The 72,089-nt window shown below is 46.7% G+C and overlaps 2 long non-coding RNA genes across 2 annotated transcripts; both read right to left on the reverse strand.

The window, feature by feature from the left end:
- Positions 1-659: 659 nt before the first annotated feature.
- Positions 660-8,623, reverse strand: LOC308235836. Its single transcript, XR_013959217.1, has 3 exons — positions 8,488-8,623; positions 1,127-1,242; positions 660-1,047 (listed from the first exon to the last, which is right to left on the reverse strand). It is a non-coding gene; the product is annotated as an uncharacterized lncRNA (long non-coding RNA).
- Positions 8,624-20,197: 11,574 nt separating this feature from the next.
- Positions 20,198-36,125, reverse strand: LOC308235822. Its single transcript, XR_013959216.1, has 3 exons — positions 36,003-36,125; positions 25,671-25,794; positions 20,198-24,161 (listed from the first exon to the last, which is right to left on the reverse strand). It is a non-coding gene; the product is annotated as an uncharacterized lncRNA (long non-coding RNA).
- Positions 36,126-72,089: the final 35,964 nt, after the last annotated feature.

The following is a 72,089-nucleotide window of genomic DNA, read 5'->3' on the forward strand; positions in this document are numbered from 1 at the left end:
TGCACTTGGAGAGCCCATCCCCTGTCTTACTATGAGGTAGTTGAAGGTCTTTTAGGGGTTTTTCCCTAATTTTTTTTCCAATTACCTTTGACAAGAGTATACGTTCACAGTAGAAAATTCAGATTGCAGAAAAGCACAAAACACAAGGTAAAACTGATTTTGCAGTCAAAATCACCATGCAGAGGTGAGGATTTTCTCCCAGCTGCTCAGGGCTCACCCCCGTGAGCCATGGTTAGAGCAAGGGCCAGCCTCCCAGGGCCTCCAGCTCAGGTCTGCAGCCAGGGGCTCCCGTTCAGACCACAGCCCGTGAGGTATGCAGCCCCGCTTTTTCCCCTGGCTCCGTGTTCCCCTCCGCTTCTAGGCCTCGGTGTGATCGCCCCCCCTTGGCATGGGATGTTACAGCTCCATTTGTCACTGTCCTTCTCTGCCCCAGGCCCTGGGGACCTAATACCAAAGGGAGGCGCACCCCATAGAGGCAGCCTTGACCACATAGGTGCCTCCGCTGACCCAGCCACCAAGCCCTATTCATCCTGACCAAGGGCGCTGTGTGCTGGGGTGATGCTAGGCTGTAAACAGGTCGAGTTGGAGCGGAAATTTTGGTCCTGGCCACGTGGCCTGCATGGGGACATTTGCGGGGGGGGGGGGGGGGGGGAGGGGGAGGCAGGGAAAGGGAGGGCTCTCTGAGGACACTCCCGCCCCCACGCCTGCCTTTCAGTTCTTCCTCTCTTCTCTGTAGGACACGCCCCCAGTTGCCGGGATGAGTGACCTCTTCAGAAAGACCGTGATTTCCTGATAATAGGAGGCCAGCCAGGCCTACCTGTCAGGAAAGAAGGGGCCAGGATGCCCTCCAGCTTTGTGCCCCCTCAGAGTGACTGTCAATACCTCTGAGGGGAAGCTGTAAAACTCGTGACTCCAGACACTTTTTGCACTTTGTGAAACAATGGGTGTTAGGGATGCTCGAGGAGTTCATTGCTCGGGACTCTCCACACAGCTCAGCACTGGCAGCCGCAGCACGGTTGACAAGAATCAGCAGAGTCCATGGACTGGCTGTGGGAGAGAGAAAGTTACATCGGAGAATATAGGAGGACATCACTTTAGGACATTAAGAGAGATGTGAAGGTCTTACCTACAGATGCTACAAGTGCAAAAACTTCCAGCATCACATCACAGAAGTCTCTGAGCCTCATCAGGGATCCCCCACTCCTGATAGAAGGCAATGGCCATGTCCTCAAAGTCCATATCCTGTCGTAATGGGGACAGTTCAGTTCTCGATCAGCTTCTCTCCTAGGATTTTATTTGCGTCATACTCCCCACCCTCCACATCCGGTGGCTCCGTCTACTCCCCACGTCAGAAAAGATATCAGGATTTGGTCTCGTCAAAGTCATTTTCTTCTGATATTTCACCCTTTCACCCCACCCCCAGTTTGCTATGGCCATCACTTTGCAGTACCTAATCCACATAATTCTTTGAAACACACTTCTCTTACACGGCTTCATTCCCAGAGGCTCAACTTCAGTGATAACTCAAATATGCTGTTGTGAGGACAGGTTGTTTCCTAATCACCTTCATTCCCAAAATTAAAGTTTACCACCTCCATAATCTCTGTCTTACCCTTCTCCTTTACCCACGCAAGTGGAGATTATGCTATCTTGTTCCTATCGGTCACTCTAACAGCCCAAAACAATAGGCAGGTGGGGAGACAAATGGCATCTAAGCTCTGGACCTTGCATGTAGCACCACAACACCCCTCTTTTCAGGCAAGTACCCTAAAATTGCCCTTATTGTATCATCCAGAAATGGACTCCCCCTTCATTCACTCTCCTATGTCCGGGCCCTGGGGCCATGAAGTCACACTCCCTCGCCAAGGGCACAGTACTCTTTTTACCACACCTCTCTCACACCTGCACTCCCAGTTCCAGGCCACAGAGTCCTCTCCTTTGCCTCTTACTACTCAGCAAGTGTGGTCCAAAGAATGCTTGCCAAATTCAAACGGGATCAATTATCGCCTAGACTCTGATAGCCCACACTCACAGAGGCAGCCTTGAGTCCTGCTTTGAAGGCCTCTCTCCATGACTGTTTTTTCCTTCTCATCTATTAAGAACCACAATCAAGGGGAGGAAAATGGCGGCCAAAAAGGCAGACATGTCATGCACCTCGTCCCAGGGCCAGACTCGCAAAGCCACAAAATCAGAGACCATCCACCTGGAATTAACAAACTAGACACAGCTGAAGAGACAATTTACAAGCAAGGGCAGAGGACACCGGAGAACAGCAGGAATAGGGACCTGGGCTGTGGAGGCACACCCAGCCTGCAGGCCCAGAGGGTGAGGAAGCTGCCTTGCACCAAAGCCTGCTCCCTTGGCGACAGGCGGAACATCCAGCTCTGGAAAGGAGAGCAACAAGGCTGCTGGTGGCCAGAGAATCTAGACCTGAGGCCACAGCTGTGAAGGCTGCACCTCAGAAAGGCAGCCCGGGCAGCACGGTGCCGGCGGGGACAAACCCAGTGTTGTGGGTGTTTTGTCTTTGCTTTCACTTGCTAAGCCCAGAACACAGGACTTTTCACTACAAACACTCACCCAAGGCTGTGGCACAGGGAGAGGCACAGACCTGAGGTGCCTGAGGAGAAGCTGGGGAGGGAAGCAGGGCAGGGAGATGTGGCCAGGACTCCGGCACTGGGACATTCTGAACCTTTCAAATGCTACACCCTGCCTGCCTTTTGAGCGATACAAAGGCAACAAAGGCAGAGGCCAAGTTTACAGGTCTGAATAGGCCCAAAGAACCCTTAGTGACTGGATTGGAAGAGGGGCTGGTTTGCCCTGCTATTCTAAGAACCAGATTGATAAAAACTCCAGGTTGCCAGCCAACCCCACTGGTCTCCATACAAGGATCTCTAACCAACCAAGGCCAGAGTTATATTTTTGGCCCCTCGTGGAGGCGTAGCTCTGGGTCAGCACAAAAACACTCATCTCATTCCTGGCAAGTGAAACAGCACCACCCCCACCTAAAGTCCTATCAGAAACAGACCCTTGAGTGATTAAGATTGACAGCTGGCAGACAGGCAAAGCAGACAGATTGGTCTCGCCTGCTTGCAGCCAAGGCCTGTGGAGACAGACACAAGTGGAGGAGCAGTGGGTCACTTGGAGCTTCAATATGGTGCTAAAAGGTCAGCAACTACCTACCTAACAGGAAGCCCAGAATTGGCAAACAGAAGAAGGGGTCCCAAACCATCCCCCATTGGGCATTAAAATATGGCTGAAGCAAACAACACTTCACTTGATTTTTTATTCTAAAATGTTCTTAATTTACGGCTTTTATTGTTAGTTGGTTTTTTTTTTCACCTTTCCATCCTCGCTTCTTCTTTTTTCATCCTGCTTTTCTTCTTTCCCCATTTCAGTTTTTCTCTTTCCTTTATTTTTATCCCTTTTTATTTTATTTATTTTATTTTATTTTTTTTTTAAAATATATTTTATTGATTTTTTTTATAGAGAGGAAGGGAGAGGAATAGAGAGTTAGAAACATCGATGAGAGAGAAACATTAATCAGATGCCTCCTGCACACCTCCCACTGGGGATGTGCCCACAACAAAGGTACATGCCCTTGACCGGAATCGAACCTGGGACCCTTCAGTCCGCAGGCCGACGCTCTATCCACTGAGCCAAACCGATCAGGGCCCCTTTTTATTTTTATTTAAATATATTTTATTGATTTTTTACAGAGAGGAAGGGACAGGGATAGAGTTAGAAACATTGATAAGAGAGAAACATTGATCAGCTGCCTCCTGCACACCTCCCACTGGGGATGTGCCCGCAACCAAGGTACATGCCCTTGACCGGTATCGAACCCAGGACACCTCAGTCCGCAGGCCGACACTCTATCCACTGAGCAAAACCGGTTAGGGCTCTTTTTACATTTTTTTTTTTTAAAAAATGGATCTTCTTTTCCTGTTTTATTGATGTGTTATTATTATTGTAGTCTCTGTTGCCTTATTCATATATCTAATTTCCTCTTCCCTGCTCCTACTCCATTTCCCCTTCTCTTTTCTCTTTCTTTGCTATTCAATGTCTTTTCCTCTCCTCTCTTGCTCTTCTAATTTTAAATTAGTTTCACTTCCTAAATTCAGGTATATCTGCTCTCTCCTCCATTCTCCTTCTCAAAATAATAAATAAACAAATAAATAATTTTTTATTTTTTTCTTCTTTTCCTCTCATTCTCTGTCTCCCTCCTCTATACTAAACTGTGTTCCTTCCCCTATTCATCCAATTCCTTTTCTGGGTGTTTTTTGTTTGCACTTTTTGGCCTACCTCCCTCCCTCTTTCCCTCCCTCCCCTCACTATCATTTTTGCTCTCTTTTCTCTTTCCTAATTCTCTTTTACCTGGTGGTCACAGTTGTCTTGTATACAATTGTGTTCTGTTCCTTTTGTATCATGCCTTGTCATGTTCTATTTTGTGCTGTTTGGTCAGCACCTCCACAACGGATGGCACACATGGTAGAGAGTGAGCCACATAGCCAGACACCCTCAGTGGAGACTCGATCCATAAACAGGACAATAACATTTAAGACTCAACTACATCAGGAGAACTCAAATATCTCCAGTAGGGGGCATCCCTAGAATACTTAGCCTAGGAGACCTGAGAGACTGCACCACTTGGTCCCACAAAACATCTACTACATAAGACAAATTCAAAAACTCGGTGGCAGAGCAGTTTGATCTAAAGCACAGAAACAGTCATAAAGGAACAACAAAAATGGGGAGACAAAGAAATAACCCCCATATGAAAGAAAAGGATGTATCGCAAGACAAAGAAATAAAAGAAATGGAGGCAAGCAATTTGTCAGGGAAATAACCCAGAGTGATGGTTATCAGGATGCTCAACAACCAGATGAGAAATTCACCAATATGTGTAAGAATCTGGAGGAAATGAAGAATGGCACACCTGCAATAATAAACACAATGGAAGGTTTCAACAGTATAGGACAGTGGTTGGCAAACTTCGGCTCGCGAGCCACATGCAGCTCTTTGGCCCCTTGAGTGTGGCTCTTCCACAAAATACCACGGCCTGGGTGAGTCTATTTTGAAGAAGTGGCGTTAGAAGAAGTTTAAGTTTAAAAACTTTGGCTCTCAAAAGAAATTTCAATCGTTGTACTGTTGATATTTGGCTCTGTTGACTAATGAGTTTGCCGACCACTGTCCTAGGACAATGGAAACTAAGGAGAAAATATACAAATGGGACTACATCAAAATAAAAAGCTTCTGTACAGCAAAAGAGAGCTTTTGTACAGCAAAAGAAACCATCAACAAAACAACAAGAGTTCCCTCATCCCTTCCTCTCTGAAATCAATAAAAATATATATTAAAAAACAACAACAACAAGAGAGCCCACTGTATGGGAGAACATATTTGCCAATGTTACATCCAATAAGGATTTAATCTCCAAAATTTATAGGGAACTCATACAATTTAACAAAAGGAAGGTAAACAATCCAGTGAAAAATGGGCAAAGGACCTAAATAGATACTTTTCGAAAGTGGATATACAGAAAGGCCAAGAGATATACGAAAAAATGCTCAAAGTCACTAATAATCCCAGAGATACAAATCAAAATGACAATGAGGTATGATTTCACACCTATCAGAATGGCTACCATCAACAAATCAACAAACAATAAGTACTGGCGAGGATGCGGAGAAAAAGAAACCCTTGTACACTGCTGGTGGGAATGCAAACTTGTGCAGCCACTGTGGAAAACTGTATAGAGTTTCTTCAAAGAATTAAAAATGGAAATTGCATTTGACCCAGTAATCCCACTTCTAGGAATATATCCCAAAAAATCAGAAACACCAGTCAGAAAGGATATATATACACCTATGTTCATAGCAGCACAATTTACCATAGCTAAGATTTGGAAATGGCCTAAGTGCCCATCAGCAGATGAGTGGATTAAAAAACTGTGGTCCATCTACACAATGGAACACTATGCTGCTATAAAAAAAAAAAACTCTTACCATTTGCAACAGCATGGGTGGATCTAAACAAAGTAAGCCAATCAGAGAAAGATAAGTATTACATGATCTCACTCATTTGTGGAACATAACAAACAACATAAACAGATGAACAAGAGTAGATCCAGAGACATGGAAGCACTGAACACAGTCAAACCTCAGACGTAAGGCAGGGTTGGGGGGATGGGGGGTAAGAGATCAACCAAAGTACTTATATGGATGCATATAAGCATAACCCATGGACTCAGACAGTAGAAGGGTGAGGCCTGTGCTGGAGGGTGAGAGCGGACAGGAGAGGTCAATAGGGAAAAAGGAGACATATAATACTTTCAAGAATAAAGAATTTTTAAAAACACACAAAAGAACCACAATCAGATCTCAGATACCCAGAGCGCACCTTCCCTGGTGCACTTGATGTCCCTTCAGCCATCGCAGCCAACATCTCTCCACCTATGTGTCACTCAAGTCCCAGCCCCGATGGCCCTCTGCACCGAGCCCAGTGAGTCTCACAGATGACCACTCAAGCCCCTAAGCCAGGCGTCCTCAAACTATGGCCCGCAGGCCACATGCGGCCCACCAAGGACATTGATCCGGCCTGCCGCTGCCTGTCCTGCTTAGCAGCTGACTCGTCCCGGGCCCGCAGTGCACATAGGAATTTGTTCATAGTTTTTTTTTTAAAACTATAGTCCGGCCCTCCAACGGTCTGAGGGACAATGAACTGGCCCCCTGTTTAAAAAGTTTGAGGACTCCTGCCTAAGCTAACCCACAAGACTGACTGCAACCCCCAGGCCACACCAAGGGTCACAGCAAAACCCTGGTGAGTGTTTAGAGAATATATACCAGCCCTAGTCTTCTCTTGTTGGAATTACTCTTTAGCCAACAATTTGTCTCATGTCCACTCATCTTTTTTTTTTTTTAAATATATTTTATTGATTTTTTACAGAGAGGAAGAGAGAGTTAGAAACATCGATGAGAGAGAAACATCGATCAGCTGCCTCCTGCACACCCCCCACTGGGGATGTGCCTGCAACCAAGGTACATGCCCTTCACCGGAATCGAACCCGGGACCCTTCAGTCCGCAGGCCGACGCTCTATCCACTGAGCCAAACCGGTTTCGGCTCCACTCATCTTTTAAAGGCCTGGCCACTGGGAAACCATTATCTCCCCAACACTCTACATGACCACCTCTGTCCCTATGCTGTGCTGTGACACCCACCTCCCACAAACAGGGGCCCCAGCAGGAAACCAGTCCTTAGGCTCACACTGTCCCATCTGAGCTACTACCCCCATTATCATCCTGACCATGATTTCAGAAAGGCAGGGAGGAAGGAGATAGACACATCAATGAGAATCACTGATTGGCTGCCTCCTGCACGCCCCCTACTGGGGATGGAGCCCACAACCCCCGTATGTGCCCTTGACGTGAATGGAACCTGGGATCTTTCAGTCTGAGGTGGAGCTCTATTACTGAGCCAAACCAGGGAGGGCCCTTGATTCCCTAGTTTAAACTGATCTACAGCCCTGGCTGATGTGTCTCAGCTGCTTGAGCATCGACCCATGATGCACTGAGAGGTTGCAGGCACGGGTCCTGGCCAGCTCACAGGCCTGCAACCGATGGATCCTTGTTTCCCGCTCATGGATATCTGTCTCTCTCCCTCTCCCTTCCTATGTCTAAAATCAATAAAAGTATATATTTTAAAAGGATATTTGCTCGTTCCTGAGCCAGCTCAGTCTTCACTCCGAGCCTTTGCACATTCTGGTCCCTGTGCCTGGGAGGACCTCCCACATCTCATCCACTCTTTGCCAAAACCAGGGTCCGCTTCCTAAAGCCCTAGTCGTGGCCTCAGGACTCTGGGCTCATTGTCTGCCGGTCCCAGGGCAGGAAGAGGGGGGGACAGCCCCAGGACCCCACAACTCAGAGGCCACCATAGTGTGAGGCCCTGACATCAGCCCCACAGCCCAGCCCCTCAGCGGCTCTGCACCTGCAGGAACCTGTGGGGACGGAAGGCCTGTGGAGGGCCTGGCACCCACCGCCAGGACCCAGGGGCTCAGGCTGCTCAGGGCCCTGGCCCAGCCCCGGGGCCGGTGACGCCCGCACCCCTCGGGGCTCAGGGTCCCTCTGTGGTTCCCACCGCCCACAGCCCCGTCCCCTGGGGAGGAAGGGACGCTCCTCCCGGAACCGCCTCTCCTCCTCGCTGTCGCCTTTAGACACAAACAGGCCTGGGCTCCCCACCTCCCGGCTCAGCCCCCCACGGCCTTCCCCGGGGCATCGCAGCCCGTCGCCCTCCTCCCCTCACCCCCTGCGTCCCCCACGGGCACTCACTGCTCTGGGCGCTGCGACCTGGGCTGCGGGGCCTGAGCGGCGCCGGCCCCGAGGCTGGAGGGCCGATGGGGTGACGCCGAGTGAACTCTGTCAGCGGAGAGGAGGCGGGAGGCACGGGGACCCCAGTCCCGCCGGTTGGGGGTCACCCGGCCTCAGACTCACCCTGCCCAGCGGGACGACGCCTCCTCCTCTTACGCGCGACCAACGCCCAACCGGCGCGCTGAAACCTGCAGGTCCGTTAACGGAAGATAAAACGTCTGCGAGGAGAATACCGGAAGTCCCGCCCTAACCGTGTGCGCAGAAACAAAACGCGTTGACTTCCGCTGAAGCGTGCGCGTTGCCTTCTGGGTGATGTAGTTTCTCCACGCAGCCCGGGCCGTGACCTCGGTGAGTGAAGGTGTGGCGCTGCCAGTGGGGCTGGGGGAGGAGGAGGTGGGACCAGAGGCCTGGTGACCGGGGACAGACTGACATCTCCCAGGGGAGGGGGGGACTGGGAGGCTGCGGCGTCCTGTGGGGGTGGGGGGGGGCACCTGCGCCCCGACCCCCCCCCGCCCCCGGACCTGTCGGCCGCCCATCTGTTCCTCCTCCCGGCACCTCCATCATGGGTTGCCTCGGGCCATCGGAGAACAGGCGCCTCGCTCCCCTTCCCGCGCTGCTGCTGCTGCTGGGGTTCCCGCTGGGGGCCCCACCCCGACCCGATGGGCAGGTCTGCGCAGCGAGGCCTGAAGAAGGGCCCGCCCCAGGGCTGCAGCTCCAGCGACAGGGCCCCCCCACGCCTGGAGCATCATCCAGACACACCATCCCCGCGGCTGCGTCTCCCCCCACACGGATCGGTCCGAGGCTCACCACGCCCAGCGGGGCCCGCCTCCTGCGGCCGGAGCTCAGGGGGAGCCGAGGGCTGCGGGCACCTGGCACCTGGCACCTGGGGAGGCGCCGCGGGACCAGAGGGCGAGGACGCGGCCCAGGAGCTCCTGCGGCCCTGGCGTCTCGGGCTGTGCGCGGAGCAGCTGCAGGCCTGAGCCTGACCTTCCCAGGACCTTGTGCTGTAGGTGCTAACTCCTCCCCGCCCACAGCTGCCCGCCTGCCACCCGCTTCCTGACAGAGGAGGCCTCCCAGCACCTGCCGGAGGGGAGCTGGCGCCCTGTGTCCACACCCACATGACTCAGGACTCTGGGCTGAGTGTCCCTTCAAGGTCCCCAGGTGCCAGGGCTGGAGGATCCCAGGACCCCACGACCTCAGAGGCCACAAGAGTGTGAGGCCCTGACATCAGCCCCACAGACCAGCCCCTCAGCGGCTCTGCACCTGCAGGAACCTGTGGGGACGGAAGGCCTGTGGAGGGCCTGGCACCCACCGCCAGGACCCAGGGGCTCAGGCTGCTCAGGGCCCTGGCCCAGCCCCAGGGCCGGGTGATGTCTGCATCCCTCAGGGCTCGGTCCAGTGCGCACCTGCCAGTTACCTCATCACCTACAGGGTCCTCCTTCCCGCCCTCACTGCTGTCCTCTCCCTTCCCGTCTGCTCCTCTGGGCCGTTTTGGGAAAAACGTCAGAACCCCGCCTCACCCAATGTCCATCTATTGATCACGGCAATCGATGACCCCAGCTTCCTGAGCATGAACGTAAAACTCGTGCACAACCTCACCTCCTCTTGCTGCTGCCTTTACACACAAAACAGGCTGAATCCTGTTTGCTGAATCCTCTCAGCTCAGCCACACCACCATGTCCTCACACAGTGCACTGCAGCCCGCCTCCCTTTCCCCCCCATCACAGGGTATATCACCCACAAGGACTCACTGTTCTGGACACTGTGACGTGGGCTGCAGGATCAGTCACATGCCAGCACGTCGGATGGAGGGTAAGTGGGATGAGGCTGAGTTGAACCCTTTCAGCAGAGGAGTCTGGGAGGCACAGAGGCCTCAGTCCCGCCTGTTGGGGCTTGACAAGCCGGACACCCTGCACTGGTCGTCACTCAGTCCTGGAGCCTCCGCCTTGATCAACTCAACAGAGGTCAAACGACCACCGAGTGGAAGACAATGGAAGTCCGGCCCAAACTCATGCGCACTGGCATAATGTGCTTCTCCTGGGTTCTCATTGGCTAAACCCAGCCATCATTAGGCGCATTGCCCTTTGGGTAATGTACTTTTCAGGCCATGCAGATGGCGTGATGATAGACCATTGCAAATACTGGGTGTTGGGGCGGGGGGGGGGGGGGGGGGCACTGGCATTGGGAAACGAAAACGTTAGGATTTGGGGTCTTGACTCAGGAACCTGGGGAGTATTGTCTGCATCTGATCTCGTGTTTGGAAACATTTCAGATTACGTGAAGCTCAGAATGCTCCTCAGTGTGAAAAGTGTTATTTCTATTATTCCTGAACTCTACACACCTAAATGGATGGAGATATATATATCTTTTATTTTTATTTTTAAAGAGAGGAAATGAGATGGAAACACTGATTGCCTGCCTCCTGCACTCCCCCCCCCCCCCACCAATGGCATCTACCAGGAAACTGGCTTGGGCCCTCAAGAGGATACGAACTGGAAACCTCTCTGTGCATAAGATGACACTCACTCAATGGACCCACTCCAGCTGTCAGAGCTTTAATTTTAATTTACAAATTTCACATTCTTTTTTTTTTTAAATATATTTTATTGATATTTTACAGAGAGGAAGGGAGAGGGATAGAGAGCTAGAAACATCGATGAGAGAGAAACAACGATCAGCTGCCTCCTGCACACCTCCCACTGGGGATGTGCCCACAACCAAGGTACATGCCCTTGACCGGAATCGAACCCGGGACCCTTCAGTCTGCAGGCCGACGCTCTATCCACTGAGCCAAACCGGTTTTGGCACAAATTTCACATTCTTACGAGAAAAAGTAGGCTATGAGAGAACATACATAACCCTATCCTATTCATTTAAAAACAACGTTCAAAAGGATACAAAGACCAACAAGTCGACATTTCCTATACGGTCTGCAGTCAGTACACATTGTGAAGCTAAGGAGCTAACACTTACTGAATGCTCACTACAGGTGCCAGGCGCTGGATTCAATGCTTTAAAGAATTATTTCATTTAGCCCTGACTGGTTTGGCTCAGTGGATGGAGCGTCGGCCTGCGGACTGAAGGTTCCCAGGTTCGATTCCGGTCAAGGGCATGTACCTTGGTTGCGGGCACATCCCCAGTGGGAGGTGTGCAGGAGGCGGCTGATTGATGTTTCTCTCCCATCGATGTTTCTAGCTCTCTGTCCCTCTCCCTTCCTCTCTGTAAACAATCAATGAAATATATTAAAAAAAATTATTTCATTTAATCCTCTCCACAACCTGAGATGGCTTAACCATCTATTTCCTGGGGAGGAAACCAGGCTCAGAGACTCAATGTAAATTGCCAGGTGGTAGAGTCAATAAAAGGCAGGGCTGGAAGACAAACACACAGGTGTCTAATAACAGGGTTGCATTTTGGCCCATGAGCATAGAGCTTTGGCTGAAGGAGTTCCCACAATTGCTACCCTCATATGGCTTTTCTCCAGTGTGAACCCTCTGATGATGTGTGAGCGCAGAGGTTTGCCTGTATGACCTCCCAGTATCACTACCCTCATAAGGTTTGTCTCAAAAGTGAACTCTGCGGTGTTGGGTGAGGTTACAGCTTTTCCTGAATAACTTCCCACAATCACTACACTGATAAGGCTTTTCTCCAGTGTGAATTCTCTTATGGTTAAGGAGATGATGATTGGACCCAAACGATTTCCCACATTCACTACACTCATACAGCTTTTTACCAGTGGGAGCTCTCTGATGATGTGTGAGAGCAGAGGTTAGCCTGTATGACTTCCCAATATCACTACACTCATAAGGCTTATCTCCAGTGTGAACTCTGTGGTGGCGAATGAGGGTACAGCTTTTCCTGAATGACTTCCCACAATCACTACACTGATAAGGCTTTTCTCCAGTGTGAATTCTCTGGTGACCCTTGAGGGAACACATCTGCCTGAATGACTTCCCACAATTACAACACATGTATGGCTTTTCTCCAGTGTGAATTCTCTTATGGTTAAGGAGATGATAACTGGACCCAAATGATTTCCCACTTCACTACACTCATACGGTTTTGCACCAGTGTGCACTCTCTGGTGACTGTTGAGGCTACACTTTTGACTGAATGACTTCCCACAATCACCACACACATGTGGCTTTTCACCAGTGTGAGTTCTCTGGTGACTGTTGAGGCTACACTTCTGACTGAATGACTTCCCACAATCCCCACACACATAGGGCTTTTCACCAGTGTGAACTCTCTTGTGTTGAATGAGGTAAGAGCATTGCCTGAAGAACTTCCCACAATCAGTACACTGATAGGGCTTTTCTCCAGTGTGAACTCTCCGATGTTGAATGAGAGTAGAGCTTTCTCCAAAGAACTTCCCACAATCAGTACACTCATAGGGCTTTTCTCCAGTGTGAATTCTCTTATGTCGATTGAGGTTAAAGGTATGTCTAGAAACTTTCCCATATTTGTTACACTCATTACCCACTTCTTCAGAGCAGACACTCCGATGTCCAATGACTTTCCCGCTGTTGCTGGCAGTTTTTTCATGTCCACCCGAATTGTGATGACTTTTTCCACTGACAACTTCCTGTGAAATCTCACTTCCACTGTGTCGCTCCCCAGTGTTGAGAGTTGCCTGGTGCTGGAGAAGCCTTGAGATGCCTGGGAAGACTTTCCCAACCTTTCTATTGGTTGAAGGCACCCAAGATCGGAAGCTGCACCTGGTAAAAAATGAGGCCCTGTCCAAAGTTTCTTTCCAGGGCTTCCCTCCACTGGCTTCCCTCTGCTGCTGGTGAGAGTTTGCACTGAAACAGAAGTCTCTCACACATGTCACACATGGGTCACTGAAGAAGCCTTTCTGCTCAAAGTCTGCTGCTTGTGACTCAGTCAGGTGCAGAATATCTTTGAACAATGAGACACACTGCTTACAGAGATGGGTCCTCTGGGTTGCTGGAGCTGTCTTAGAAGCCCTGATCTGTGACTCCACTTGTGCAGATACCCTCTGCTCAGAACAGGCCTCCTCATCTGTTTTATTTTTTTAAAATATATTTTATTGATTTTTTACAGAGAGGAAGCGAGAGGGATAGAGAGTCAGAAACATCGACGAGAGAGAAACATCGATCAGCTGCCTCCTGCACACCCCGCACTGGGGATGTGCCCGCAACCAAGGTACATGCCCTTGACTGGAATCGAACCTGGGACCCTTCAGTCCGCAGGCTGATGCTCTATCCACTGAGCCAAACCGGTCAGGGCCTCCTCATCTGTTTTATGCCAACAACCTGAAAAAATAGAAATGCTGAGGAACTGAGTGTTGACTGTGGTGACAGGGGAAAATCCCATTGCAAAGATTTTTTTGAACATAATACATGGGTTCCATGCAATTGTCTGAAAATAAGAGAGGTGCAGGAAGGATTAATAAGAGGCTGCTGGGAAGGTCTCATCCACTGAAGGTCACAAAGCAGGAAAGGCTTCAGCAGAAATAAGACACACACATGGCAAGCACCTCATGGAAGAGAATCCAGATCTCCAGCTCATTCTTCTGCTAACAGCATTCAATAGGGCTTGTTTCATGGTGACAGGGGCAAGCTGTGCAGGAGGTTGGTTAGGTATATTCCAAGTAAAATTTAATAAAGCAGTAGCTGCTGTCGAGGACTGCTTAAGCACGCATGTGCACCTCATAACACATGAGCAGGTTAGTGTTGGAGAATACTGCAGAGGGACAGGTGATGAAGAGGGGAGCAGCCAGCACTGGCCCAGAGCATCACAGCTTGAATAGTGTTCAGGAAAGAAAATATTACCAACAGTTGAAGGAGGGTCTTACAAGAACAGCTCATGGTTCATGTCAGTAAAGACCATAACGTGGCACTGGCCATCACAAAGAACCCTTAGCTAGAGGAAGGAGGAAGAAGTGGAAGCCATGAAGGTGGATATAGTCACTCTCCCAGGAAGAGAAACTACAACCTGGGACCCAGTAAGCTCACTGCAAGACTCCTGACTCTCAGACACTTGCTGCACTTTTTTTAAAAAATATATTTTATTGATTTTTTACAGAGAGGATGGGAGAGGGATAGAGAGTTAGAAACATCGATGAGAGAGAAACATCGATCAGCTGCCTCCTGCACACCCCCTACTGGGGATGTGCCCACAACCAAGGTACATGCCCTTGACCGGAATCGAACCTGGGACCCTTCAGTCCGCAGGCCAACGCTCTATCCACTGAGCCAAACCGGTTAGGGCTACTTGCTGCACTTTTTGAGGCACTGGGTGTTAGGGATGTTCGTAGAGTCCTTAGCTCAGGGGTCTCCACAGAGCTCACCCCTAGCAGCCATGGCCCATTTTACATGACAGTGGGGAAAATTAGCAGACGCATTGTCTGGCTATGAGAGAGAGAAAGCTACATTTGGAGAATATGGAAGAGAGGACATCACTTCCACACACCAAGAGTGATTTGAAGGTCTTACCTACAGATGATACAAGTACAAAAACTTCCAGCATCACATCGCACTACAGAAGTCTCTGAACCTCATCAAGGAGCTCCCACTCCTCCTCGGAGAAGGCAATGGCCACATCCTCAAAGTTCATATCTTGTCTAAATGGGAACAGTTCAGTCCATGGTCAGCTTCTATGTTAGGATTTTATAGTCATCACTAGAAGCCGGATGCATGAAGATTTGTGCAAGACTAGGCCTTCCTTTCCCTGGCTGCCGGCACCACCTTTGCTCCAGCTAGAGCCGGCTTTTCACTCTGGCTCGGAGCCGCCTTTCTGCCTTCCCACGCTGGCCAGAGTGGCTGGGGTGGTGCGGAATGTCTGAGTCGTCGCCATGGTGATGACCCAAGCATTCTGCACCATCCTCAGCCGAACGGAGCCTGTGGTTAATTTGCATACTAACTCCTGATTGGCTGGTGGGCGTCATGAAGGTACAGTCAATTTGCATCTTACTCTTTTATTAGTGTAGATGCTCCTCTCCTACACAGTTATTTGCTCCATCAACTCCACACATCAGAGGAGACCACAGACCTTGGTCCCATGCAAGTAACGCTCTCCTTATATTCCTACTGATGCTGTGTCTTCCCACAGCAATAAAGGCAGTTGAGCAGAGAGAAGATACCTGAGCTCTGGGCCTCACTTGTAGGCCACACTGCCCCTTGTCAATAAAGTGGGTATCAGGAACATAGGACAGGGAGATATGTGAGTGATTTGATGCTGGTCTTGTCAGGCAATATCCTTGTAGTCCCCAGATTGTTCCTCAAAGACACCAAATACACGGCATCACACTTCCCCCTTACAACCCTGATTCCAGGATGCTGAGGCCATCAGTTTGCACTACCTGTTGCACATAGTTCTTTGAAAACACTTCTCTCACACAGGTTCCTTCCCAGGAGTACAAAATCGAAGGTAAAACAAATTTGCCTTGGTGAGCATCAGTGGTTTCCTAATCACCTTCTTTTCCAATATTATTGACCACCTCCATTACCTATTTCTCTCTCACCCTTCTGCCTTACCCATGTCAGTGGAGATTTTCAAGCCCAGGTAACATGGCTGTATTGGTATGCTTCGCATTCCTATGGATCAGTGTATCAGCCCTCAACAACAAAAGGCAGCTGGGTAGATAAATGGCATCTAAGCTATGGACCTGGCATGCAGCACCGCACACCCCTCTTTTCAGGCAATTACCCTAAAATTCCCTTATTTTATCACCCAGACACCAGCAGAAATGGGTTCACCTTTCATTCACTCTAAGGTCAATGTCATGGCCCTGTGGCCATGAATTCACAATTCACACTCCCTCACCAAGGTCACATGACTCTTCCTATCACACCTTGTTCACACCTGCACTCCTACAGTTCCAACCCCATAGACATCTTGGCCTCTTACTAATTACTCAGCATGTGTGATCCAGAGAATGCTTGCCAAATTCAAACGGGATCAAGTACTGCCCAGACGCTGAGAGTCCACACTCATAGAGGAAGCCTTGAGTCCTGCTATGAAGGCCTCTCTCTATGATTCTATTTTCCTTTAACCTCACCTATTGAAAACCACAATCAGATTTCAGATACCCACAGCCAACCTCCCCTGGTGCTGCACTAGATGTCCCTTCACCAGTAACAGGCAACGTCTTTCCTCTTCATCATCACTCAAGTCCCAGCCCCAATGGCTCTGTGCACCAAGCCCAGTGAGTCTCACCGGTGAACATTCAAGAGTCTGAGTTAATCCACAAGACTGACTGCAACCCCCAAGGCCATACCATTGGCCACAGCAAAATCCTGGTAAGTGTTAAAGAAGTAAATATGCACCAGCCACAGTTTCACTTCTTTTGAATTACTCTTCTACCTACAAAAAAAAAAAAAAAAAAGAAAAAGAAAAAGAAAAAGAAAAAAAGAAAGAAAGAAAAGGTGATCTACAACTCCTCCCTGGTCCACACTCTTTACAGATGCCCACTCATGCCCATAAGCAAGTCAACCAAACTGGATGCAACACACCAGGCCACACAAAGGGTCACAAGAAATCCTGGTGAGTGTTTAAGAGGTAAATATGCACCAGGCACATCTCACCTTTTTAAAATTACTCTTCCACCTCCAATAAAATAAAATAAAAAGGTGATCTACAACTCCTCCCTGGTCCATACTCTTTACTATTTTTTAAAGTAGTCTTCATCTTGAACTACTCCTCAGAGTTCCAGATGGTTATGAACTGGGCTCTGAAATATCTCATAACTAAAAGGAAAAAATAAAAGATTTTATATTCCTAATGAACATTACTTTTTCCAGTATGAATTTCTCCATGTCAGTTGATGGTGCTTTCATACCTTCAGGTGCTAAATCCAAACTTTAACATCATCTCTGATTCTTACCTCTCTCTCCAATCCTCAAAATTAGAAAATCCAGGTGTCCACACCTAAAACCCTGATCCATAATGCAACTGCTTCTTCCACATCCACAAGCACCACTGTGCTCCAGGTACCGTCACACTCATCAAGACCATCACAGCAGCTTCCATCCTAGTCTTCCTACCACCGTCCTCACACCCATATTGTGCATCATGCTGCAGTCACAGGTGTCTAATGAGACCTGGGACACATCACCTGCTCTACTGCTCCAGTGACCCCAGTGATCCCATCCCCAGCAGAACACAAACCCAAGTTGTCACAAAGCTGCTCTGGACTTTATTCCTGTCCCACTGTTTCCAGTTCCTATTTTTAAAAACCTAGAGGCCCAATGTGAGATTGAAATCTCGCGAGGAAGCGCCCCTCCTCCCGCCAGGTAAGGAGGCAGCAGGCACCCTGCCAGGGGATGGACCCATGCCTGACCCACATAGTGCTAGCCGATGCGTTGTGTCCACTGGGGTGGGGGCAGGCGCTCTGTGTGTTGTGTCTCCGCTCCAACCTGCCCCTAGCCCCAGACTCCCCATGGCCCTGGGGGCTGGGGGCGGCACTCAGTCCCCTCCTGCCAACCTGCCCTCAGCAGCTCCTCCTGAGCAGTCGTGAAGCTTGGCTAATTAGCATATTTTCTGTTTATATATATACCAGTGGTCAGTGCACGAATTCATGCACATTGAAAGGTAATTAATTAGAAGAAATATTTTAATATTGCTATTCACTTTCTCTATAATAGAAGTGTCAACCAAATTCACAATCAACTATGACAGATCGAAACACACATGTGCGATTGGTGCCAGCGAGAGCTTTATATGTATCGCGCGTGCACAAATCAACTTAGCCTTTTGTATATATAGAAAAAACTTGCTTAATTAGACCTGCTTTCTGATTTAGCTAAACTTTTTCCAGCCCATTGTCAGCAACACAACAGTAAATATCAACAGGAAGCACATTATTATTGTAGGTCACCCAGGGAGAACAAAGGGTAAAATATTTAACTGCAGCAGTGTTTGACTATATTCTGCACAGTGAGAAAACCTGAAGTCACTTTCATGGTCCACCATTTCTTCTTTTCAATCGGGTTAAGTTTCTAAACCAGTGGTTCTCAACCTTTCTAATGCCGCGACCCTTTAATGCAGTTCATGTTGTGGTGACCCCCAACCATAAAATTATTTTCGTTGCTACTTCATAACTGTAATTTTGCTACTGTTAATGAATCGTAATGTAAATATCTGAGTTTTCTGATGTTCTTAAGCTCTACAGCAGCGGTTCTCAACCTGTGGGCCGCTAGCAGGGTTGCCTAAGACCATCGGACACAAATATATATATATACACTAAGTGGCCAGATTAGTGGCTATATAGACACAAATATATATATGAGGCCCGGTTCATGAATTCGTTCATGGGTGGGGTCCAGTCAGCCTGGCCAGGGGGAGGGGACATAGGTGGTTGGCCGGCCTGCCTGCTGGTTGCACTCCTGATCAAGGGGAAAATTTGCATATTAGCCTTTTATTACATAGGATTATTCTATAGGATATACACTGAGTGGCCAGATCATTATGCGTTCAGAGATCATCATCATCTGGCCACTCAGTGTATTTACAGGGGGAAATGGGAGACATCTGTAATAATATCTATGACAAAAAATACATATATTTCAAAAAATTTTAATATGATAGCCCACCTGGTGTGGCGCAGTGGTTAAGCATCGGCCTATGAACCAGTCATGGATCTATTCATGGTCGGGGAACATACATGGGTTGCAGTCTCCATTCCCAGGGAGAGAGGAGGTACGGGAAGCAGCCTGTCAGTGATTCTCTGTCATCACTGGTGTTTCTCTCTCTTCCTCTCCCTTCCTCCCTGAAATCAATTAAAAATATTTTTTGAATGTATGACTTAAATCAATTGTACTTCAATCAAACTTTAAAAAAGGTTTAAAACTTTATGCTTCCCAATAATTTTACTGTGTTATTATGAAAGTTCTGGAGCACATTTGTTGCAACTGTATCAAGATGTTGGAAATAAAATACAATCATGTGCTACTGAAATGTCTTATCATGTGCATATTCAATGCTATCACTTTGGCAGTTTAAAAAAGACCATGATGAGAGATTGTATGCCAGGAAAATTGACAAATACTACAAACCTAGACTTCATTTAATTATTAATAAATGCTTAGACTTAAATAAGAGTGGCTCTGAATGTTAGCAATGCAGCTTAAATGTATAAGCATATGGGATAAGTTGTCTTCAGTTGTACAGAGCATTAAAACTGAGTAAAACATGTGTAATACCTTAATCAATAAAAAAATTAAAATAATTTTAAAAACTGAGTAAAACGATTTTATTCTAGGATTCAAAACCTATGGCTCCATATGGCAAAGGTGTCACATGAGTCACTGAAGAATGCAGGAAATTCAAACATATGTCTTAGAAGCTGCACAGTCCTCCTTCAGTTAAAATAATAAGTTTATTTAGACAATTTGAAAAAGATTCTCAGCAGACATTTTAAAAAAATATATATTTTATTGATTTGTTATAGAGAGGAAGGAAGAGGGATAGAGAGTCAGAAACATCGATGGGAGAGAAACATCGATCAGCTGCCTCTTGCACACCTCCTACTGGGGATGTGCCCATAACCAAGGTATATGCCCTTGACCGGAATCGAACCTGGGGCCCTTCAGTCCGCAGGCCGACGCTCTATCCACTGAGCCAAAATGGTTAGGTCTCACAGCAGACATTTCAACAAAACAGATAAATACTGTGCAAATAACTGTATGAAAAAATGTTCACCATAATAAATTCTTAGGTAGATGGAATTAAAATGAAAGCAAGTTAACATTATATGCATTTCAGGGATAACCATTTGAAAAGGTTAACCACTGTATGTCCTTGCAGGGTAGCAGGAAAATAGAAAAAAAAATTTTTTTTTATATATTTTATTGATTTTTTTTTTTTTTTACAGAGAGGAAGGGAAGGGATAGTCAGAAACATCGATGAGAGAGAAACATCGATCAGCTGCCTCCTGCACACCCCCCACTGGGGATGTGCCCGCAACCAAGTTACGTGCCCTTGACCGGAATCGAACCTGGGACCCTTCAGTCCCCAGGCCGACGCTCTATCCACTGAGCCAAACTGGCTTTGGCATAGAAATTTTTATTTACTGTTGGTTAAGGGGAAGGCAAAGGGAATGACCATTTTGGCTCATTGTTCCACATATCTTAAATATAAAACTTCACCTACACAGCAGTTTGATAAGTAAAACACATGTCTATATAGAGAACTGAATGCAAATATTCCCAGAAGATTTATTTATAATACCCCAAAACCGAAAAATAACAAAACACATAGACAGATCAATAAAGAGATTATTCACCGAAGACAGTACTACTCAGAAATAAGTAAATTATTTTTTCACATAAGCATTTCTGTTGAACCTCAAATTGACTGTGCACATGGAGGAACCCAGTATTTGTTACAGAGTACACACCAAGTAGTGTCTGTAAAATTATGACCAACATGAACTACTCTATTGTAAAAAAGGAAAATCCATGACTGCATGGAGGGCTGAGAAAGGCAGAGAGAGATTATAACAGGGTATTAGGAAAATATAGATTGTGGAAAAAAGTAGGTTTAGAGTTGTTGGTATGGAAAATAATACAATAATTAATAACAATAAACAGGAATAAAATCTGCCCCAGCCAGTGTCCTCAGTTGGTTGGGTGTCAGCCCATTCACGGACAGGTCTCTGGTTTGATTCCAGGTCAGTGTACATCCCCAAATGGATTTCCAGGTGTGGCGTGCAGGAGGCAGATCTATGTTTATCTCCGTCTTCCCCTCTATTCATCTCTCTCCCCCCAATAAGAATTATTTTCTAAAATATTTTTTAAAAGAATAATCTGTGTTTTCTGAACTTACAAGTGTGAGCCTATTGTTGCCCCACCCTATATAGGAGTTACAGGTGGTTTATGTCACATGTGACAGTTTCACAGCTTTCTCTCTAGGTCAGGGCTCACCAAAGAGCACACACGAGAAAGGTGCACTTTGTTGCACGCCAGTTCTCATTTGCTGGGGGAACAGCCTTGCCTCAGTGGCAGCAAATATTGATAAGCAGTGAAGACTATTGCCATTGGAACCAACAGGAATGCTGTTAACAAAGGACACATCCTGGGACTGATTACAGCGTTATCCTTCCTCTGGATTTGAGTTCTTGCCTGCTGAGCTACAGCCTTGCGGTGCACAACATAGGCGGGGTAGGGGAATTTAAAAAAAAAGCAGTAGATTATTTTGTCTGCCAGTGACTCCAGCTACAGGAAATACTGATGGAGGTCCTCAGAACGGTCTCAAAGATCATACAAACCATATGCCCTGGAATAATGTGGACTTATGTCCAGAAGAGGCACTTTTCATCTAGTTTAATTGCAGTGTCTGCCATGACTATGAAAACAGTGTTTATGTCCCAAACTAATTCCACCTCAGAGTCTTACAACAAATGACACCAGCCTATGAAATCTCATACATCATGACACATGGCCTCTTTGGAGCTCAAAGAGAGTAGTTCCCGTAAACATTGCTGACACTTACATAATACATACTGTGAACAGAGAATATAATTCATATTGTTCACAGGAGCACAATAAAAGCTGTCTGTTCAGGGTGACCACTGACCTCTACAATAAAAGAGGCACCACAGAGCACATTAGAACCACAAAGTCATGCACACTTTCTCTCAAGGCCTTGGTCAACAATACAAATCAGCCAATATTGAACAAACAGTGATTTTCTGCCATCAAGCTGTGCCTTCCAAAGCACAGAAAGTTTGGGACCCCACCATATCTGTTCACCTGTCCATGCAGACAGATCACAACTTTCCTTTCAATCATCCCAGGGAGAGAATAGAACCAACAAAATTAAAGTACAAAAGAAAAAAACTCCTTTACATAAAGATCATAAACCAGAGCAGAGGACAGCAAGGGGTTTCCAGGCTGATGAATTGGAACCTGAAACACTTCATCACAGCATAATGTGAGACCCACAATGTCCCTGAAAGAGGTAGCACTTAGCTGAGGATGGGTGCTCTGGATGAAACCTGGGTCAATTCTCTGGTCAGAAATAAAGGAATGAAAATTCATCCAGGAGCTCGAAATATTATTTTCTCAAGCACAACCCCAGAGCATGCAGGGGTTGTGAGTGATGCACTCTCTTCAGGTGAGCCAGGTGGTAGGGGTGAAAGAGCTTCCACACAAATACTTCCAGTGACATCAATCAGGTTGAAAGGCCAGAGTAGGTTAGCAAGTGTGATGGTTTCTGAAAGAGTCACTTATACCTGAAACTTAGGAGGCATCTAGCAGAGTGTATGTTCTGATAAAGGCGTTTGCATTCGGGTAAAAGCTTCTCCTCTGGTGTTGTTATTCTGAGAAAGTAAAACATTCCTTGCACATTTAAAGCTCTTCTCCAATGTGAACTCTCTGGTGCTCTGTGAGAGTGGAGATTTGCCCAAATGACTTCTGACAATCACTACACTCACAAGGTTTTTCACCAGTGTGAACTCTGAGGTGAACAAGGCTTCAGCTTTGACTGAGGCACTTCCCACAATCACTACACTCATAAGGTTTTTCACCAGTGTGAACTCTTGAGGTGCTGAATGAGGCTACAGCTTTGACTGAAGCACTTCCCACAATCACTACACTCATAAGGTTTTTCACCAGTGTGAACTCTGAGGTGTTGAATAAAGCTAGTGCTATGACTGAAGCACTTCCCACAATCACTACATTGATGCAGCTTTCCTCCAGTGTGAACTCTCTTGTGCATAAGGAGATGAGTACTTTCCTTAAAAGATTTACCGCATTCACTACATTTATATGGTTTTTGTCCAGTGTGAACTTTGTTGTGTTTAGTGAGGGAAGACCTACGATGGAAGGACCTTCCACATTCACTGCACTCATAAGGTTTTTCTCCAGTGTGAATTCTGCGGTGTCTACTGAGGTTACAGTACTGACTGAAGGACATCCCACAATCACTACATTGATATGGCTTTTCTCCAGTGTGAACTCTCCGGTGGGTAAAGAGGACAGAGCTGCGGCTAAATGATTTTCCACATTCATTGCATTTGTAAGGCTTTTCTCCGGTGTGAACTCTCTTGTGGATAAAGAGGTCGTTTTTGCGCCTAAATGATTTTCCACATTCACTGCATTTGTAAGGCTTTTCTCCAGTGTGAACTCTGTGGTGTTTAGTGAGGTGAGACATTTGAATGAAAAGTTTCCCACAATCAGTACACTCATAGGACTTTTCTCCAGTGTGACCTCTCCTATGTCTATTGAGGTTAAAGATACATGAAAACACTTTCCCACATGTATTACACTCATATTTCACTTCTCCAGAGCAGACATCCTGATGTTGAACAAGGTTCTGGTTGTGGCTGGCAGGTTTTTCACATTCATCCCATTGGTGATGCTTTTTTTTATTGAGAAATTCCTCTGAAATCTCACTGCCACTGTGTGGGTCCTCAGTGTTGAGAGGGGCCTGGTGCTGGAGAAGCTCTGAGGTGGCTGGGAAGTCTTCCCCAACCTCCCTACTGGTTAAAGGCAGCCCAGATAAGAAGAAGATGAAGTTAGTCACAAATGAGGCCTTGTCCACAGCTTCTTTCCAGGGCTTCTCTCCACTGGCATCCCTCTGTTGATGGGGAGGGTTTGCACTGAAACAGAAGTCTCTCACAGATGAGTCACTGAAGAAGGCTTTCTGCTCAAAGTCTGCTGCTTGTGACTCAGTCAGGTGCAGAATATCTTTGAACACAGAGAAACACCTCTCACAGAGATGGGTCCTCTGGGTTGCTGGAGCTGTCTTAGAGGCACTGACCTGTGACTCCCCTTGTACAGATACACTCTGCTCAGAACAGGCCTCTGCATCATCTGTTTTATGCCAACAACCTGAAAACAGAAAAATGGTGATGAAATGAATGTTGACTGTGGTGACAGGGAGAAGTGTCATTACAAAAGTGTTTCCCACATAACACGTTGGTTCCATGCAACTCTCTGAGGGTAACATCTGTAGGAAGGATTGATAAGATGCTGCTGTGAAGATCTGGGCCTCTGAAGATCACCATACAGGGAAGAACTCAAACAAAATATGAAACAAACATGGCAAGCACCACATGGAACAGAAGCTGGATGGTCTGCCAACAGTGTTGAACAGGGCTTGTCTGCTGGTGACATGGGCCAGCTGTTCAGGAGATTGCTTACATCTTATTCCAAGTAAAATTCAAGTAATGAGAAGCTTCTGTCAGGGTCTAGTGAAGCATGTCTGTGTACCTCATAACACATGTGGAGGTCAATCTTTGAGAATACTGCAGAGAGAGCAGTTCAGAGGAACAGGTGATGGAAAAGGGGCAAAAAGGTGAAGGTAGCCAGAAACCAGGAAGGCACAGATTAAAAGATAAGTCAGGGAAGTGTCAACCATGGGAATGAAAAGGTAGAAATGAGCTGTTGCCAGTGGCACTTCAACCTAAACCAGGGGTGGGCAAACTTTTTGACTTGAGGGCCACAATGGGTTCTTAAACTGGACCGGAGGGCCAGAACAAAAGCATGGATGGAGTGTTTGTGTGAACTAATATAAATTCAAAGTAAAGGAGTGGAGGGGAGAGCAAGAGAACCATCCGCTCTCTCGACTCTGCAGGCCGGACAGAACAGCCGAACGGGCCGGATCCGGCCTGCGGGCTGTAGTTTGCCCACGGCTGCCCTAAACTCTGTTGGACACGAGCAGGTTCCCGGTATGATTCAAACACCACCCTTATGTCATAGTTCCCGCAAGTTGGAACTCCGGAGAGCAAGGCAACCCTTTAGATCATGCTGTATGTTCAACCTATGAAAAGAACAGGGCTCTCCTTGTACCTTCTACTGTACAAGCATATAAAACAGTAATATTTTGAGTTATATTGACAGACAACAGAGGTGAGTAGGCAGCACTGACCCAGAGCAAGACAGCATGCAATATTATTCAGGGAACAGAATATTACAAACACTGGAAGGAGGTCTTTCAAGAACCGCCCATGGTTCATGCAAGTAAAGACCATAACCTGGCACAGTCAGTCACAAAGAGCCTGTAGCTGGAGGAATGGTGCAGAAGTGGAAGCCATGGATGTGGACACAGACACCCTCCCAGAGAGAGAAGTGCAGCTTGGGCCCATTAAGCTGTTTGCAACAATCATGACGCCCAGACACTTCCTGTCCTGTCTGCGGCTATGGGTGTGAGGGATATTCATGGAGTCCTTTGCTCTGGGTTCCCCCCACACACAGCACTCTCATCCACAGCACATTTGACAGGATAATGGGATAAAATAGAAGAGCCCATGGTCTGGCTGTGGGAGAGAGAAAGCTGTTTTGAGAATAAAGGAAGAGAGGGCATCACCTCAGGACACTGGGATAATGTGAAGCTCTTACCTACAGATGAGACAAGTGCAAACACTTCCAGCATCACATCGCAGTACAGAAGTCTCTGAGCCTCAACAAGGAGCCCCCATTCCTCCTGAGAGAAGGCAACGGCCACCTCCTCAAAGTCCATATCCTGTCGTAAGGGAGACAGTTCAGTCCTTGATTAGGTTCTCTCCTAGGCTTTTATTTTCGTCATAAACCCCAATACCCTAAGTTTAGAGGGAGATGGCTGCTGATGGGAGGGCAGACTGCAAGACAGTGTGTGAGTGAGAGGACAAAGGGAGAGGGTGTGGTCTCACGGGGAGTGTTTGTTGGTGAGTTGAAGGACAGCTATACTTCAGGAGACTGTGGGGGATGGCAGGCTGGGGTTCCCCTGACTGGGCAGCCCCCACTACTGTTGGGTTCCATCCCAGAGCAACCAGCTCCAACACGGAGACCGCGCCATCTTGAAGGGGAAAGTGGATGTTATCGGAAACCTGTAAATCTACAACTACGGCACCTAGCGAACATCTGCCAACCCGAGAACACCGGTTCCCAAGTGGCGTGAGCACGTGGACTCAGAGGAGCGCTGCACCTGCTCACAGAAAGGTCAGATTTCGCCCGGGATAAGGTGAGGTCTGTGGTCTGGGCAGGAGAGAGAAATGCGCACTGCGGGAGCTGGAGGACCTGGGGAAGTCTGCAAACAGAAAAATCTGCGGCCATTGGGGCTGGCGTGATCCATGAATGTGGAAGGGGAGCTGCTAACAGAAGGGAACTCTAAAAAGCACACCATAGCTGAATTGGGCGCAAAAGGACAGCCTAAAAAATTTAAAAGTGTGCTGGCTGCTTCGACCCAAAGGGAAAAAAAGACTGCACAGACTTGCGCGCAGCGCCCGAGTTTGCGCACTTACTCTGGCTCTTTTTTGTCTCTCTCTCTCTCTTTACAAGAAAGCCCACTGCATGGGAGAATGTATTTGCAAATGTTATCACTGATAAAGGTTTAATCTCCAACATTTACAGGGAACTCATACAACTTAATAAAAGGAAGATAAATGATCCAATAAAAAATGGGCAATGGACCTAAATAGAAACTTTTCAAAAGAAGACAGAAGGAAGGCCAAGAGACACATGAAAACATGCTCAAAGTCACTAATTATCCGAGAGATGCAAATCAAAACGACAATGAGGTACCATCTCACACCTCTCAGAATGGCTGTCATCAACAAATCAACAAACTACAAGTGCTGGCGAGGATGCGGAGAAAAAAGAACCCTCGTGCACTGCTGGTGGGAATGCAGACTGGTGCAGCCACTGTGGAGAACAGTATGGAGTTTCCTCAAAAAACTAAAAACGGAACTCCTATTTGACCCAGTAATCCCACTTCTAGGAAAATATCCCAAGAAACTATTAACGCCAATCAGAAAGGATATATGCATCCCTATGTTCATAGCAGCACAATTTACAATAGCTAAGATTTGGAAACAGCCTAAATGACCATCAGCAGATGAGTGGATTAGAAAACTATGGTACATCTACACAATGGAATATTACGCTGCTATAAAAAAGAAGGGATTCTTACCATTTGCAGCAGCACGGATGGAACTGGAGAGCATTATGTTAAGTGAAATAAGCCAGGCAATGAAAGAAAAATACCACATGATATCACTCATTTACGAAAAATAAAGAACATTATAACCTGATGAACAAAAATATAGATACAGAGGCAGTAAAGCATCAAACAGACTGTCAATTTACTGCGGGAAGGCTGGGGAGTGTTGGGGAGTGGGGGGAAAGAGATCAACAGAAGGACTTGTATGCATGCATATAAGCACACCAATGGACACAAGACACTGGGAGGTGGGATGAGGGCATGGGACAGGGGCTGGGGGAGGCTGGGGGAAAGTCAATGGGGAAAAAAAAAGGAGATAAATGTACTACTATATGTAATACTTTAAATAATAAAAATAAATAAAAAATAAAAATTAAATAAACCCCAATACCCACATCACAGAACATAGCAGACCTTGCATCCACCAGCGTCACTCTCTCCTTATATTCCTACTCATACTGTGTCTTCCCACAGCAATAGAGCAGATGCCCAGATTGATGATACCTGACCTCAGGGCCTCACATTTAGGGTCAACACAATGGGTGTCACCAACAAAGGGGACAGATAAATGTTGGCCATGAGACGAGATGTGAGTGACTCGACACTGGTCTTGTGGGGCAATATCCTTGTTTTCCAACACATTCTTCGTCCAAGACCCCGAAAAATAAGCATAACTCGTCACACTTTCGATTCCAATCTTAGGGTGCTGAGGCCAACACTTTGTGCTACCTGTTCCACATAATTCTTTGTATCACAATTCTCTCATACAGCTTCATTCCCAGAATCACAACACAAAGATAACACATATACGCCATGAAGAGTAGGGGATGTTCGTAATCACCTTCTTTTCAACATTCTAACCCACCTCCTCTGTAATGTATTTCTCTTTTACCCTTCTCCCGTTCGCCAAGCCAGTAGAGGTTTTCAAGCCCAGGTGACACTGATGTATGTTATCCCATTCCTATTGATCACTGTATCAGCCCAACAACAACAGGAAGGTGTGCACCTACATGACACCTAAATTCTGGACCTGGTGTGTAGCCCCACAACACCCATCTTTTTATGAGTTACACTAAAGTTCCCCGCGTTGTATCATCTGGTTATCACCAGAAATGGACTCAACCTTCATTCCCTCTATGTCAGTATCAGGGATCTGTGGCCATAAATTCACACTCCCTCTCCAAGAGCACATCACTCCTTCTCCCACACCTCCCTCACACCTGCACTACCATAGCCCCAGCTCCCATAGATATCTCCTTGGTCTTAGTCATTACTCAGCACGTGTGTTCCAGAGAATGCATGGCAAGTTCAAACAGTATCAAATACTAACCTGACTCTGATTGCCCACACCCAAGACAGCCTTCAGTTCTTCTATGAAGGCCTCCCTCCCAAGTTGTTTTATCCTTCAACCTCACCTATTGAGAACCACATCAACTCAGTTATCCAGAGCCCACCTCTACTGCTGCTGCACTTGATGTCCCTTCTCCACTCACAGCCCTCAGTACTCAAGTCCCACTGCCTATGGCCCTCTACCCCATGCCCAATGAGTCTCACAGATGCCCACTCAGGCCCATAAGCAAGTCAACCAAACTGGAAGCAACACACCAGGCCACACAAAGGGTCACAAGAAATCCTGGTGAGTGTTTAAGAAGTAAATACTGCCCTGACTGGGTTAGCTCAGTGGATAGAGTGTCGGCCTGTGGACTGAAGGGTCCTAGGTTCAATTCTGGTCAGGGGTATGTACCTTGGTTGTGGGCACATCCCCAGTAGGAGGTGTGCAGGAGACGGCTGATCGATGTTTTTCTCTTATCGATGTTTCTAATTTTCTATCCCTCTCCCTTCCTCTCTGTAAAAAAATCACTAAAATATATTTTAAAAAAAAGAAGTAAATACCAGGCACAGTCTCACCATTTTTTAATTACTCTTCTACCTCCAATAAAATGAAATAAAAAGGTGATCTACAACTCCTCCCTGCTCCAAGGTCTTTACTATTTTTTTAAGTAGTCTTCATCTTGAACTACTCCTCAGAGTTCCAGATGGTCATGAACTGGTCTCTGAAATATCTCATACGCTAATAGGAAAAAGAAAGATTTTATATTCCTCATGAACATGACTTTTCCCACTATGAATTTCTCCATGTCAGTTGATGGAGCTTTCATACCATCAGGTGAGAAATCAAAACCTTTACATCATCTTTGATTCTTACCTCTCTCTCCAAGGCCCCAAATCAGAAAATCCAGGTGGCCACACCTAAATCACTGATCCATAATGCAACTGGTTCTTCCACATCCACAACCACCACTGAGCTCCAGGTACCATCACACTCACCAAGACCATCACAGCAGCTTCCATCCTAGTCTTCCTCCCACCGTCCTCACACCCATATTGTGCATCATGCTGCAGTCACAGGAGTCTAATGAGACCTGGGACACATCACCTGCTCTACTGCTCCAATGACCCCAGTGATCCCATCCCCAGCAGAACAGAAACCCAAGTTGTCACAAAGCTCCTCTGGACTTGATTCCTGTCCCACTGTTGCTAGTTCCTATTTTTTAAAAATGGACACCTGCTCGTCCCTGAAGCAGCGTAGTCTTCACTTCAAGCCTTTGCACATTCTGGAACCCATGCATGGAAGGACCTATCACCCACAATTCCAATGGTTGCTAAAAACAGGTGGCACTCATATGACCCTTGACCCGGACTTAGGATTCTGGTCTTGGTGTATCTTCAAGGTCCCCAGGTCCAAGGTCCCCCGAGAAGAGTGGCTGGACAGTCCCAGGACCCGACTACCTCAGTGGTCACGACAGTGTGAGGCCCTGACATCAGCCCCACAGACCAGTCCCCTAAGCAGCTCTGCACCTGCAGGAACCTATGGGAACTTAAGGTCTGTGGAGGGCCTGGCACCCACTGCCAGGACCCAGGGGCTCAGGCTGAGGTCACATCTAAAACAGCAATCCAGAATCCAAATCTTATTTCGCCTCCACAGCCCCCATCATGTGGAACAGTTACCTTCACACTCACCAAGACTATCACAGCAGCTTCTGTCCTAGTCTTTCCACCGCCTCCATCCCATCTATATTGTTCTCCCTGCTGCAGCCACAGGGAGTCTAATGAGACCTGGGTCAGTCACCTGCCTCCATTGCTCCAAATCTCCCATTGCTCCCATCACCTGCAGAACAGACTCCCAAGTGGTCACAAAGCTCCTCTAATTGTGACTACTGTCCCATTGTTACCAGTTCCTCATTTTTTTAAAAAAATGTATCTTTATTGATTTCAGAGAGGAAGGGAGAGGGAAAGAGAGATAAAAACGTCAATGATGAGAATCATTGATTGGCCGCCTTCTGAACGTCCCCCAGTGGGGATCAAGCCCGCAATTCAGGCATGTGCCCTTCACCGGAATCGAACCTGGGACTCCTCAGTCCGCAGGCTGAAGCTCTATCCACTGATCCAAACCAGCTAGGGCCAGTCCTTAAATTTTTTAAGAAAATGGACACCATCTGGTTCCTGAATGAGCTCTGTCTTCACTCAGAGCCTTTGCACACACAGAAACCTATGCCTGGAAAAACCTCTCAAATCCCATTCCACTGGTTGCCAATAACAGGGAACATTCATAGGACCCCAGACCTGGACTTAGAATTCTGAGCTTGGTGTCCGATCAAGGTCCCCAGGTCCCAGGGCTGGAAGAGTGGCTGCACAGTCCCAGGGCACCACTATCTCCGAGGCCACAAGAGCGTGAGGCTCTGAAATAAGTTCAACAACCCAGTCCCCAGGGGTTCTCCATTTAGAGGAATCTATGGAGAGAGAGGTCTGTTGAGAGTCTGGTCACCACCGCTAGGATCCATGGGCTCAGGCTGCTCAATGCCCTTGCCCAGCCCCCGGGCCAGGTGACCTCGAGATGCCTGCATTTCCTCAGGGCCTCAGTCCTCAGTGCACACTCTTTCTAGTGACCTTATCATTTACAGGACTTCTTTCTGTCCCTAAGTGCTGTCCTCTCTCTGCTAGTCTTCTCGTTCTTCCTCTGAGCAGTTTTGGGAAAAGGTTAGAATCCTACCTCAGACAACGTCTGTCTTTGTTCATAAGCACCAATGCTGGCACTCCCTGAAAATGAAAGAAAAGCTCCTCACACAAAACTTTCCCTCATCTTTCTTGTTGCCTTTAGACATAAAACAGACCTGGGTTTCCCGAATCCTCCCAGCTCAACCACACCACCACGTCCTTCCTGGCTGGCATTGCCATCTGTTACCCTTTCACCATGTCACACCGTCTGTTACCCACCAGAGACTCACTGTTCTGTAAGCTGCGACCTGGGCTGCAGGACCTGACACTGGAAGGTACATGAGGTGAGCTGAGTGGAACTCTGTAAGCAGAGGAGTCTGGAAAGCAAGGAGGCTTCCATCCCATCTGCTGTGACTCAACAAGCCTCAGACACACCACTCAGAGCAGGGACACTGCCTCTGATGCCTCGTTGTGGTTTTAAGGCAGAGCGCCAGAGCCTCTGACTGTGGTAACAGAAGAAAGAGGTCGAAATGACCACCAGGAGAAAGATGCTGGACGTCACACCCAAACCAATGGGCACCTGGGTAATGCGCCTCTTCCGGGCCTTCACTGGCTACACTCAGCCATCATTGGGCCCATTGCCCTTTGGGTAACGTACTTTTCCGGCCCCCCAGGTGCCATTAGGATGCCAGTCACTGATTGGCCATAGCAGTGTTGGTTTTGGGATGCTGAGTGGCGCTGAGAAATGACAACTTGAGGTTTTGGTGGCTGTTATAGGCTTTTGTGGAGTGTTGTCTGCAACTGATCTCTTGTTTGGAAGCATTATTTCAGATTCCGTGAAACCCAGAATGCTCCCTGAGGTGGATAGTATTATTTATTTATTTCTTTTTTAAGAATATATTTTATTGGTTTTTAAAAAAATATATTTTATTTATTTTTTACAGAGAGGAAGGGAAAGGAATACAGAGTAACATCGATGAGGAAGAAACATCGATCAGCTGCCTCCTGCACACCCCCCACTGGGGATGTGCCCACAACGAAGGTACATGCCCTTGACCAGAATCGAACCTGGAACCCTTCAGTCCGCAGGCCGAGGCTCTATCCACAGAGCCAAACCAGTTAGGGCAATTTTATTGATTTTTTTACAGAGAGGAAGGGACTCAGATAGACACTTAGAAACATCGACGAGAGAGAATCATCAATCAGCTGCCTCCTGCACACCTCCTACTGGGATGTACCCGAAACCAAGGTACATGCCCTTGACCGGAATCAAACCCGGGACCCTTCAGTCTGCAGGCCGATGCTCTATCCACTGAGCCAAACCGGTTAGGGCGGAAAGTATTATTTCATTGATTCCTGAAGACCACAAATCTAAATGAATATATATAGTGATGTATTTAAGATTTTTTACTTGAATTTTAGAGAAATGAACTGAGATGGAGAAACACCCATCAGCTGCCTCCTGCAGCCCCCAACCCACTGCGAATACAACTGAGAGACCTGGTTTGTGCCCTGACCAGGAATTGAACTGGCAACCGTTCTGTGCATGGGAAGATGCTCAACCAACTGAGCCCCTCCAGCTGTCAGATTCTTTATATTTAACATAAAAATATCACATTATTAAGAGAAAAAGCAGGCTATAAGAGAATATACATAATCCCATCCTATTCGTTTCAAAGCAGTATCTGAAGGGTTACATAGGCCAACAAGTTGACATTCCCTACATTGTCTGGATGTCTGTGGTCAGTACCTATTGTGAAGCTAAGGAGCTAACAGTTACCGAATGTTTACTACAGGTGCCAGGCCCGGATTTGATGCTTTACCTGCATTATTATTTCTCTTAATCCTCTCTGCACCCTGAGATGGTTTAACCACCTATTTAATGGGGAGGAAATCCAGGCTCAGAGACTCAATATAAATTGACTGATTGTCGAGTTAATAAAGGCAGGGCTGGAAGTCAAACCCATGCGTCTCTAACCACAGAGCTCTGGCTTCTAATGTCCGGCTCTGCTGCCTCCTAGAGGGTAGAACGGGGCATGCGTACCCACTAAAACGGGCTAGATGTTACTGTGGGTAACAAACAGGCCCAAGCTTTAGTGCTTACCCTAAAGAAGGTTTCTTTCTCGTTCACACCACACGAACACCCTGCTTTCCCTGGGACTGGGATAAAGTACAAGCACCATGTTGGTACCTACTACGTGTTATCAGAAATGGAAAGGGAGGATGGCTAGTCTTAGTGTTTCTCTGTTAGAGGTAACAGACTTCACTCCCACCACATTTCACTGTCAAAATACACCACAGGGCTGCCGCAAACACCAAGGGCTCAGTAGGAGAACCTGACGTACTTGACGGGCCCCATTAAGATAACTGCGTGGAAGCAGCCTCTTTTGGGGCTGTGAAGGGTCCGGGAGTGATGCTCTGAGTAGACGCCGGCACCTTCCTCTACTACCAGGTGTCAGCCTAGCTTTCACATGGGCAATGGACTGACCTGCTCTTCAGGGACTAGCAGTCCCACCTGACGCTCCCAGCCCTCTCCAGGTGTATCCAGTTCCTCATTACTGAGGGGGACTTAGGGGCCCTGGAGTCTTCCCCCTCAGCTGTTCCCATATGCACCCACCCACTCATTCCTTCCCAGGCATCCAGGATCCTACAGCATTTTCATGAAGGCCCAGAGTCCTCCACACACAGCCCCCTCCACACTCTGTATCTCCTTCTGTCCTCAGAGTCTTCCCCAATTCCCCACCTCCCCACAGCCTGGGATTCTATGAAATGACCCTTCACTTCATCCATCCTTGGAGCCTGAGATGGGATCCCCCAGGCCCAGAGGAACAGCAGACACCTGGAAGAGCAGAGGCATTAAGGGCTCAGCCTGCAGGAGGGGAAAGAACACATCTGCCAGGAGCCAAGATCAACAGTAGTTAATATAAGTACAACTTTGACATTCACAGGGTGGATATCTGCATTTCATTACCTCCTGCTGATAACTCAATGGCCTAAAGCAAACTCCCCCAACCTGATAACCTTACAGTTTACTCAACAATCGCGTCTGTTTGCATTCCTGAAAGGCCATTGTGTATTCTAGAAAATAAAAGCAGGTGGGAACGGAGACTCAGTGGAACTTGGCTACTACAGCTAAGCTCTCCCCGGCTTCCCCATAATTCCCAAATGTGTGTTTCTTGTCTTGTGTGTTAATCTGTGCGTCAGCCCTTTCTCCAAGCCTTTGAACCCGGAAGCCACGCAGGCTGTGGCTTTTCACACTCATCTTTTAAAGGCCTTGGCCGCTGGGAAACCAGTATCTCTCCCTGACATTCTAACCTCTGTCCCTTTGCTGTGCTGTGACACCCACCTCCCACAAACAGGGGCCCCAGCAGGAAAGCCAGTCCTCACTGGGCTTGGTGCACAGAACCACAGGGTCACACTGATCCTCTGAGCTACTAAGACCATTACCATCCTGACCACGATTCCCTGTATTAAAGTGATTCACAGTCCTGGCTCATGTGTCTCAGTTGATTGAGTGTCAACCCATGCACGGAGAGGTCGCAGATACATACCAGTCCCAGTCAAGTCCCCTGCCTGGGGTTGGGACTGGATATACATAGGGGTCATGCAGGAGAGAACTGATTCTTGTTTCTTTCTCATGGATGTTTTTGTCTGTCTCTCTCCCTCTCCCTTCCTTTCTACATGTAAAATCAGAATAAAAGTATATATAGATACATTTTTATTTTTAAAACTTTATTATTTTTAAACATTTTTTTAAATTGATTTCATAGAGAAAAGGAGAGGAAGAGTTAGAAACATCAAGGATGAGAATCATTGATCAGCTGCCTCCTGAAAGCCCCTACTGTGGGTTGAACCCCCAACCCCGGCATGTGCCCTTGACCAGAATCAAACCTGGGACCCTTCAGTCTGTAGGCCGACGCTCCAGCCCCTGAGCCAAACCAGCTAGGGACAAAAATATGTATGTGTATTTTTTAAGTAACCTGCCAGTTCCTGAGCCAGCTCAGTCATCACCCCAGCCTTTGCACATCCTGGTCCCTCTTCCTGGGAGGACTCCCCACATCGCACTCCACCCGTTGCCACAACCAGGGTCCGCTTCCTAAAGCCCTAGTCGTGGCCTCAGGGTTCTGGGCTGATTGTCTGCCGGTCCCGGGGCAGGAAGAGGGGGGGACAGCCCCAGGACCCCACAACTCAGAGGCCACGATAGTGTGAGGCCCTGACATCAGCCCCACAGCCCAGCCCCTCAGCGGCTCTGCACCTGCAGGAACCTGTGGGGACGGAAGGCCTGTGGAGGGCCTGGCACCCACCGCCAGGACCCAGGGGCTCCGGCTGCTCAGGGCCCTGGCCCAGCCCCGGGGCCGGTGACGCCCGCACCCCTCGGGGCTCAGGGTCCCTCTGTGGTTCCCACCGCCCACAGCCCGTCCCCTGAGGAGGAAGGGACGCTCCTCCCGGAACCGCCTCTCCTCCCCTCTGTCGCCTTTAGACACAAACAGGCCTGGGCTCCCCACCTCCCGGCTCAGCCCCCCACGGCCTTCCCCGGGGCATCGCAGCCCGTCGCCCTCCTCCCCTCACCCCTTGCGTCCCCCACGGGCACTCACTGCTCTGGGCGCTGCGACCTGGGCTGCGGGGCCTGAGCGGCGCCGGCCCCGAGGCTGGAGGGCCGATGGGGTGACGCCGAGTGAACTCTGTCAGCGGAGAGGAGGCGGGAGGCACGGGGACCCCAGTCCCGCCGGTTGGGGGTCACCCGGCCTCAGACTCACCCTGCCCAGCGGGACGCTGCCTCCCGCGTCTCCTCCTTCTGGCGATCGGCGCGCTGAAGCCCCTGAGCCGGTGAACGGCCTGGAGAAGTCAAAATGTCCGCCACGAGGAAGACACAGGAAGTCCCGCCCTAACCGGATGCACTGGCCCAAATGCCTTCTGTGGCCGCATTGCTTTCTGGGAAATGTAGTTTTCCCAACCTCCCAGGAGAGGGCTCGCTTTCCAGCCCAGGAACCTGAGGAACCAGGTGGTGTGGCGCTGCCAGTGGGGCTGGGGGAGGAGGAGATGGAACCGGAGGCCTGGTGACCGGGGACAGACTGACGGACCTCCCAGGGGAGGGGGGACGGGGAGAGACCCCCAAAGAACATAGACACGGGGGAAATGGGAGACATCTGCAACACCATCAACAACAAAAAGTACATATTTTGAAAAAATATTTGAAAATAGCCCAGCTGGTGTTGCTGCGTCGTTGAGCATCAATCTATGATCCAGGAGGTCACGGTTCTATTCCTGGTCATAGCACATACGTGGGTTAGGGGTTCAATTCCCGATGTGGGGGGAGGTACTTGCAGGAGGCACGTAATCAGTGATTCTCTCTCATTATTGATGTTTCCCTCTCTCTTCCTCTAAAATATATAATATACATATATACATATAGCTCATGGACACAGATTATAATGTGGTGAGCTCCTACAAGCAATGGAGGCAGAGTAGAGGGAGGCAAAAGGGAAGTGGGGAGGGGAAATGGGGGGGCACCTGTAATTGCTTCAAAAATTGAAAACAACAGTGCACCCAGCAGGTGTGGCTCAATGGGTGGCGGTGGACCCATGAACGAAGAGATCACTGGTTCGATTCCTGGTAGGGCACATGCCCAGGTTGGGGGCTTGATCCCAGTAGGGGGCAGGCAGGAGGCAGCTGATCAATGATTCTCATCTTTGATGTTTCTCCCTCTTTCTCTCTCTCTAGAAAATCAATAAAAACATTTTTAGAAAACGAATAGTGTTAATATTGATTGACTTGCCCCAGCCCATTTGGCTCAGTGGATAGAGCATTGGCCTTTGGACCAAAGGGTCCCAGGTTTGATTCAGGTCAAGGGCACGTGTGCAGGTTACAAGCTTGACCCCACGCCCTGGCCAGGGTGAGTGTGGGAGGCAATCAATTGATGTGTCTCTCTCACATGGATCTTTTTTAAGTATATTTTTTATTGATTTCAGAGAAGAAGAGAGAGAAATAGAAACATCAATGATGAGAGAGAATCCTTAATCAGCTGTCTCCTGCACGCCCCCTACTGGGGATTGAGCCTGCAATCAGGGCAGGTACCCTTGACTGGAATCGAACCCAGGACCCTTCCTTCCTCAGGCAGACTCTCTATCCACTGAGCCAAACCGGTTAGGGCTCACATGGATATTTTTAAACAAAGAAATAAATGATTGAAAAAAAGATTGAATTGACTCAACAACACCAAAGTGAGCGTGGACCATCATGTTTCCTCCCAACCCTTGTAAGGGAAGTCAGGCCTTGGTCTGTCTTTATAGAGGATGTCCCAGGCATCACTGTGGGAACAGGAAGCAGCCTGGACTGGGTCGGCCTCAGGGTGGCCTGGTATGTCTGTTCTTGATTTAACGCAGAAACGATTTCACAACGTGAGTTCAGGAGACGTTGAAGGTACGTTTGTTGAAGTTGGGGATAATGGGGGAAATGTAGGCCCTGGGATCCAACAAGCAACAGCAGAGACTCCGTGGGGCTCCTTTGGCTCTAGGAACATTGTGGGAAACGATGGAGCCAAAGTGGGGCTGCTGTGAGCTCACTGGACCTTGAGGGCAGGTCCAGGGGGCTCAGCCTGGGATGAGCTGGTGCAACTCACTGCTGCCCTGGTTGCAGGTCGGGGTGGGGGGGACCCTTAAAAGTTTAGAAGAACCCGGCCGGTGTGGTTCAGTGTCATCTACGAACCTGGAAGTCAGAGTTTGATTCCCGGTCGGGTTGCATGCCAGGGTTGTGGGCTCAATCCCCATTGTGGGGTGTGCAGGAGGCAGCTGATCAATGATTCCCTCTCATCATTGTTGTTTCTCTCTCTCTCTCCCTCTCCCTTTCTCTCTGAAATTAATAAAAATATATTTAAAAAAATAAAGAATATAGAGAGGAACCAAAATGGCGGCATAAACACCTGAACTTGCTGCAATACACAACCACATCAAAACTACAACTCAAAGACAAAACGGATATCATCGAGAACCACAGGAAGGCTGGCTGAGTGGGAGTTATACAAATCGAAGGAAAGAGAAAACCACACTGAGAATGGGAGGAGGTGTGGAAGTGAAGTGCAGAAGTACGGAGGAGTGCACAGAAAGGGGCTGGCAACTGGGTACGCTGTTGTCTTTTTCAATCGGGAGGGAGATATAAGCTCCCGACTGCTCTGAACTCCAGATCCAGGTGCAAGACTCTGGGAACCCAGATTCATATGGGGAGAACCTGGACTGTCTGGCATCGGGCCGGAACATGAGGGTGGCTTTCTTTCAGAGGTGCTTGCAAAGATCATTGTTCCTGCACGGTGCCGCAAGACACAGAGACCCGGGGACCTCTTTGGGGGAGGGCTCATGGGCAGCCATTGCTGTTTGCTCAGCCCCGGTGATTCCCTGAGACCCTGCCCCACCCAATTTACAACCCCACCCAAGCTGTGCACAGAGGCTTTTGCATATGAATGGCATGGCCTTTTGCAACCTAAAACCTAACAAACTGCAGCTGGATCAGAGAGCCCCAGAGCCTGAAAAAGAAGGCCCAAGGCTGTACAGCAGCTTGCGTTGCTTCACAGCTGGGCCTCATCTAGGCACCTCCAAAACCCCAAACAAACAGGAGGCATCTGCAGATCTCTCCATGGCTCCTGCTGGGTGGCCTCAGGGAGTGGCTGACTTTGCACCTCCTTAGAGATCCAAGAGCCAGTGTACCCAGTGGTCAGAGACCATCCAGATTACAACTCTTCAGATCCATAAGAGACACAGTCAGGGGGCAGACTCAGTAGTGCCAAAGAACCACTGAAGCCAATCTTGCCCCATAAGGGTGTCTCCAGCACAGAAGTTCTCCCATTGTAGACACAACTGATCCTCACAGCCAATTGGCCTGGAGGTCAATTCCTCCCAGTGATACCAACAGCAATAAAGGCTTAACTACAGGGAGACTGTGCACACAGCCCACAATGGGGTGCACCAAGAGTGTCCACCTCAGGTAATTAGGGAGGCTGAGCCACTGGGCCCTATAGGACACCTAGCACACAAAGCCACTCTATCAACACAGGGAAGCAGCCAAAATGCGGAGACAAAGAAACAGGTCACAAATGAAAGAAATGGAGGAAAGCAAACTATTGGATATAGAGTTCAAAACCACGGTTATAAGGTTACTCAAGAATCTTCTAGAAACCTCCAAGAAATTTAGTGAGACCCTCAAGGATAAGAAAAAGGACCAACTAGAAAGTAAGCATACATTGACTGAAATAAAGAATAATATACAGAGATCCAACAGCAGACTAGAGGATCCCAAGAGTCAAGTCAAAGATTTTGAAATACGAAGAAGCAAAAAACACCCAACTGGAAAAGCAAAAAAAAAAAAAAAAAAAAAAGAATCCAAAAATTTGAAGATAGTGTAATAAGCCTCTGGGACAACTTCAAGTGTACCGACATCCGAATCATGGGGGTGCCAGAAAAAGACAGAGAGCAAGATACTGAAAACCTATTTGAAGAAATAATGACAGAAAACTTCCCCCACCTGGTGAAAGAAATAGACTTACAAGTCCAGAAAGCGCAGAGAACCCCAAACAAAAGGAATCCAAAGAGGACCACACCAAGACACATCATAATTAAAATGCCTAGAGCAAAAGACAAAGAGAGAATCTTAAAAGCAGCAAGAGAAAAACAGTTAATTACCTACAAGGGAGCACCCATATGACTGTCAGCTGATTTCTCAACAGAAACTATGCAGGCTAGAAGGAGTGGCAAGAAATATTCAAAGTGATGAATAGCAAGAACCTGCAACCAAGATTACTCTACCCAGCAAAGCTATAATTAAGAATTTAAGGTCATATAAAGAGCTTCACAGACAAGAAAAAGCTAAAGGAATTCATCACCACCAAACCAGTATTATAGGAAATGCTGAAGTGTATTCCTTAAGAAGAGGAAGAAGAAAAAAAGGTAAAGATAAAAACTATGAACAACAGCCCCAGCTGGTTTGGCTCAGTGGATGGAGTGTTGGCCTGCTGACTGAAGGGTCCTGGGTTCGGTTCCGGTCAGGGGCACATGCACCGGTGACCGTTTTAGAGGTTGTTACCAGTCATCATTTTTATTGATTCTGATGGCAATACTCTTCACTGCTTGCCAATATTTGCTTCCACTGAACAAACATCCATTTTAAACTCTGTGTTTTGCATATTCACATCTGTATGCCTGGTTTTGCCCTAAAAAAAAAGAAGTTCCCACAATCATTACATGCAAAAGATTTCTCACCAGTGTGAATTCTCTTGTGTTCAGAGAGAAGACAGCTTCTCCTGAAAGACTTCCCACAATCAGACACTCATATGGCTTTTCTCCAGTGTGAACTCTGTGGTGTCGAATGAGGGTAGACTTTCATCAAAAGAACTTCCCACAGTCACTACATTCAAAAGGTTTTACACCAGTGTGAATTCTCTTGTGTTAAGAGAGGTAACATCTTCTCCTGAAGGACTTCCCACAATCACTACACTCATAGGACTTTTCTCCAGTGTGAACTCTCCTATGTCTACTGAGATTAAAGATACATTTGAAAACTTTCCCACGGTTATTACACTCATATTTCACTTCTCCAGATGAGACGCCCTGATGTTGAACAAGGTTCTGGTTGTGGCTGGCTGCTTTTTCACATTCATTCCACTGGTGACGCCTTTCTCTATTGAGAAATTCCTGTGAAATCTCACTACCACTGTATGGGTCCTCACTGTGGAGAGGGGCCTGGTGCTGGAGAAGCTCTGACATGGCTGGGAAGTCTTCCCAAACCTCCCTACTGCTTAAAGGCAGCCCTGTTAAGTAAAACCTGCACCTGGTCCCAGATGAGGCCCTGTCCACAGCTTCCCAGGGCTTCTCTCCACTGGCTTCCCTCTGTTGCTGGTGAGGTTTTGCACTGAAACAGAAGTCTCTCACACATGTGTTACTGAAGAAGGCTTTCTGTTCAAAGTCTGCTGCTTGTGACTCAGTCAGGTGCAGAATACATTTGAACACAGAGAAACACCTCCCACAGAGATGGGTCCTCTGGGTTGCTGGAGCTGTCTTAGGAGCACTGACCTGTGACTCTCCTTGTACAGATACACTTTGCTCAGAACAGGTCTCCGCATCATGCGTTTTATGCCAACAACCTGAAAACAGAAAAATGGTGATGAAATGAATGTCGACTGTGGTGAAAGGGAGAAGTCTCATTACAAAAGTGTGTTGCTCTTAATACATTGGTTACATGCAATTGTCTGACAGTAAAACATCTGAAGGAGATATTGATAAGATGCTGCTGTGAAGATCTGGGCCTCTGAACATCACTATACAGGGAAGATCTCAAACAAAATATGAAACAAACATGGCAAACCCCACATGGAACAGAAGCTGGATCATCTGCTCATTCTTCTGCTAACAGTGTTCAACAGGGCTTGTCTGCTGGTGACATGGGCCAGCTGTGCAGAAGGTGGCTACATCTTATTCCACATAAAATTCAAGAAACCAGAAGCTCCTGTTGAAGTCTGTGAAGCACGTCTGTGCACCTCATAACACATATGCAGGTCAATATTTGAGAATATTGCAGAGAGAGCAGTTCAGAGGAACAGGTGATGAAACAGGGACAAAAAGGTGAAGGTAGCCAGAAACCAGGAAGGCACAGATTAAAAGATAAGTCAGCGAAGTGTCAAGCATGGGAATGAAATGGTAGTAATGAGCTGTTGCCAGTGGCACATCAACCTAAAATCTGTTGGACATGAGCAGGTTCCTAGTATGATCTAAATAGCACCCTTCTGTCATTCCTCTCATGAGTTCCAACTCAGGAGGGCCAGGCAACCCTTTAGATCATCCTGCATGTTCACCCTGTGAAAAAACAGGGTTCTCCTTGCACCTTCAACTGTGCAAGCACATAGAACACAAATATTCTTAGTTTTATTAAAAGACAACAGGCGAGTAGCCAGCACTGACCAGAGCAAGACAGCATACAATAATATTCAGGGAACAGAATATTACAAACAATGGAAGGAGGTCTTTCAAGAACCGCCCATGGTTCATGCAAGTAAAGACCATAACCTGGCACAGTCAGTCACAAAGAGCCTGTATCTGGAGGAATGGTGCAGAAGTGGAAGCCATGGATGTGGACACAGACACCCTCCCAGAAAGAGAAAGTGCAAGCCCACTAAGCTGTTTGCAGAAATCCTGAACCCCAGACACTTCCTGCCCTATCTTATGCCATGGGCTCTCTACACACTCGGCTCTCTCAGCCACAGCAAATTTACATGATAATGCGATAAAATAAAAGAGCTCGTGATCTGGCTGTGGGAGACAGAAAGCTACATTAGGAGAATAAAGAAAAAGAGAACACTAAGAGAATTGTGAAGGTCTCACCTGCCCCTAAACACTGATGGAAATGAAGTGGTTCCTGGTACCATCTGACCACCACCATTATGTCATTCCTTCCCCCAGTTGTCTCTCAGCATGGCCAGATCTCCTCTGAGACCATCTTGCATGTTCACCCTGAGAACAAACCAGGTTTCTCCGTGATCTACTCTACCGATGCATAAACCCTAAATATTCCAAGTATTAATGAAAGACAACGGAGGGGAGCATCCAGCTCTGGCCCAGAGCAATTTGTCCCTCAATAGTCCTCAGCTAAGGTAATATTACAGACAACAACTGAAGAAGGTCTTACAAGAATAGTCCACGGTTCAGGTAAGTGAAGAACATAACCTGGCACAGGCTGTCATGAAGCACCTTTCCCCACAGGAAGGGGGAAGAAGGGAATAAATGTGGGTATTGTCACACTACCAGGGAGAGGAAGAGGAGGATGGGACCCATTAATCTGCCTGTAAGACTCCCGATTCCCAGACACTTCCTGTCCTATCTGAGGCTATGGGTGTGAGGGATATTCATGGAGTCCTTTGCTCTGGGCTCCGCACACACTCAGCACTCTCAGCCACAGAACATTTGACAGGATAATGGGATAAAATAGAAGATCCCATGGTCTGGCTCTGGGAGAGAGGAAGCTGTGTTTTGAATAAACGAAGAGAGGGCATCACCTCAGGACACTGCGACAATGTGAAGCTCTTACCTACAGATGAGACAAGTGCAAACACTTCCAGCTTCACATCGCAGTACAGAAGTCTCTGAGCCTCATCAAGGAGCCCCCAGTCCTCCTCAGAGAAGCCAATGGTCACGTCCTCAAAGTCCATATCCTGTCATAATGGGGACAGTTCAGTCCATGATCTGCTTCTCTCCTAGGCTTTACTTTCATTATAGGTCCCACTCTTCATATCCCTCTGCTCCCTCCACTCCCCACATCACGGAAAATAGCAGGCCTTGCACCCAACAGAGTCACTCTCTCCTTATATTCCTACTCATTCTGTGTCTTCCCACAGAAATAAAGCAGATGCCCAGATTGATGACACCTGACCTCAGGGCCTCACATTTAGGGTCAATGCAATGGGTGTCACCAACATAGGGGGCAGATAAATGTTGGCCATAAAGAAGAGATGTGAATGAATTGACACTGGTCATGTGGAGCAATATCCTTGTTGTTCCACAGAATCTCCTTTCAATACCCTAAAAAACAAGCATAACTCGTCACCCTTTCGATTCAAATCCTAGGGTGTTGAGGTCAACAATTTGTGCTACATTTTCCACATAATTTTTTGTATCCCACTTCTCTCATACAGCTTCATTCCCAGAGTGACAACTTCAAAGACAACACATATACACCATGAAGAAAGAGTAGGGGATGTTCCTAATCACATTCTTTTCAACATTCTAACTCACCTCCTCTGTAATGTATTTCTGTCTTACCCTTCTCCCTTCCTCAAGCCAGTAGAGATTAACAAGCCCAGGTGACACTGATGTATGCTATTCCATTCCCATTGATCACTGTATCAGCCCAACAACAACAGGCAGGTGTGCACCTATACGACACCTAAATTCTGGACCTGGCAAGTAGCGCCACAACACCCGTCTTTTCAGGAATTACCCTAAAATTCCCCATGTTGTATCATCCAGTTATCACCAGAAAAGGACTCAATCTTCATTCCCTCTATGTCAATATCAGGCATCTGTGGCCATGAATTCACATTCCCTCTCCAAGAGCACATCACTCCTCTCACACCTCCCACAGCCCCATAGACATCCCCTTGGTCTTAGAAATAACTCAGCATGTGTGTTCCAGAGAATGCATGGCAAGTTCAAACAGTATCATGAAATAATCTGACTCTGATTGCCCACACCCAGGACACAGCCTTCAGTTCTGCTATGAAGGCCTCTCTCCCAACTTCTTTTTTGCTTCCACCTCACCTGTTGAGAACCACATCAGATCTCAGTTATCCAGAGCCCACCTCTACTGCTGCTGCACTTGATGTCCCTTCTCCACTCACAGTCCTCAGTACTCAAGTCCCACTGCCTATGGCCCTCTACCCCATGCCCAGTGAGTCTCACAGATGCCCACCCACGCCCATAAGCAAAACAACAAAACTGGACCAGGTCACACAAAGGGCCATAAGAAATCCTGATGAGTGCTTAAGAAGTAAATACACACCAGCCAGTCTCACCTCTTTTGAATTACTCTTCTATATAAAATAAAATTACTCTTCAATAAAACAAAAAAAAAGGTGACCTACAACTCTTCCCTGCTCCGCAGTCTTTACTATTTTTTTAATTTAATAAATCTTTATTGTTCAGATTATTACAGATATTTCTCCTTTTCCCCCCCATACCTCCCCTCCACCTGGTTCCCACCCTGCCCTCTGCCCTTACCTCCCTCCCACTGTCCACATCCATAGGTGTATGATTTTTGTCCAGTCTCTTCCCGTACCCCCCATGCCCCTTTGCCCCTGATAATTATGAATCCACTCCCATTCTATTCCCGATTCTATTATATTCACCAGTTTATTCTGTTCCTCAGATTTTTAATTCACTTGATTTTTAGATTCACTTGTTGATAGATATGTATTTGTTGTTAATAATTTTTATCTTTACTTTTTTCTTCTTATTCCTCTTCTTAAAAAATACCTTTCAGCATTTTATATAATACTGGTTTGGTGGTGATGAATTCCTTTAGCTTTTTCTTGTCTGTGAAGCTCTTTATATGACCTTCAATTCTTAATTATAGCTTTGCTAGGTAGAGTAATCTTGGTTGTAGGTTCTTGCTATTCATCACTTTGAATATTTCTTGCCACTCCTTCTGGCCTGCATAGTTTCTGTTGAGAAATCAGCTGACAGTCGTATGGGTGCTCCTTTTTAGGTAATTAACTGTTTTTCTCTTGCTGCTTTTAAGATTCTCTCTTTGTCTTTTGCCCTTGGCATTTTAATTATGATGTGTCTTGGTGTGGTCCTCTTTGGATTCCTTTTGTTTGGGGTTCTGTGCGCTTCCTGGACATGTAAGTCTATTTCTTTCACCAGGTCGGGGAAGTTTTCAGTCATTTCTTCAAATATGTTTTCAGTATCTTGCTCTCTCTCTTCTTCTGGCACTCCCATAATTCTGATGTTGGTACGTTTGAAGTTGTCCCAGAGGCTTATTACACTATCTTCAAATTTTTGGATTCTTGTTTCTTTTTGCTTTTCAGGTTGAGTGTTTTTTGCTTCTTTGTATTTCCAATCTTTGACTTGATTCTTGGGATCCTCTAGTCTGCTGTTGGGTCTCTATAATATTTTTTATTTCAGTCAGTGTATGTTTAATTTCTAGTTGGTCCTTTTTCATATCCTCGAGGGTCTCGTTGAATTTATTAGCCTTTTCTAGGAAATACTTGAAAAACCTTATAACCATGGTTTTGAACTCTATATCCAGTCATTTGTTTTCCTCCATTTCTTTCGTTTGTGATCTGTTTCTTTGTCTCCGAATTTTTGCTGCTTCCCTGAGTTGGTAGGGTGGCTTTGTGTGTTAGGTGTCCTATATGGGCCAGTGGGTCGGCCTCCCAGTTACCTGAGGTGGACACTCTTGGTGCACCCCTTTGTGGACTGTGTGTACAGCCTTGTTGTAGTTAAGTCTTGATTGTCGTTGGTGTCACTGGGAGGAATTGACCTCCAGGCCAGTTGTGTGTGAGGACCCGCTGTGTCTATAATGGAAGAACTGCTGCGCTAGAGACATGCTTAGTGGGCAGGACTTGCTTCAGTGGGGCTTTGGTGCTCACTGAGTCTACCTCTTGAATGTGTCACTTATGGATGTGAGGAGTTGAACTCTGGTGTCGTCTCACACTAACCACTAGATACACTAGCTTCTGGATCTCCAATGGGGTGCTGGTCAGCTACTGTCTGAGGCCACCCAGCAGGAGGTACTGCGAGAACTACAGTTTTGTCCTCTTTGCTTGGGGTTTGGAGGTTTTGGCGCTGTCTGACCAGAGCTGCAGTTTGTTAGGTTAAGCTGCAATAGGGCAGACCATTTATATGCAAAAGCCGCTGCATGGAGCTTGGGTGGGCTTGTAGATTGTGCGGGGCAGGGTCTCAGGGAGTCACTAGGCTAGAGCGTGGCAAACAACGATGGCTGCGAGTCAGCCGTCTCTGCTTTTCCAAGTCCCTGAATTCCGCGCCCCAGCGCAGTAAACAATGATTGCTGGGCGCACCTCTGCAAGAAAGTCACACTGACTTTCCGACCCGATGGCAGACAGTCCAGCTTCTCCCTGTAGGAGTTTGGGTCCACAGTGTCTCCCCAGAAACTGGAGTTAGGAGTAATTGGGAGCTTGTCTCCCTTCAGGTTAAAAGAAGCAGCACACCCAGACACCCGCCGCCAGCCCGATTCGCGTGCCTCCGTACCTCAGCTTTTCAGCGCTTGTGCACATCTCAATGCTCTTTTCTCTTTCCTTCTAGTTGTAGAACTCCCACTCAGCCAGCTTTCCCGTGGTTCTGGGTGACAGACATTTTGTCTTTTAGTTGTAGCTTTGAAATAGTTGTGCGAGGCAGCAATTTAGGTGTTTACCTACACCGCCATATTGGTTTCTCCTCTTTACTATTTTCTAAAGTAGTCTTCATCTTGAACTACTCCTCAGAGTTCCAGATGATCATGAACTGGTCTCTGAAATATCTCATACACAAATAGGAAAAAGAAAAGATTTTATATTCCTCATAAACATTACTTTTCCCACTATGAGTTTTCCATATCAGTTGATTGTGCGTTCATACCATCAGTTGCTAAATCCAAACCTTTACATCATCTTTGATTCTTACCTCTGTCTCCAATCCTCAAAATTAGAAAATCCAGGTGGCCACACCTAAATCACTGATCCATAATGCAACTGCTTCTTCCACATCCACAACCACCACTGTGCTCAGGTACCATCACACTCACCAAGACCATCACAGCAGCTTCCATCCTAGTCTTCCTACCACCGTCCTCGCACCCATATTGTGCATCATGCTGCAGTCACAGGAGTCTAATGAGACCTGGGACATCACCTCCTCTACTGCTCCAATGACCCCAGTAATCCCATCCCCAGCAGAACAGAAACCCAAGTTGTAACAAAGGTGCTCTGAACTTGATTCCTGTCCCACTGTTTGCAGGTCTTATTTTTAAACAATGGACACTTGCTCGTCCCTCAGTCAGCTTAGTCTTCACTTCAGGCCTTTGCACATTCTGGAACCTATGCATGGAAGGAACTATCACCCACGATTCCACTGGATGCCAAAATCAGGTGGCATTCATGTGACCCTTGACCTGGGCTTAGCATTCTAGGCTTGGTGTCTCACCAAGGTCCCCCGAGAAGAGCGGCTGGACAGCCCCAGGACCCCACAACTCAGAGGCCACGATAGTGTGAGGCCCTGACATCAGCCCCACAGCCCAGCCCCTCAGCGGCTCTGCACCTGCAGGAACCTGTGGGGACAGAAGGCCTGTGGAGGGCCTGGCACCCACCGCCAGGACCCAGGGGCTCAGGCTGCTCAGGGCCCTGGCCCAGCCCCGGGGCCGGTGACGCCCGCACCCCTCGGGGCTCAAGGTCCCTCTGTGGTTCCCACCGCCCACAGCCCCGTCCCCTGAGGAGGAAGGGACGCTCCTCCCGGAACCGCCTCTCCTCCTCGCTGTCGCCTTTAGACACAAACAGGCCTGGGCTCCCCACCTCCCGGCTCAGCCCCCCACGGCCTTCCCCGGGGCATCGCAGCCCGTCGCCCTCCTCCCCTCACCCCCTGCGTCCCCCACGGGCAGTCACTGCTCTGGGCGCTGCGACCTGGGCTGCGGGGCCTGAGCGGCGCCGGCCCCGAGGCTGGAGGGCCGATGGGGTGACGCCGAGTGAACTCTGTCAGCGGAGAGGAGGCGGGAGGCACGGGGACCCCAGTCCCGCCGCTTGGGGGTCACCCAGCCTCAGACTCACCCTGCCCAGCGGGACGCCGCCTCCCGCACCTCCTCCCACTCGCCACCAGAGCGCTGACGCTGTGAGTCTGTGAACCCACAGAACAGGCCCAATTGGCCGCCAGGAGGAGGACGCAGGAAGTCCCGCCCTAACCGGATGTGCAGGCACCAAAATGCTCTTTACCACCTCTCACCCTGGCGCAGTGCTTTCTGGGTAATGTAGTTTTTGCAAAGGCCCAGAGGAGGGCTCCTCCCAGCCAATGACCCTGGTGAGTAAAGTGTTGAGGCCCCACAAGTGGTGCTGGAGGAGGAGATGGGGATGGAGGTCTGCTTACCTGGTCCACACGGACAGATCCACCGAAGAATACATATAAGGGGGAAATGGGGGACATCTGTAATACTATCAACAATAAAACATACAGATAGTAAAAAAATTTTTTATAGATACTATACCCAGCTGGTGTGGCTCAGTGGCTGAGCATCGACCTATGATGGTGCTATTCATGGTCAGGGCACATACATGGGTTGCAGGCTCAAATATCAGGGAGAGGGGTGGTACAGGAGGAAGCCTATCAGTGATTCTCTCTCATTATTGATATTTTTTTAAAAAAATATATTTTATTGATATTTTACAGAGAGGAAGGGAGTGGGATAGAGAGTTAGAAACATCGATGAGAGAGAAACATCGATCAGCTGCCTCCTGCACACCTCCCACTGGGGATGTGCCCTCAACCAAGATACATGCCCTTGACCGGAATCAAACCCGGGACCCTTCAGTCTGCCGGCCGATGCTCTATCCACTGAGTCAAACCAGTTTCCGCCATCATTGATATTCTAGTTCTCTCCTCCTCTCCCTTATTCCCTGAAATCAATAAAAAATATTTTTGAATGTATGATTTACATGAATTGTGCTTACATGAAACTTTAATAAAGGTTTAAATCTTGAGGGTTACCAATGGTTTTACTGTGTTATTATGAAAGTTCTGGAGCATATTTGTTGCAACTGTATCAGTATGTTGGAAATAAAATACAATGATGTGCTACTGAAATATCTTATTATGTGCTTATTCACTGCTATCTCTTTGACAGTTTAAAACTCTCCATGGTGAGAGTATTTATGCCAGGAGAATTGACAAATACTACAAACCTACACTTCATGTAATGTATTAATAAATGCTTAGACTTAAATAAGAGTGGCTCTGAACTTTAACAATGCAGATTAAATTTATAAGTATATGGTATAATTTTGCCTCAGTTGTACATAGCATTAGAAATGAGTAAAACAATTTTCCTTCAGGATTCAAAACCGATGGTTCCACATGGCCAAGGAGTCAAATGAGTCACTGAGGAATGAGGGACATTTAAGCAGATGTAAATGGTGCACAGTCCTCCTTCAGTTAAAATAACAAATTTATTTAAACAATTTGAAAAAGATTCTTAGCAGACATTTTTTAAAAGCAGATAAATACAGTGCAAAGAAATGTATAGAAAATGTTCACCATAAAATATTCCTCGACAGATGGAATTAAAACAATAGCAAGTTAACATTATATGCATTTCTTGGCTTACTATTTGAAATGGTTAACAATTTTATGCCCTTGCAGGGTAGCAAAAAATTTGGAATTTTTCTATACTGTGGGTTAGTGGTAAGCCAGAGGGAATGACCATTTTCGGTCACATTTCTGCATATCTTAAATGTAAAACACTCACCTACACAACAGTATGATAAGTAAACATATGTCTATATGGAGAACTGAGTGCAAATATTCCCAGAAGAAATATGTATAATACCTCAAACCTGGGAAAAACAAAAAACTTTGATCCATTAATAATGTGGTCTTCACAGAATCCTGTACTACTCAGCAAAAAAAAAAAATTAACTTTTCACACAAGCATTTGTATTGAAATGATTGTGTGGCATGGAGGATACCAGTTTTTGTTAAAACGTACACATCAAATAGTGCCTATAAAATTATGAACAGTATGAACTATTCTATTGTAAAGAATGGAAAATCCCTGAGTGCATGGAGGGCCGAGAAAGGCAGAAAGAGCAATTATAACAGGGCAGTAGAAAATAGAGCGTGTGGCAAAAGAAGGTATAGAGTTGTTGGTGTGGAAAATAATACAATAATTAATAACAATAAACAGGAATAAACTCTGCCCCAGCCAGTGTCCTCGGTTGGTTGGGTGTCATCTAAAAGTGTCACTTACATCTGAAACTTAGGAGGCATCTAGCAGAGTGTATGTTCTGATAAAGGGGTTTGCATTCAGGTAAATGGTAGTAAAAGTTTCTCCTTTGGCGGTTATTCTGAGTGAGAAAGTAAAACATTCCCTGCACATTTAAAGCTTTTCTCCAGTATGTACTCGCAAGTGTTTAATGAGGAAAGATTTGTAGCGAAAAGATTTCCCACATTCAATGCACTCATGAGGCCCTTTTCCAGTGTGAACTTTGTGGTGTTGAATGAGAGTAGAGCTTCTGCTGAAGGACTTCCCACAGTCACTACACTCATATGGTTTTTCTCCAGTGTGAACTCTCTCATGGTTAAGGAGGTGACTTTTCTGCCTAAATGATTTCCCACATTTGCTACACTCATAAGGTTTTTCTCCAGTGTGAACTCTCTCATGCTTAAGGAGGTGACTTTTCTGCCTAAATGATTTCCCACATTCACTACACTCATAAGGTTTTCCTCCAGTGTGAACTTTCTCATGGTTAAGGAGGTGACTTTTCTGCCTAAATGATTTCCCACATTCGCTACACTCATAAGGTTTTTCTCCAGTGTGAACTCTGTAGTGTTTAGTTAGGGATGACCTTACATGGAAAAACTTCCCACAATCACTACACTCATAAGGTTTTTCTCCAGTGTGAACTCTGTGGTGTCTGGTGAGGTAAGACCTTACATGGAAGGACTTGGCACATTCACTACACCCATAAGGTTTATCTCCAGTGTGAACTCTGTGGTGTGTGGTGAGGGAAGACCTCACATGGAAGGACTTCCCACATTCACTACACTTGTAAGGTTTTTCCCCAGTGTGAACTCTGTAGTGTTTAATGAGGCTAGAGTTCTCATGGAAGCACTTACCACAATCACTACATTGATACGGCCTTTTTCCCATGTGAACTCTCTGGTGGGTAAGGAGGTGAATTTTCTGCCTAAAAGATTTGCCACATTCACTACATTTGTAAGGTTTTTCTCCAGTGTGAACTCTGTGGTGTTCAATGAGGTGAGACCTTTGACTGAAACACTTCCCACAATCGCTACATTGATGTGGCTTTTCTCCAGTGTGAACTCTCTTGTGGGTTAAGAGGTCATAATTGAGCCTAAATGATTTTCCACATTCACTACATTTGTAAGGTTTTTCTCCAGTGTGAACTCTGTGGTGTTCAATGAGGTGAGACCTTTGACTGAAGCACTTCCCACAATCACTACATTGATGTGGCTTTCCTCCAGTGTGAACTCTCTTGTGGGTTAAGAGGTCATAATTGAGCCTAAATGATTTTCCACATTCACATTTGTAAGGTTTTCCTCCAGTGTGAACTTTGTGCTGTCGAATGAGAGTAGAGCTTCCGCTGAAGGATTTCCCACATTCACTACACTCATACGGTTTTCCTCCAGTGTAAACTCTCTGGTGGATAAGGAGGTGATTGTTGTGCCTAAAAGATTTCCCACATTCACGACACTTATATGGTTTTTCTTCATTGTGAACTCTGTTGTGTTTAGTGAGGGAAGAACTTTGATTGACAGACTTCCCACAGTCAGTACACCGATAGGACTGTTCTCCAGTGTGAACTTTCCTATGTCTCTTGAGGTTAAAGGTACTTCTGAAAACTTTCCCACATGTATTACAGTCATATATCTTCTCTCCAGATGAGACGCCCAGATGTTGAAGAAGGTTGTGGTTGTGGCTGGCAGCATTTTCAATATCATCCCATTGGTGATGCCTTTTTCTATTGAGAAATTCCTCTGAAATCTCATTGCCACTGTGTGGCTCCTCAATGCTAAGATGAGACTGGTGCTGGAGAAGCTCTGAGATGGCTTGGAAGTCTTCCCCAACCTCCCTCCTGGTTGAAGGCAGCCCTGATAAGGAGAAGCTGAAGTTGGTCAAAAATGAGGCCCTGTCCACAGCTTCTTTCCAGGGCTTTTCTCCATTGGCTTCCCTCTGTTGATGGGGAGGGTTTGCACTGAAACAGAAGTCTCTCACACATGCATCGCTGAAGAAGCCTTTCTGCTCAAAGTCTGCTGCTTGTGACTCAGTCAGGTGCAAAATATCTTTGAGCACAGATAAACACCTCCCACAGAGATGGGTTATCTCGGTTTCTGGAGGTGTCTTAGAAGCACTAACCTGTGACTCCCCTTGTACAGATACACTCTGCTCAGAACACACCTCCACATCATCCATTGTATGCCAACAACCTGAAAACAAAAAAATCGTGATGAAATGAATGTCAACTGTGCCGACAGGGAGAAGTCTCATTATAAACGTGTGTTGCGCATAATAAGGTGGTTACATGTAATTGTCTGACAGTAAAATATCTGAAGGAAATATTACGATGCTGCTGTGAAGATCAGGGCCTCTAAAGATCACCATACAGTGAAGATCTCATACAAAATATGAAACAAACATGGCAAGCACCACATGGAATAGAAGCTGGTTCGTCTGCTCATGTGTCTGCCAACAGGGTTCAGCAGGCCTTGTCTGCTGGTGACATGGGCCACCTGTGCAGAAGGTTGCTTACATCTTATTCCAAGTCAAATTCAACAAACGAAAAGCTTGTGTCGAGGTCTAGTGAAGCACCTCTGTGCACCTCATAACACATATGCAGGTCAATATTTTAGAATACCGCAGATTGAGCAGTTCAGAGGAACAGGTGATAGAAAAGGGCAAAACGGTGAAGGTAGCCAGAAAGTAGGAAGGCACAGATTAAAAGATAAGTCAGGGAAGTGATCGAAATGAACCAGGTTCGATTCTGGTCAAGGGCATGTACCTTGGTTGCAGGTACATCCCCAGTAGGGGCTGTGCAGGAGGCAGCTGATTGATGTTTCTCTCTCATCGATGTTTCTAATTCTCTATCCTTCTCCCTTCCTCCCTGTAAAAAAATCAGTAAAATAAATTTAATAAAAAAGAGGGCCAGGCAACACTTTAGATTATTCTGCATGTTCACCCTGTGAATAAAGCAGGGTTCTCCTTGCACCTTCGACAGTACAAGCACATAAAACACATATATTCTGAGTTTTACTGAAAGAGAACAGAGGTGAATAGGGAGCACTGGTCCAGAGCAAGAAAGCATGCAATATTATTCAGGGAACAGAATATTACAAACACTGGAAGGAGGTCTTTCAAGAACTGACCATGGTTCATGCAAGTAGAGACCATAACCTGGCACAGTCAGTCATAAAGAGCCTTTAGCTGGAGGAATGGTGCAGAAGTGGAAGCCATGGATGTGGACACAGACACCCTCCCAGAGAGAGAAAGTGCAAGCTTGGGCCCATTAAGTTGTTTGCAACAATCATGATGCCCAGAGACTTCCTGTCCTATCTGAGGCTATGGGTGTGAGGGATATTCATAGAGTCCTTTGCTCTGGGCTCCCCAAACACTCAGCACTCTCAGCCATGGCACATTTGACAGGATAATGGGATAAAATGGAAGATCCCATGGTCTGGCTCTGGGAGAGAGGAAGCTGTTTTGTGAATAAACAAAGAGAGGGCATCACCTCAGGACACTGCGACAATGTGAAGCTCTTACCTACAGATGAGACAATTGCAAACATTTCCAGCATCACATTGCAGTACAGAAGTCTCTGGGCCTCATCAAGGAGCCCCCACTCCTCCCGAGAGAAGGCAATGGCCACGTCCTCAAAGTTCATATCCTGTCGTAATGGAGACAGTTCAGTCCATTTGTCAGACTTCCACTCTCCATATCCATCTGCTCACTCTACTCCTCAGAACACAGAAAATAGCAGGCCTTGCACCCAACAGTCACTCAATCCTTATATTCCTACCAATACTGTGTCTTCCCACAGCAATAGAGCAGATGCCCAGATTGATGATACCTGACGTGAGGGCCTCACATTTAGGGTCAACGCAATGGGTGTCACCAACATAGGGGACAGATACATGTTGGCCATAAAGAGATTTGAGTTAATTGATACTGGTCTTGTGGAGCAATATCCTTGTTGTCACACAGATTCTCCCTCCAGACCCCGAAACACAAGCATAACTTGTCACCATTTCTATTCCAATCCTAGGGTGCTGAGGCCCACACTTTGCACTGCCTGTTCCACATAATTCTTTGTATCACACTTCTCTGATACAGCTTCATTCCCAGAGTCGCAACTTCAAAGATAAGACATATACGCCATGAAGAATAAGGCATGTTCCTAATAACCTTCTTTCAACATTCTAACTCACTTCCTCTGTAATGTCTTTCTCTCTTACCCTTCTCCCCTCCCCAGCCAGTACAGATTTTCAAGCCTGGGTGACACTTATGTATTCTATTCCATTCCTATTGATCACTGCATTAGACCAACAACAGGAGGCAGGTGTGCACCTATATGACACCTAAATTCTGGATTTGGCAAGTGGCTCCACAACACCCGCCTTTTCAGGAATTACCTTAAAATTCCCCATGTTGTATCACCCAGTTATCACCAGTAATGGACTCAACCTTCATTCCCTCTATGTTAACATCAGGGATCTGTGGCCATGAATTCACACTCCCTCTCCAAGGGCACATCACTCCTTCTCCCACACCTCTCTCACACTTGAACTCCTGTAGACTCCGCTCCCATAGACATCTCCTTGGTCTTAGTCATTACTCTGCATGTTTGTTCCAGAGAATGCATGGCAAGTTCAAACAGTATCACGTACTAACATGACTCTGATTGCCCACACCCAAGACACAGCCTTACGTTCTGCTATGAAGGCCTCCATCCCAACTTTTTTCCTTCCACCTCACCCATTGAAAACCACATCAGATCTCAGTTATCCAGAGCCCACCTCTACTGCTGCTGCACTTGATGTCCCTTCTCCACTCACAGCCCTCAGTACTCAAGTCCCACTGCCTATGGCCCTCTACCCCATGCCCAGTGAGTCTCACAGATGCCCACTCAGGCCCATAAGCAAATGAACCAAACTGGACGCAACACACCAGGCCACACAAAGTGTCACAAGAAATCCTGGAGAGTGTTTAAGAAGTAAATATGCATCAGCCACAGTCCCACCTTTTTTGAATTACTCTTCTACCTCCAATAAAATAAAATAAAAAGGTGATCGACAACTCCTCCCGGCTCCATACTCTTTACTATTTTTTTAAGTAGTTTTCATCTTGAACTACTCCTCAGAGTTCCAGATGGTCATGAACTGGTCTCTGAAATATCTCATACCCTAATAGGAAAAAATAAAAGATTTCATATTCCTCATGAACATGACTGTTCCCACTATGAATTTCTCCATGTCACTTGATGGAGCTTTCATACCTTCAGGTGCTAAATCCAAACTTTTACATCATCTCTGATCCTTAACCCTCATCAATCATCAAAATTAGAAAATCCAGGTGGCCACACCTAAATCACTGATCCATAATGCAACTGCTTCTTGCACATCCACAACCACCACTGAGCTCCAGGTACCATCACACTCACCAAGACCATCACAGCAGCTTCCATCCTAGTCTTCCTACCACCGTCCTCACACCCATATTGTGAATCATGCTGCAGTCACAGGCGTCTAATGAGACCTGGGACACATCACCTGCTCTACTGCTCCAATGACCCCAATGATCCCATCACCAGTAGAACAGAAACCCAACTTGTCACAAAGCTCTTCTGGACTTAATTCCTGTCCCACTGTTTCCAGTCCTTATTTTTAAACATCGACACCTGGTCATCCCTGAATCAGCTTAGTCTTCACTTCAACCCTTTGCACATTCTGGAACCCATGCATGGAAGGGCCTATCACCCATAATTCCACTGGATGCCAAAATCAGGTGCCACTCATGTGACCCTTGACCTGGACTTAGCATTCTGGGCTTGGTGTCCCTTCAAGGCCCCCAGGTCCAAGGTCCCCCGAGAAGAGAGGCTGGACAATCCCAGGTCCCCACTATCTCAGAGGCCACGATAGTGTGAGGCCCTGACATCAGCCCCACAGCCCAGCCCCTCAGATGCTCTGCACCTGCAGGAACCTGTGGGAACGGAAGGCCTGTGGGGGGCCTGGCACCCACCGCCAGGACCCAGGGGCTCAGGCTGCTCCGGGCCCTGGCCCAGCCCCGGGGCCGGTGACGCCCGCACCCCTCGGGGCTCAGGGTCCCTCTGTGGTTCCCACCGCCCACAGCCCCGTCCCCTGAGGAGGAAGGGACGCTCCTCCCGGAACCGCCTCTCCTCCTCGCTGTCGCCTTTAGACACAAACAGGCCTGGGCTCCCCACCTCCCGGCTCAGCCCCCCACGGCCTTCCCCGGGGCATCGCAGCCCGTCGCCCTCCTCCCCTCACCCCCTGCGTCCCCCACGGGCACTCACTGCTCTGGGCGCTGCGACCTGGGCTGCGGGGCCTGAGCGGCGCCGGCCCCGAGGCTGGAGGGCCGATGGGGTGACGCCGAGTGAACTCTGTCAGCGGAGAGGAGGCGGGAGGCACGGGGACCCCAGTCCCGCCGGTTGGGGGTCACCCAGCCTCAGACTCACCCTGCCCAGCGGGACGCCGCCTCCCGCACCTCCTCCCACTCGCCACCAGAGCGCTGACGCTGTGCGTCTGTGAACCCATAGAAGAGGCCAAAATGGCCGCCAGAAGGAGGACACAGGAAGTCCCGCCCTAACCGGATGTGCAGGCACCGAAATGGTCCTTCCATCCCCAGACTCCAGCGCAATGCTTTCTGGGTAATGAAGTTTTCCCAAATACCCAGCCAATGGCCCAGGTGAGTAGAGGTGTTGAGGCAGCGCAAGTGGTGCCGGGAGAGAAAAAATGGGGCTGGAGGTCTGGGTGACCGGCACCCACTGACTGATCCCTGAGGGGAGGGGACGGAGACCTGGAATAGATCCACCAAAGAATGGCTATACAGGGGAAATGGGGACATCTGTAATACTACCAACAAAAACACATACAGATATTAAAAACAAACCTTTTTTTTAAATCCTATAGCCCAGCTGGTGGGGCTCAGTGGTGGACCATCGACCTATGAACCAGGAGGTCATGGTCACGGCACATACATGGGTTGCAGGCACAATTCCCAGAGAGAGGGGAGGGACAGGAAGCAGACTATTAGTAACTCTCTCTCATCATTGATGTTTCTCTCTCTTCCTCTCCCTTCCTCCGTGAAATCAATTTAAAATATTTTTTAAATGTATGGTTTAAATCAATGGTACTTAAACCAAACTTTAAAATAGGTTTAAAACTTGAGGATCCCAGTAATTTTAAACTGTGTTGTTATGAAAGTTCTAGAGCAGCCGAAACCGGTTTGGCTCAGTGGATAGAGCGTCGGCCTGCGGACTGAGGGGTCCCGGGTTTGATTCCGTCCAAGGGCATGTAACTTGGTTACGGGCACATCCCCAGTAGGAGGTGTGCAGGAGGCAGCTGATCGATGTTTCTAACTCTCCCTCTCCCTTCCTCTCTGTAAAATATCAATAAAATATATTTTTTTTTTACAAAAAGAAAGTTCTAGTGCATATGTGCTGCTACTGTATGGGTTTGTTGGAAATAAAATACAATGATGTGCTAGTGAAAGATCTCATCACATCCGTGTCCAATTCTATCATTCTGGAAGTTTAAAACTGACCATGCTGAGAGTACTTATGCCAGGGAAATTCACAAATGCTACAATCCTAGACTTCACTTAATGTATTAATGAATGCTTAGACTTAAATAAGAGTGGCTCTGAATGCTACCAATGCAGATTAAATGTATAAGTATCTACACTAATAAAGGACAAAGATGCAAATAAACCGTACCAGCTGATCAGTAGTGAGTATGCAAATTAACCCAACAAAATGGTGGGTTAATTTGCATCAGCAGGCATGGAGCGAAGACTGAACACTGAAGTTGAAGGCTCCACTGCGGCGGGATACAAGCCTTAAGACTGAAGGCTTGGCTCTGCTGTGGCCCGGGTCCCGGGTGCCAGAGGAAAACCGGTGCCGGCAGACAGGGAAAGGAAGGCCTATTGCATAAATCTTCGTGCAACGGGCCTCTAGTATGGTATAAGTTGGCTTAATTTGTACATAGCAATTACAACTGAGTAAAAGGATTTTCCTGCCAGGATTCAAAACCTATGGTTGAATATGGCAAAGGAGTCACTTGAGTCACTGAGGAATGAGGGAAATTTAAGCAGATGTCTTACATGCTGCACAGTCCTCCTTCGGTTAAAATAATCCATTTATTTAGACAATTTTAAAAAGATTCTCAGCAGACATTCTAATAAAGCACATAAATACAGTGCAAATAAGTGTATGAAAAAATATTCACCATAAACAATTCTTAGGAAGATGGAATTAAAACGAAAACGAGTTAACATTATATGCATTTCCAGGGTTACTATCTGAAAAGAGTAAGCATTGTATGCCCTTGCAGGGTAGCAGAAAATTGGAATTTTTATATTCTGTGGGTTAGGGGGAATCCAAAGGGAATGACCATTTTGGGTCACAGTTATGCATACCTTAAATATAAAACACTCCCCTACACAACAGTTTGATAAGTAAACCATATGTCTATGTAGAGAACTGAATGCAAACATTCCCAGGAGATTTATGTATAATGCCCCAAAACCTGGAAATAACAAAAACATAGATCAATAGAAAAAGTGATTATTCATGGAATACAGCACTACTCAGAAATAAGTAAATTATCTTTTCCTATAAGCATTTGTGTTGAATCTCAAAATGACTGTGTAGCATGGAGGAAACCAGTCTTTTTTAAAGAGTACACACCAAGTAGTGCCTATAAAATTATGAACAATATGAACTATTTTATTGTAAAAAAGGAAAATCCATGACTGCATGGCCAAATATGTCGTAAAGAATGATTATAACAGCATATTAAGAAAATGTAGGATGTGGCAAAAGTAGGTTTAGAGTTCATGGTATGGAGTTACAGGTGGTTAATGTCACATGTGATAATTTCACAGCTTTATCTCTAGTTTAGGGCTCACCAAATAGCACACATGAGAAAGGTGCACTTTGTGGGATGTCAGTTCTCATTTCCTGGGGGACCAGCCTTGCCTCAGTGGCAGAAAATGTTCTCAAGTAGGGAAGACTATTGCCATTGGAACCAACAGGAATGCTGACTGGGACTGATTACAGCATTATCCTTCCTCTAGCTTTCAGGTCTTGCCTGTTGAGCAACAACCTTGAGGTGAATATTCTAGATAGGCCAGGGGAATCCTGACGAGGTGAATTTTCTGCCTAAAAGATTTTCCACATTATCTAGAAAAACATTAGATTATTTCCTCTGCCATTGATTCCATCTAAAGGAAATAGTGATGGAGGTCCTCAGAATGTAATCAAAGATCATACAAGCCACAGGTCCCAGTGTAATTTTGGACTTATGTCCAGAAGAGGCACTTTTCATCTAGTTTAACTGCAGCATCTGCTATGAATATGAAATCAGTGTCTCTGTCCCAATACTAATTCCACCTCAGGCTTACAACAAATGACACCAGCCAATGAAATCTCACAAATCATGATGCAATGCCTCTTTGGAGCATGTGAACAGTAGTTCCCCTAAACATTGCTGACACATATGTAATACATACTGTGAACAGAGAATATAATTCATATTGTTCACAGAAGCACAATATAAGGCCACCAGTTCAGGGCGACCATTGACCTCTACAATATAAGAGGCACCAGACAGCACATTAGAACCACAAAGTCATGCACACTCTCTCTCAAGGCCTTGGTCGGCAACACAAAATCAGCCAATATTGAACAAAGATTGACTTTCTGCCATCCAACTCTACCGTTCAAAGCACAGAAAGTTTGGGACACCACCATATCTGTTCACCTGTACATGCTGACAGATCACAGCATTCCTTTCAATCATCCCAGAGTCTCAAGTGTTGAATGAGGTAAGATTTGTAGCGAAAAGATTTCCAACATTCAATACACTCACGAGGGCATTTTTCAGTGTGAACTCTGTGGTGTTGCATGAGAGTAGAGATTCTGCTGAAGGATTTCCACATTCACTGCACTCATCAGGTTTTTCTCCAGTGTGAACTCTGTGGTGTTTAGTGAGGGAAGACCTTACATGGAAGGACTTCTGACATTCACTACACTCATAGGGTTTTTCTCCAGTGTGAATTCTGTAGTGTTTAACGAGATTAGAGTTCTCATGGAAGCACTTCCCACAATCACTACATTGATATGGACCTTTTTTCAGTGTGAACTCTCTGGTGGATAATGAGGTGACTTTTGTGCCTAAAAGATTTCCAACATTTACTACACTCATAAGGTTTTTCTCCAGTGTGAACTCTATGCTGTCGAATGAGGTTAGAGATTTGACCGGAGCACTTCCCACAATCACTACATTGATGCAGCTTTTCTCCAGTGTGAACTCTCTTATGGGTAGAGAGCTCATAATTGCACCTAAATAATTTTCCACATTCACTACATTTCCAAGGTTTTCCTCCAGTGTGAACTCTGTGGTGTTGAATGAGAGTAGAGCTACTGATGAAGGACTTCCCACATTCACTACACTCATACAGTTTTCCCCCAGTGTGAACTCTCTGGTGAATAAGGAGGTAATTGTTGTGCCTAAAAGATTTTCCACATTCACTGCACTTATATGGTTCTTCTCCAGTGTGAACTCTTTTGTGCTTAGTGAGATGAGAACTTTAATGAAAGGACTTCTCACATACACTGCACTCCTAAGGTTTTTCTCCAGTGTGAACTCTGAGGTGTTTAGTAAGGGAATACCTCACATGGAAGGACTTCCCACATTCACTACACTCATACGGTTTTTCTCCAGTGTGAATTCTGTAGTGTTTAATAAGGCTAGAGTTCTGTTGGAAGCACTTCCCACAATCACTACATTGATACGGCTTTTCTCCAGTGTGAACTCTCTGGTGGATAAGGAGGTCACCTTTCTGCCTAAAATGTTTCCCACATTCACTGCACTCATAAGGTTTTTCTCCAGTGTGAACTCTGTTGTGTTTAGTGAGGGTAGACCTTTGATGAAAGGACTTCCCACATTCACTGCACTCATACAGTTTTTCTCGAGTGTGGATTCTGTAGTGTGTAATGAGGCTAGATTTTTGACTGAAGAACTTTCCACAATCACTACATTGATATGGTTTTTCTCCAGTGTGAACTCTCTGGTGGATAAGGAGGTGAGTGTTCTGCCTAAAAGATTTCCCACATTCATTACATTTGTAAGGTTTTTCTCCAGTGTGAACTCTGTAGTGTGTAATGAGGTTAGAGTTCTCATGGAAGCACTTCCCACAATCACTACATTGATATGGCTTTTCTCCAGTGTGAACTCTGTTGTGTTTAGTTAGGGTAGACCTTTGATGAAAGGACTTCCCACATTCACTACATTTGTAAGGTTTTTCTCCAGTGTGAACTCTGTAGTGTGTAATGAGGCTAGATTTTTGACTGAAGAACTTTCCACAATCACTACATTGATATGGTTTTTCTCCAGTGTGAACTCTCTGGTGGATAAGGAGGTGATTGTTCTGCCTAAAAGATTTCCCACATTCACTACATTTGTAAGGTTTTTCTCCAGTGTGAACTCTGTAGTGTTTAATGAGGTTAGAATTCTCATGGAAGCACTTCCCAGAATCACTACACTGGGGCGGCTTTTCTCCAGTGTGAACTCTCTTGTGGGAGTAGAGCTCATAATTGCGCCTAAATGATTTTCCAGATTCACTACATTTGTAAGGTTTTTCTCCAGTGTGATCTCTGTGGAGTGTAGTGAGAGAAGACCTTTGATAGAACAGCTTCCCACAGTCAGGACACCGATAGGACTTTTCTGCAGTGTGAACTCTCCTATATCTATTGAGGTTAAAGATAAATGAAAACACTTTCCCACATGTATTACACTTATCATTGACTTCTCCAGAGCAGACGCCCTGATGTTGCACAAGGTTCTGGATGTGGCAGGCAGCTTTTTCACATTCATCCCACTGGTGATGCCTTTTTCTATTGAGAAATTCCTGTGAAATCTCACTACGACTGTGTGGGTCCTGTGTGTCAAGAGGGTCCTGGTGCTGGAGAAGCTGTGAGATGGCTGGAAAGTCTTCCCCAACCTCCCTACTAGTTGAAGGCAGCCCTGATAAGTAGAAGATGAAGTTGGTGACAAATGAGGCCTTGTCCACAGCTTCTTTCCAGGGCTTCTCTCCACTGGCATCCCTCTGTTGATGGGGAGGGTTTGCACTGAAACAGAAGTCTCTCACACATGCGTCACTGAAGAAGGCTTTCTGCTCAAAGTATGCTGCTTGTGACTCAGTCAGGTGCAGAATATCTTTGAACACAGAGAAACACCTCCCACAGAGAGGGGTCATCTGAGTTACTGCAGCTGTCTGAGAAGCACTGACCTGTGACTCTCCTTGTACAGATACACTCTGCTCAGAACAGGCCTCCGCATCATGCGTTTTATGCCCACAACCTGAAAACAGAAAAATGGTGATGAAATGAATATCGACTGTGGAGACTGGGAGAAGTGTCATTACTAAAGTGTGTTGCCCATAATACATTGTTTCCATGCAATTGTCTGAGAGTAAAATGTCTGAAGGAAATATTGATAAGATGCTGCTGTGAATATCTGGGCCTCTGAAGATCACCATACAGGGAAGACCTCAAACAAAATATGAAACAAACATGGCAAGTACCACAAGGTACAGAAGCTGGATCGTCTGCTCATGTGTCTGCTAACAGTGCTCAACAGGGCTTGTCGGCTGGTGACATGGGCCAGCTGTGCAGAAGGTTGCTTGCATCTTATACCACGTAAAATTCAAGAATCGAGAAGCTTGTGTCAGGGTCTAGTGAAGCATGTGTGTGAACCTCAAAACACATATGCAGTTCAATTTTTGAGAATACTGTAGAGCGAGCAGTTCAGAGGAACAGGTGATGTAAAAGGGGAAAAGGGGGAAGGAAACCAGAAACCAGGAAGGCACAGATTAAAAGACAAGTCAGGGAACTCTCAGGCATGGGAATGAAAACGTAGGAATGAGCTGTTGCCAGCGGCACTTCAACCTAAAGTCTGTTGGACATGAGCAGTTACCTGGTATGATCTAAAACCACCCTTATTTCATACCTCCCCCAGATTCCAACTCAAGAGGACCAGACAACTCTTTATATCATCCTACGTGTTCACCCTGTGAAAAATCAGGGTTCTCCTTGCACCTTCTCCTGTACAAGCACACAAAACACAAATATTCTGAGTATTAGTGAAGAAAAACAGAGATGAGTAGCCAGCACTGACCCAGAGCAAGACAGCATGCAATAGTATTCAGGGAACAGAATATTACAAACCATGAAAGGAGGTCTTTCAAGAACCGCCCATGGTTCATGCAAGTAAAGACCATAACCTGGAACACTCAGTCACAAAGAGCCCGGAGCTGGAGGAATGGTGCAGATGGAAGCCATGGATGTGGACACACACACCCTCCCAGAGAGAGAGAGAGTGCAAGCTGGGTCCATTGAGTTGTTTGTATCAATCCTGACTCCCAGACACTTCCTGCACCATTTGAGGCTATGGAAGTGAGGGATATTCATGGATACCTTTGCTCAGGTCTCTCCAAATTACTCAGAACTCTCAGCCACAGCACATTAGACAGGACAATTGGGAAAACAAGTACAGCCCATGGTCTGGTTGTGAGAGATATATCCACAGAAGAAAGGAAGAGAGGATGTCACCGCCGGACAATAGGAGAGATGTGAAGGTCTTACCTACAGATGAGACCAGTGCAAAAACTTCTACCATCATCTTGCAGTACAGAAGTCTCTGAGCCTCATCAAGGAGCCCCCACTCCTCCTCAGAGAAGGCGATGGCCACGTCCTCAAAGTTCATATCCTGTCGTAATGGCGACCGTTCAGTCCATGATCAGCTTCTCTCCTAGGATCTTATGCTCATAATACTCCCCAACATCCACATCCATCTGCTCCTTCCACTCCTCTCATCAGAAAAGATACCAGGCCTTGGTCCCATCAAAGTCACTCTCTCCTTCTGTTCCTACTGATGCTGTGTCTTCCCCCCTCAATACGGGCAAATGAGCTTGTAGATGATACCCGTGCTCTGGAGCTCACATGAAGGTCACACCCCTTTTCACTACAGTGGGTGTAATTAACATAGGGTGGGGAGCCATGGTATCCATAATAAGAGTGTGAGTGATTTGACACTGTTCTTGACTGGCAGTAACCTTGTTGTCTCCCGATTCAGGGTATCACAAGGTTATGGTATCACACTTCAACCTTTTGAATCCAATCCCAGGGTGCTGAGGCCATCACTTTGCACTACCTGCTGCACATAGTTCTTTGAACCACACTTCACACACAGCTTCATTCCCAGAGGCACAACATCAAAGGTAACACAAATGTGCTGTGATGAGCAGTTTATTTCCTAATCATCTTCTTTTCCAAAATTCTAATCCACCACCTCAGTAATGTATTTCTCTCTCACCCTTCTCCCCTCTCCATGCCAGTGGATATTTTCAAGACAAGAGGACACTGATGTATGCTATCTCATTCCTATTGATCACTGAAACAGCCCTCAACAACAAAAGGCGGGTGTGCACATAAATTTCACTGAAGCTCTGGGCCAGGAATGCACCACCACAACATTCCCTCTTTTCAGGAATTAATCTGACATTCACCATATCATATTTCCAGACATCACCAGAAATGGACTCAAACTTCATTCCCTCTTATGTCAATGTCAGGGCCATTTAACTATGAAAGCACATGAGTACACCAAGGGCACATCACGCTTTCTCCCACACCTATCTCACACCTGCACTCCCACACCCACAGCACTCAGGGTGATTTCCTTGACTTCCTACACGTTACTCAGCATTGTGGTATAGTGAAAGCTTGACAAATTCAAACAGGATTAAGTTCTACACCAACTCTGAGAGTCCACACTCATTGAAGCAGCCTTGAGTTCTGCTATGGAGGCCTCCCTCCCTGATTGTTTTCCTTCAACCTCAATTACTGAGAACCACATCAGGTCTCAGATATCCAGAGGCCACCTCCGCTGGTGCTGCACCTGATCTCCCTTCTCCAGTCACAGCCTTTGGCACTCAATTCCCATCACCTAAGGCCCTCTACCCCATGCCCAGTGAGTCTCACAGATGCCCACTCATGCCCCTAAGCAAATCAACCTGATTGAGGACAACAGCTCAGATTAAAGCTCAATCAAAATCCTGGTGTGTGTTTAACACGTGAATATGCAACAGCTGCAGTCTCATCTTGTTTGACTCACTCTTTGGTCTCCAATTTAAAAAGAAAGAAAATGATCCACAACCACACCCTGGTCCCTACATTCCCAACTACATTTTAGAGAAATTTTTATTCTGAACTGCTCCTCAGAGTTCCAGATGCTCATGAACTACTCCCTGAAATATCGGTAACCCTAACATGTAAAATATAAAAGTTTTGGTATCCCCAATGAACATTACAGTTCCCACTATGACTATCTGCATCTCAGCTGACCTGGTCCTTCCATACTTCCCGCTGCGAACTGAAACCTTCACATCATCCCTCTTACCTCTCTCTCTACCTCCAAATTAGGTAATCCAGGTGACCACACCTAAAACACTAATCCAGAATTCAACTGCTTATTTCAGCTCCACAACCACCATCATGGGCCAGATACCAGAACATTCATCAAGACTATCACAGCAGCTTTCATACTAGTCTTTCTACCACATCCACCCCATCTATAGTTCATCATGCTGCAGCCACAGGGAGTCTAATGAGACCTGTTCAGGTCCCACCTGCCTCCATTGCTCCAAATCTCCCAACACCTACAGAACAGATTTCCAAGTTGTCACAAAGCTGCTCCAGACCTGACTCCTGTCCCATTGTTACCATTTCCTAATTAAAAAAAATAAAAAGGGGGACACCATAGGGTTCCTGAATGAGCTCCATCTTCACTCAGAGCCTTTGCACACATAGGAACCTATGCCTGGAAAATCCTCTCACATCCCCTTCCACTGGTTGCCAATAACAGGGACCATTCATAAGACCTAGACCTGGACTTAAAATTCTGGGCTTGGTGTCTCATTAAGGTCCCCAGGTCTCAGGGCTGGAATAGTGGCTGTATGATCCCAGGACCCCACTACCTCAGAGGCCACAAGAGTGTGAGGCCCTGAAATCAGCTCCATAACCCAGTCCCCTAAGCGGGTCTGCACCTGCAGGAACCTGTGGGAACGGAAGGCCTGTGGAGGGCCTGGCACCCACCGCCAGGACCCAGGGGCTCAGGCTGCTCAGGGCCCTGGCCCAGCTCCAGGTGATGCCCACATCCCTCAGGGCTCAGGCCTCAGGCCTCAGTGCACACCCGACCAGTTACCTTATCATTTACAAGACTTCTCCTTCCTGTCCCTCACTGCTATCTTCTCTCTTCTAGCCTGTTCTGAGCAGTTTTGAGAAAAGGTTAGAACCCTAACTCACACCATATCCCTCTTTGGTTCACAGCTATTGATGGCTACAGCTTCCTGAAAATGAAGTAAAACTCCTCACACAGAACTTTGCTTCATCTTTGTTGCCTTTACGCATAAAACAGGCCAAGGTTTCCCCAATCATCCCTCCTCAGTCACACCACCACGGCCTTACAAGGTGGCTTCTCAGCCTGTCACCCTCTCCCACCCAGTCACACCATGAACACCCTCAAGCAACTCACTGTTCCGGCGCTGAGAACTGTGCTGCAGGACAGGACAGGAACTTATACTCAAGGCTGGAGTGAAAATGAGGTGAGGCCTGGTTGGACTCTGGAAGCAGAAAGTAGCTTGGAAGGCACAGAGGACTCAATCGCGGCTTGTTGTGACTCAACCAGCCTCAGACACACCCTGCACTGCGGGGACACTGCTTCTTACGCCTCGTGACCCAACACTGGAGCCTCTGATTCTGTGAACACACTGCAAAGGTCAAATTCACCACCAGGAGAAAGACCCTGGAGGTCAAGCTCCACCCAATGAGCACAGGGATAATGCGCCTCTCCTGGGCTTCCATTGGCTAAACCCAGGCATCCTTAGCGCATGGCCCTTTGGGTAATGTAGCAATCTAGTCTCCCATGGGGCACTAGGATCCAAGTCACTCACTGCCCGTTGAGAATATTATTCTGGGGCGTCCAAGTGACACTGGGAAGTGACAACTTTAGGTTTGAGGGGCTGGCCACAGGTTTCTGGGGAGTGTTGTCTACAAAACTGAACTCTTGTTTAGAAACATTTTAGATTCCAAGAATACTCCCTCAGGTGAAAAGTATATTTCAATTACTCCTGAAGACTACAAATCTAAATGGATTAATATACATAAAGGTATTTTAATTGACTTTTACAGAGAGAAGAAGGAGAGAATAGCTGCCTCCTACATGACCCCTTAAAAGACAATTTGAGCCCTAGCCGGCTTGGCTCAGTGGATAGAGCATCAGCCTGTGGACTGAAGGGTCCCAGGTTCGATTCCGGCCGAGGGCACATGCCTGGGTTGCGGGCTCCATCCCCAGTGGGGGGCATGCAGGAGGCAGGCGATCAATGATTCTCTCTCATCATTGATGCTTCTATCTCTCTCTCTCTCCCTCTCCCTTCCTCTCTGAAATCAATAAAGAAATATGAAAAGTCTGCATCCACTGATAGACCTTGAACAACCTGTTGTTCTTTTGGTTTGCACTGGGATGCGAAAAAAAAATATCCCTGCGCTTTCTGTCTGTCTTTGTGGTGGCCCAGATTGAATAAGGGACTACATTTGCAAAAAAAAAAAAAAAAAAAGAGAGAGAGAGAGAGAGAGAAGAAATACGAAAAGAAAATTTGAAGGAATACATAGGCCAACACATTGACAGCTCCTACATTGTCTGTGGTCAGTACACATTGTGATGTTAAGGAGCTAACAGTTACTGAATATTTACTACAGGTGCAGGCCCTGGATTCAATGCTTTACCTGCATTATTAGTTCCTTTAATCCTCTTTGCAACCTGAGATGGTTTAACTATCTATGTTATGGGGAGGAAATACAGGCTCAGAGACTCAATGTAAATGGGGTGATTATAGGGTTAATAAAAGGCAGGGCTGGAAGTCAAACCCAGGTGTCTCTAATAATAGAGCTCTGGCTTCTAATGTTAGGCTCTGTTGCCTCCTAGAGGGTAGAATAGGGGATGGGTTCCCATTAGGACAGGCTAGATGTTATGGTGGGTAATGAACAGCCCCAAGCTTTAGTGGCTTAGAGCCGTGGTTGGCAAACTGTGACTCGCGAGCCACATGGGGCTCTTTGGCCCCTTGAGTGTGGCTCTTCCACAAAATACCATGGCCTGGGCGAGTCTATTTTGAAGAAGTGGCATTAGAAGAAGTTTAAGTTTAAAAAATTTGGCTCTCAAAAGAAATTTCAATCGTTGTGCTGTTGATATTTGGCTCTTTTGACTAATGAGTTTGTCGACCACTGGCTTAGAGTAAAGAAGGTATCTTTCTTGTTCACAGCACATGAACATCCTGGTTCTCCTGGAATCAGGATAAAGGAGCAGCCAACATGTAGGTTCCTGCTGGGTGTTATCAGAGATGGACAGAGAGGGCGGCCCGTCTCACTGGTCTCAGACTCTTCTGTTAGAGGTGACAGGCTGGACTTCCACCACATTTCCTTGGTCAAAGCATATCACTGGCTGCAGCCAACATCAGGGTCAGTAGCAGAACCTGACCTACTTGATGTGCCCATGTAAGGCGACCCCATGATGCCAGCCTCTTTGGGGACTGTGCAGGGGCAACAGAGAGGAGTGGGGATTGGTAGGAAGTGACAGTGGAAGTCAGTCAGGATGGTTTGCTTTCTCCTCATCCACCTAGACTTTGTCTCCGAGCTGCCCAAAACCCAACATTCATCAGAGTGAACTTCACAAAAAAGGAGTTTGGCCCTCACTGGTTTGGCTCAGTGGATAGAGCGTCGCCCTGTGGACTGAAAGGTTCCAGGTTTGATTCCGGTCTAGGGCATGTACCTGGGTTGCGGGCATATCCCCAGTAGGAGGTGTGCAGGAGGCAGCTGATCAATGTTTCCCTCTCCTCGATGTTTCTAACTCTCTATCCCTCTCTCTTCCTCTCTGTAAAAAAATCAATAAAATATATATTTTTTAAAAAAGAGGAATGATGGAAAGTTATTTTAAAAAAAGGAGTTTGGTCAGATGTCATTGGCAGAAAACTTAGAACCCACTTCTGAGTGTGACCCTGGGTAACTCCCTGCTGCCTGGGCTCCCGCACTGTGGTGGGAATGAAGATCATATGTTAAGAGAGTTGTCTGGGAAGGTTACTGGACAGCAAGCATTCCAGCGTCCATGTTCTATTATATTCACAGTAGTCACTACCCTGCCCCCAAGCCTCTTTGTCACTGGCATTGCCCAGGTGCGTGCGCCATCAGGTGGGGCTGATTGGAAAAACGCTGACATTAACGTCAATAGTGATCCTGTGGTTTCCGTTCATTCAGTGCAGGAACCTGTGCTAAATGTGGTCCCTTCATGTTTTCCCCATCCCCACTGCAGAGAGCACTGAGCCTATTCTGCCTCCTGGCCCCAGTGTTACCGGGTGACCATGCACACTCAGTAGATGACCAGAGATCGGAGGTGCGGGAGTGATGGTCCTAGCAGCCCAGGCACCTTCCTCTATTAGGCGTCAGCTGAGATTTTTCATGGGCAAGGGGTGACCTGCTCTCCAGGGATTAGGAACCCAAAGGACCCACAACCCTCTCCAGGGGTATCCAGCTCCTCATTCGCAAAGGGGAGTCATGAACCCAGGAACCTTCTCCTTCTGCTTTCCCTCATATGCACACACCCATTTATTCATTTCCAGGAAACCAGGATCCTCCCAGTCATCCTCAAAGGCCTAGAGTCCTCCCAAAACAGCACCTCCACACTCTAAAAAAAAAATTTTTTTTCATTCAGGATTCAAAACCAATGGCTCCATATGGCAAAGGAGTCACTTGAGTCACTGAGGAATGAGATAAATTTAAGCAGATGTCTTAAAACCTGCACAGTCCTCTTTCAGTTAAAATAATAAATTTATTTAAAGAATTTGAAAAAGATTCTCAACAGACATTTTAACAAAGCAGATAAATACAGTGCAAAGAAATGTATAAAAAATGTTCACCATAAAATATTCCTCGGTAGATGGAATTAATACAAAAACAAGGTAACATTATATGCATTTCAGGGGTTACTATTTGAAATGTTTAACCATTGTATGCCCTTGCAGGGTAGCAAAAAATTTGGAATTTTCATAGACTATGGGTTAGTGGCAAGCCAAAAGGAATGACCATTTTGGGTCATAGTTCTGCATATCTTAAATGTAAAACATTCACCTACATAACAGTGTGATAAGTAAAACATATGTCTACACAGAGAACTGAATGCAAATATTCCCAGAAGAGTTATGTATAATACCCCAAACCTGGAAATAACAAAAAACATAGAACAATTAATAAAGAGGTTATTCACAGAACCCAGTACTACTCAGCAATAAAAAAAAATTAACTTGCCGAAACTGGTTTGGCTCAGTGGATAGAGTGTCGGGGTACGGACTGAAGGGTCCCGGGTTCGATTCCAGTCAAGGGCATGTACCTTGGTTTCGGGCACATCCCCAGTGGGGGGTGTGCAGGAGGCAGCTGATCGATGTTTCTCTCTTATCGATGTTTCTAGCTCTCTATCCCTCTCCCTTCCTCTCTGTAAAATGTCAATAAAATATATTTTAAAAAAAAATTAACTCAGGGGGTGAGGGCATGTATGGGAGTGGGGTGGGTGGGCAATGGTAAGATATGTACACATATAATACCTTAATAAAAAAAAGAAAAAAAATAACTCTTCAAAAGCATTTGTATTGAATCTCAAAATGATACTGTGGCATGGAAGAAACCAGTATTTGTTAAAATGTACACATCAAATAGTGCCTATAAAGTTATGAACAGTATGAACTATTCTATTGTAAATACTGGATAATCCCTGAGTGCGTAGAGGACCGAGAAAGTCAGAAAGAGAGATTATAACAGCGTAGTAGGAAAATAGTGGGTGTGGCAAAGGAAGGTATAGAGTTGTTGGTATGGAAAATAATACAAAAATTAATAATAATAATAATAAACGGAGATAAACGCTGCCCCGGCCAGTGTCCTCAGTTGGTTGGGTGTCATCCCATTCACGGACAGGTCTCTGGTTTGATTCCAGGTCAGTGAACATTCCCAAATGGATTTCCAGTTGTGGCGTGCAGGAGGCAGCAGATCTATGTTTACCTCTCTCTTCCAGGCTCTCTCTCTCCCAAAAAAGGAATAAAATTATTTTCTAAAATATTTTTTCAAAAAGAATAATCTCTGTTTTCCAAACATACAACTGTAAGCACATTGTTGCCCCACCCTGTGTATGAGTTACAGGTGGTTTATGTCACATGTGACAGTTTCACAGCTTTCTCTCTAGGTCAGGGCTCACCAAATAGCA

The sequence above is a fragment of the Plecotus auritus genome, assembly GCF_963455305.1.
Source record: "Plecotus auritus genome assembly, chromosome: 10".
Classification (NCBI taxonomy): Eukaryota; Metazoa; Chordata; class Mammalia; order Chiroptera; family Vespertilionidae; genus Plecotus; species Plecotus auritus.